This window comes from Pimephales promelas, chromosome 7 (genome assembly GCF_988280905.1).
Source record: "Pimephales promelas chromosome 7, fPimPro1.hap1.1, whole genome shotgun sequence".
Taxonomy (NCBI): Eukaryota; Metazoa; Chordata; class Actinopteri; order Cypriniformes; family Leuciscidae; genus Pimephales; species Pimephales promelas.
The window spans coordinates 23,300,971-23,361,918 of record NC_142775.1 but is presented as its reverse complement, the minus strand read 5'-3'; the positions used below and the strand labels follow the sequence as shown (position 1 = coordinate 23,361,918).

General features: G+C 36.5%; 1 protein-coding gene across 2 annotated transcripts; it reads right to left on the bottom strand.

The window, feature by feature from the left end:
* Positions 1 to 1,718: 1,718 nt before the first annotated feature.
* On the bottom strand, positions 1,719 to 40,423 carry arhgap15 (Rho GTPase activating protein 15). Of its 2 annotated transcripts, XM_039655600.2 has the most exons (14): positions 40,314 to 40,423; positions 34,775 to 34,917; positions 34,125 to 34,184; positions 33,714 to 33,775; positions 33,180 to 33,267; positions 32,277 to 32,366; positions 24,277 to 24,375; positions 23,937 to 24,075; positions 20,907 to 21,029; positions 16,915 to 17,013; positions 16,742 to 16,819; positions 16,273 to 16,407; positions 7,576 to 7,681; positions 1,719 to 2,192 (listed from the first exon to the last, which is right to left on the bottom strand). In XM_039655600.2, the coding sequence occupies exons 2-14, from the start codon at positions 34,907 to 34,909 to the stop codon at positions 2,009 to 2,011; spliced, it is 1,398 nt and encodes a 465-aa protein (XP_039511534.2). In that variant the 5' UTR covers positions 34,910 to 34,917; positions 40,314 to 40,423; the 3' UTR covers positions 1,719 to 2,008. The 2 variants fall into 2 exon arrangements, with proteins under 2 accessions (XP_039511534.2, XP_039511535.2); XM_039655601.2 differs by lacking the exon at positions 34,125 to 34,184.
* Positions 40,424 to 60,948: the final 20,525 nt, after the last annotated feature.

Here is a 60,948-nt window from a genome sequence, read left to right as displayed (position 1 = left end):
TGAATCTTGTATAACTTATTTTGATAAGTCAGTTTAATTTTATTTAAGTTGAAATGACTTTTAAACTGTATTTTTTTTCAAGATTTGTTATCACAACATTTTTTTCTTTTGTCAAATCAACTTAAATAATTTATTTAGTTGAGATAACTTATTATTTTGAGTTTCTGATGATTAAATTAATCTCCTTCATTGTATTAACTCACTTTTTCCAGTTCAATCAACTTAAAATTTTAAGGCAACCAGGTTACTTACTTTTTTTTTAAGTTAAACCAACAATATTTTTTTACAGTACTTAAATGAAATTAACTTGGATTTTTAAGTGCAATCACACTTACACGACATCCTGTATTATTGGAACCCTAGTGTCAAATAGAAGACACTTGAGTCCACAGGGTGTGTTTAACGTAAAGCTCTGACTGCATTAGAATCATACTGTAATCATTGAGCATGTTTGGCATGTAGGTCTCGAGACATAATGACAAACGAAGCCAACACGTTCAATACAAGATCCAAGCTTTCTGTAAACTTTTTGTGAAGAAAAAAAACCCAAACTGTGTTTCTTTTCAAAGGTTCTGAGATGAAGGTCTTGGTGGCCTGCCGAACTCGTTAAGGTCCCTGAGTGAAGCGCAGCTGTGCCAGAGAGGTCACTAAAAGCTGCAGCTCATTTCACTGCGTTATTTTCAGTCGAGATTTAGAAAGACGCACAGCCCGCAAATCTGGTTTATGTCGCCCTCCTGTTCCTCCAGTACCCCTTCATCATTACTGCTGGAGATGCCAAACTATGAGGGATCTGATGCAGGGAAAATGCTACAAGGATGGATGGCTCTTCCCGTAATTACAGACTCTCTCTTATCTTTGGGATGGAATTAAAAACACATTCCATGCAGACAGTCTCAGTACTGGCCTGCGGGAAGCAAATAAAAAGAGACTGCTGTTAGAGAATTGGAGAGGACTTTGGCAGTTTGATTAGAAACCGATGTGATCACGCTGTACGTTATCTGACAATGCAAAGAGCACATAGAGTGACAGGAGGTCCAGAAGTCAAGTCGTAAAGGCACAAAATCTTGAAAGGCATGTATATTTTTTTTACTGTTTTAATGAAAAATTACTTTACTTCAAATAAAAACAACCAAATACCTGGACATTTTGACAGTGAATAAAACACAACGGCGCAATATAATTAAGCAAGTACCTGTTTCAACAGCAAGTCTGCGCTGCTAGAAAATAACCACAAGATCTGGGGCCTCATTTATGAAATATTGAGAGCGTGCACGTGTCTCTCTTCCTGATGTGAAATGTTTAAATTGCAAATGATCTTGAAATTGCGCGGCTGAATGGTATCTTGTAAACACAACTTAATTAATGTCATTAAAAGAGCACCAGTCAATGACCAAATGCTTTACTTTGAATTGGTTAGATTTCCAAATACCTGCAGTCCTCCGACTCTCTGCCACATGGAAATGTGCAAGTCTGCTTAGGACCTAACATGGTGCTAAGCATTTTTTTTCCATATCAAAGTCTGTTCTTATAAATATGAACATTGTTGTGGAATTTAGCGTACGCACACTCGGAGTTCATATCTTCATATTATATGCACGTTTTATAAATTATGTCCCTGGTTTATCATCTCGGGTTTCTGCCAAATGAAAGTTTCACAAACAAACTGGCAAAAAAATGTTTTGCCTACATCCAAAATGAAAATGATCAGTATACAAAACCCATTTACAAAAACCGCTTTATTTCCGTACCATTTATATCATTACAAATATACAGCTTTTCAACTTGTCAATGATGTTTTCAGGTATGATACAATGTGAAATTTGCATTATACAAAAATATAAATTTATATATTAAAATTATATATATAAAATTATAAATGTGACTTAAAAAAATATTTCTTCAAATGGCAAAAGGAGCAAGAAATAATTTTACATGGGCGTAACATCTAGCCAGCCAGTTTTTTGGGGAGGTTATTTTCAGTCTCTTTCCAGAATACTCTGGGGTCCATTTACATGCCCGCTGGTCCAAAGATCTCCACACAATCAATGAGAATGCACTCCACTATTTGGTTCTGGTACACCATATTGACTTCCATGTTTCCTGACTCAAACTCAGGCCACATGAGAGTCGGTCCAAACACGATGCTGACGCCCTGGGTCGACATTAAGTTTTTCTTTGACTTCGTCAAGACTCTGGAAAACAGAAAAACAAAGGATCATTGATGTAATACGATAGCAATGAATATAGTTTCTCGTGAAGATCCTTAATGGAAGAACTGACTATGGCGTACAAGTACAACCATTTGCTCCAAGCTTAAAGTGTGCACGTTTCCTGTCATAAAAACCTACTTAGAACACTGGTGACGGCCCATCGGCAGGGTGTTTTTGAGGACTTGTGCCTGGTCTTTGGAGGCATCTGAGCGCACTTTTAGCAGAATGTCTCTGAGCTGAGGTTTGGCTGTGGTGGAGAGACAATCAATACTGGGGTATTGGAGGACTCTTAGAAGGAGCCAGATTGGAGCCCTCTGGCTCTGTTATGGGTTGAGGCCTGGAAAGGGAGGGAGGGATTGTGGTGGAGGGCTGCCTTCCAAGTTGTCAACGGGATCCTGACTAAGAGGTGGGAAGCAGGCTTAACATTTTGAAGTAAACTTTGCGTGGTTTTACAGCGGCCCAGTCCTGAAAGGTACTGATTAGGAGTGTGTTGGGTTTACTGCACTCACGTATATCGTACCGTAGTGTAACCGACGTACGTCCTGTGCCATCTACATTTATGGTCACATCTATCAAAATAATGATCTACAATTATGCAATGCAATTCAACGATCTATAATCCCCGTGTTGTTGTCAAAATACTCACGCACAGGCTTCCTCGACTAGACGCGTTCAGCTGTAAAGAGGTAATGATGGTGCTACATGCGACGTACCTCCGCGTGTGTTATTAGGACGTTGGGAAGCCATTTCAGCTGAGAAACACAACTTAAGAGGCAGGCCAAGCGCTCTCAATAATTCCCCATTAATGTGTATAATTAACCTCGGCCATTTCGTTTCCCCTGTACATCACAGCTAGACGCTTGTCCTGCCATGAGCATTTTAACCTAATTAGCGCACTATGATGTAAGGATCTCGTCTGCCATTGCTAATGGTCTGCTAATGATCTTAAGGAGAGAGACTTCATTTCCTGAAGTGATTTTTCAAAACATTAAATATGAAGCTTTTTGTTGAACCTTTTAGTGTTTTTTTGGTAATTATTCCACTGTGAGACCACTATATACATGACCCCCACACCCATTCATATTCATCCCCGCTATCAGTAATGCCAGATCGATTAAAATCATGATAGAAGCTTAATTACAGTCATTATCATTTTCAGTTACAAAAGTATCACATATTGAGAAGTGCAATACAAAGACACTTTCTAGCAGGCAAAAAAAAAAAAAAGAGAGAAAAAAATTCAGATCTTTAGCCTGTAAACACTGTCATCAAAGAGAGCCATGTAAAGGACACGAGTGGCATATTTAAATATGATATATCTAAATTATATAAAATGGACAACATTTTTTAATTAAAAAAAAAAAAAACAAGTATATATATATATTTGAGTTTCAAAACAAAAAAATATATAAAATACATTTAAAAAATAAGTGTAAACATTTGCATATGTATATATGTGTGTGTGTGTGTGTGTGTGTGTGTGTGTGTGTGTGTGTGTGTGTGTATATATATTTTATATAGAATATTATATAGAATTGATATAGATAGACTAGTTTATATAGAATCATTTATATAGAATATTATTATTTATTATTATTAAAATAAGTTTGTATTGACATAATGTCTATCACCAACCATCAATGACCTAAGCAGCATACATAAAAACAAAAACATGTATGAATATGAATTAATTTATACAGTTTATACAGTATAAAAATCATTAAGTCTATGGAATGTCCCCATAAAACAAGTATGTGTGTGTGTTTATAATATATACCCCATTATCATTTTTAAAACAAAGTTCTGTGTTAAAATAATGTTTATCACCTACTTTTCGCCAGATATGTAAGAGAGTGCATCTTTGTACACCTCATCTAAATGAACACTTTCAGTAAAGAAATGTGTTGATTTGGAAAAGGGAAGGATGCAATCTGCTCCTCAGTATCTGGGTATTTATGGCAAAATGCACTCATTAAACCATCAGCTGACTTGGAGCCCAGTGAAGTTGCTCTGGTGTCTGGGTAAGGGCCAGGCTGTGGGCAGCTTGACCGGAGGTGACTGCATTACGCTTGGTTGAATCTGACAAATCATTGATATCCCGTACATAAGCCGACGTGTACGGCTCAAGATGCCAATGGTTATTAATTAGCATCTCGTTTGCAAGCGGGGCATGACAGGAAATGGAGGATAGCGCACAATGCCGTCATTCCCCGCCTAGGAGGCCAGTGCTAATTGGGTCAGCCTAACTGGCTCCTGAAGAATCATGGGACGAATAATAAATTGAGGTGGGGTGGGGGTTACAGAATCGCTCCAAGCTTTAAACTGTGTCATTTTCATGTTATAAGACGACGGCACTGACTGAACTAATAAAAGAAATGCTGTGATCAGGGAGGTTTGAGCGTGACTTTGGTTTTCCACTTACAATATTCAGATTGTTCTTTTTTATTGTTTACTGTTCTGTTTTTATTATTATTATGTTTTCTCGTCTGTCCGATAAAAGGTAAAACATTGCTGTGCATATACAGTTGTTGTGGATGTCAAAATTTGCACAGCAGCACTTCTCTTCAATCTAATTTAAGAAACACCAAACATAGATGAGAAGATTTTTTTTTTTCTTGGCTTTCCTGATCAGAGGTTTCTCCAGGTTTCTTTCCCAGCACAAAGGCAAACGGAACCTTGAATTACTAACAAAAAACAAAACCTGTGGCCTTTTAAATCACTTGTGGTGAACGGGAAATATGAGCGGTGGTGACAAAACCTCCCACAAAAAAAGGCATAAATAGCACTACTGAGCAAGTGTACTGTTGAGAAAATCTGGTTGCCTTGACCACATCATCACAATGCGAGCACACAACTGGTTATTGAATCCAGGCTGCATGGACCAAAAGAAAAAAAAAAAGAACATTGGTTCCATGCGGGCATAGAAAGCGCCCACAACAAAGAGCTTTTGACTTTCACCACTTTTTAGAAGAGCCAAGTCAGCGCAAAATATAACCTACAAAGGCATGACAGTAGGAGTTCAGACAGACACTTCAGTCAACTATACCTGTTTCAGAGGAGAACGACAGGAAGTGTACAGGCGATAAGTGACATTTGAGCGGATCTCGAGTAACAGCCGCCAAAGTTGCTTGACAAAACAAGCTACTTATGTATGTATTATTATCAATAGTATGCATAAGCTGCATGGCACCTCGTTGTTCTTACTCTAGACTTCCGAATGACTACATTTGCCTTAGAAAACAGATACAACACACACTTTAACCTAATTCACTGCGACGGCACATTCTTTGCCTTTATTCATGGGAAAGTCATCCTGATATTTAGAGAGGGAAAGCAGCAGACAGAAACAAGTATGACTTAAGTGAGAATATAAAATAAACAGAACCACATCACTTGGCCAGGGTGTGGTGCCCACAAACGAAAAGCTTTGGATTCGAAGCACTTTATTGCTCTAATAGTGAGAGAAAGGAGCAGCGAGAATGTCGCTGTGGAGAAGGAACAGACTTGGTGGCACTACGGGGATTTTCAGTGTCACCACAAGTTCCACTGTAACAGCTTCTTAGTAAGCAGAATAAAAGCTGAATGAATTTTCTAATGCCACCATTCAGTGAATTTATGGTAATGCTTTACCCTTGTGCCTGTGTGTAGATTTGACGACAGATTTGGAAACGCTGCAAAACCAACAGTGATTCCCAATCCCAACTATGGGGGTACAGTGATGGGGCTGGAGAGGCAGCTTGTGTAGATTTACATTCACAGTCAAATATATGTGTACATATATCATCTCTAAAGACAGAAGAATCTACAAATTGCCAAAAAAAAAAAAAAATACAAATCTGCATTAATAAAATATAATTATAAACATTACCACTACTACTACTGCTACTAATAATAATATCAATATTAAATGGAAAACAATATGCTGAATAATATAATATAATAAATATAATATAATATAATAAATATAATATAATATAATATAATAAATATAATATAATATAATATAATATAATATAATATAATATAATATAATATAATATAATATAATGACAACCTTGATAGAGTTGTGGGGGTAAATAACACAAAAAAGCTCAAAACACATTTACAATAATGACATACAATAATAATAATAATAATAATAATACGTATTAAATGTTAAACATTGTGAATAATGAAATACCATAAATAATAATAATAAAAAAACATGTGTCATTAGCTGTGGCAAATGCATTTGTAAAACTCATGACCAATACTGTAGAAGAGGAGGCAGCAGGTTTGTGTTGTAGCATGTTAACGGGAAAGAAAAAAATAATAAAATAAATATATCATGGAATGCAGACCTAGTTTTCTTCAGCACATTTTCAGACTCTCCGAATATCATGTTCCTGTCGTTTATTGAGTGTCTCTCTCTCTCTGTCACACATTAGTGTTTTCTGATTGGGAGACCTGGCATGGGCAACCCAACAGACTTTAGCACTAGTGCCAAAGGGCATGTTCCATTGGGGGAAGGGAGGAGGGGGGCGCTCATCAATCTGAGATGAGTCCTGTGGCCCTCCTGTGCAGGGTGGTAAATGTGCAGAAGGGTAAAGTGGGATAGAACACCCCTCCTGGGAGATGGGGACTAGCCATATGGCCTTCTGGCTGTGCCAGTAGCGCTATCATGGACAAGGACTTGAGCATTGACACACACGCACACACATTATGGTTCATATTAAGTCCTCTGTTCATGTTGCATCCTGTTTACTGAGGCCTTTCGTGGAATATTTTCAGATTGGGCATTATTGTTGGTCTCACTGAAAAAAAATACTGAATGAAGAGAATGTCTTTGGAATTTATGGTGAAATTGTGACGTTCCCTTTATAGTCTAGCCTGGTTTTGGTCAGTTAGTGGTGCAGAGCAGACACAACCTGTGATTGGTAAAGTGGTAGATAGTCCTCAAAGGGATTATTCACCCAAAAATGAAAATAAAATAATTATTTCCTTAATATAGAAAAATCTGTCTTCATGAAGAAGGCGTAGCTAGGTCATTAGATAACTGGACAGTCGTGTAAATGTCAGTCCTTTGCAATTTCGCAATGTAGACATGCAAAAATAAAAAAAAAGGAAAGCAAGGTTTCACACCACAGAAGTTTGTGAAAAGTTTGCACAAACTATCTAAAGCTATCAACAGATATCAAAAAAGCTCAGATACTGAGAGTAAAATTCAAAGATCTCACAATTGAACACAAATGGTCAATTTGTAGTGTTAAAACAACAACCAAACTATCAACGTAGATAGCATGCAGCCACCTAAAATGATTCAGAGGCCGCTAAAAAGTCAAGTAGGGACCTACTACAGTATTTGGTGTTATGGATGGAGACATACCTCCTCAGGTGGTGGAAGAGCAGTTTCATGGTGTTGTGGTTGGGTTTGGGGAGTTGATGGATCAGTTTCTTCATGGCTTGAACCTTCTGTGTGGGCTCCTTAATTTCTGTTGGCAAGGAAGAGATGATGAAATGTTTTGATTTGAGTGTTGCTCCTTCATTTGAACCTCTAGGTTCAGAGAGAAGTTAATGTCTTTTCCATCACTTTTTCATTAACATAGCTCATCTAACATCAAAATGTTCCCTAATACTAGACCATTATCCCTCTCTCTATCAATTATATAGACATGTTCGAGAAGGCCACATGCAGAATGTGTCCCATTCCAAAACGCTGACTTACCAGTCAGCCAATATGTACAGTAATTGAATAGATTACTCCATTTATCAGATTATTTCTTCTTACTTTTGCTGTTTAATTGTTCTTTAAGTCTTTTTTAATTTTCTTTTTAACTTATGTACAACATAATCCCTTTTTAAGCTGCCAAAAAGGAGCAATCAGCATTTAGTCAAACTGTTATGCAGTCATAACCTTATGCAGTTATGAAGCTATGCAAATATATTTCATATAATTGCACGGTTATCTGACACTATTACACTCCTCAGCAAAACTATATTGACTCCATGCCATCAGTATCTCAATCAGTATCCCATGGATGGATGAAATCAAAGATGTTCTAGAAAAATAGTCCTGTCCATCTGTAAAACTACCCACAAAACCTCTTACAATACAACTTTAATTTAGAAGAATGTCCTGTTACTTTATCCTCCACAGAAAAAGACCTGGGTGTTATACTAGACCGCAACTTCGAAAAATCATATTTCATATGTATATAGGGGTGGTGATGGCGCAGTGGGTAAGACACATGCCCTTGGTGTGAGAGACCCGGGTTTGAATCCACTGAGACACCAATATGTCCCTGAGCAAGACACTTAACCCTAAGTTGCTCCAGAGGCATGTGACCTCTGACACATATAGCAAGTGTAAGTCGCCTTGGATAAAAGTGTCAGCTAAATAAATGTAAATGTATATGTTACAATAACAGCCTTTTTTCACCTTAGAAACATTGCTAAGCTATGCAACATGCTATTGTATCTGTTTCTGATGCAGAAAAGTTAGTTCATGCATTCATGACCTCGAGACTATATTACTGTAATGCTTTATTAGCTGATTGTCCTGCATCCTCAATTCTTAGGTCAAGAAAATATGATCATCCAACACCAATTTTATTATCTCTACACTGGTTACCTATTAAGTTCCATATCAATTACAAAGTACTATTACTGACCCAAAGCCCTAAATGGTTTAGCTCCTATGTATGTAATGTACCTTCTATCGCCCTATCCATCGCATTCTTTAAGATCGCTAAATTCGATGCTTCTGGTCATTCCTAGGATATCTAAATCCACTAAAGGAGGGAGGGCGTTCTCGCATTTAGCTCCTAAACTCTGGAATAGCCTTCCTGATATTGTTCGAGGATCAGAGTCACTGTCCCAGTTTAAATCTAGATTAAAGATGCATCAAGCATTCACATAATGCTTACCTTTTATTCCTCTGTTGAATCAGATCGAATGCATTTAATATTATGAACAGCAGCTATGCTAATTATTTCCCATTTGCTTTTCTGCTGTTATCTCGGGACGCTAGTCCCGAAAAAAATGGCGTTCGTCAGCTCCAGATTGTATCCAGCCTCTCACAGAGACTTTAGATGCCCCAACACCTGCGATACGACGACTAAACGCCTGTGAACACTGGCGATATGTTACCCCTAAATTAATACATGATTATAAACTGTAGCCTATTTTTCTATGTACACTTCTTAAATGCACTTTCTGTAAAGCTGCTTTGAAACAATATGTTTTGTGAAAAGCGCTACCAATAAATTTGAATTGAATTGAATTAATATCAAAGCATTCACACCCCTATAATGCCATCATTTTTCAGGCAGGTTTTCAAGTTTCCCACATGAAAGCACATGCGAATGGTGCTAATGGTCCGCAATAGTCCACGTCCATTAAAAGCTGTTATGCTGTAACACAAGCTGTAACCGGTGACCTCCTGACCCCGCTGCTCTTTACATGTCAGATGGCTGATGACCTCAAGGCAAACTCCTGAGAGGCACCAACCTGTGCGCTGACTGTTCTACATCAGAGTCAGTACCTGACCTTTGACACTTTGAAGTTCTCTAAATCCATTATGATGGATATAGCAATGTAGCTGATTCTATTATCTATATACTGTATATATTAAGATTGTATGGTAAAATAAGTAAAAGGGTAATTTATTGTTGACAAGAATCTGGAGGATTAGAGGGTGTTTTAATAATTGAATCGATGATTTTGATCAATATCATTATGGAACCTGAGCAGATGTCGAAATGGAGCTTTTACGGGGCCACCTGTGTGCACTCCAAACTCCCTCAGGTCAAATTTCACCGGAACGAATTTGTTTAAAAGAGTTTTAAAGGACCTCCAAGATTATAAGTCACAAGTTCCTTACATATATACACTCAAAAACATAAAAAATTTGAGGTCGGTAAGATTTTTAATGTTATGAACAAAGGTTGTGTGTATTTGATAAAAATACAGTAAAAAAAGATTACATTTTAAAATAACAGTTTTCTATTTTAATATATTTATTCCTGTGATGGAAATTAAGTCATTACTCAAGTCTTCAGAGTCACATGATCCTCCGGACATGATTCTTATATGCTTATTTGGGGCTCAATAAACATTACTTACTATTAACATTGCAAAACAGCTGTGCTGCTTAATATTTTTGTGAAAACTGATTTACCAGTATTTTCATTATTCTTTGATGAATAGAAAAAAAAAAAACAGAATTAATTTGTAATATGAATATTTTGGGACAATCTAAAATTCCTTACTGTCACATTTGATCAATTTAAAGGGGTGATGAACTGAGAAATCAAATTTTCCTTGAGCTTTTGACATCTAAGAGGTCATCATATTATAAGAATATCCTGTAAGTTTCAGAACTGAAAACGTTAGTCCAATAAAAGCTTTTATTGACACCATCCTCAGCAAAAGACTCGTTTTTAAAAGTGGGGAACTATGGCGTTAAAGAGGATAAAACACAACCCCCGCAGAAGAAGATCGACGCCAACTTCAACACGGCCGGTTTAGCCTCACACCATCAATTTAAACATGCATACACGTATATACTGTTAACGTTCATATTATACTTTTCATATGGGAGAGAAAGTTTTAATGCCGACCAAAGATGTTTTAACAAATGTAATTTAGATACCCATTAAGGTTAAAAATGCACCATCCAATGATACTGTACCAAGTGTAAATCTATTAATTAAATTTCATAATAATAGAAAATTGCAATGCTGTAAATCAATTATGCATGTCTAAACATTTTGAACAGAGCAAAATCTTCCTCCCTCTAAAAACATCACTGGTTATTCCTACTGAGGATGGCTAACAGCTACACCATGCTATTGATGGGATGTGTGCTATGGAAGGGAGCTGGCAGTAGTTATGCCCCCAGTCTACTGTACTGCCCAGGATGCCCCCTGGGCACTAATGGAGCAGATGTCTCCGTGTATACACCGCGCTGGCACAGGCTCGGCGAGCAGATGCCCCTGTCAGATGCCAGGTCTGTCAATTGAGCACAGACAGAGACCATGTTCTAGGACAGAGAGTGAATCTCTGACCCGCTCCTCTAGGTACCACTAACAGAGGGACACGGTTTTGTACTTTTTTATGGAGGAAGTCACAACGTTAGGCCTCGAAATCATGCAAATGATGATTATTATCTAAATAATAATGTTTTAACACAGTATTTTTAATGTCAAGGCCACATAATTACTGAAACAATGTGTGTTATGAACTAGAAATCCTCACTACAGTTTTCATCAACATTCAGTGATTACTTTATTTAAGCAATATCTTTTTTTTATGACTTTCTCTTTAAGCATTATCGCAGTGGAGATCGTTAGCTTTCTTTTGGCTTTGACACTGCATGGCAGTCGGCCTGTAAAATATTTAATCTAGTCATTATTGCTGGCATTATTGCTGTCATTAATTACTTTGCCTTTGGTGGCTAGCATATTGGAGATGGTCCCTTGTCCTGTATTTTGGACAGATGGTGGGACAGTGTCATTAATATAAAACACGTTCAACATGCCTACACCCTAAATCAGCATGAATTCACCATAGTGAGCATTACACCGTGTTCTGATCAAAGGGGATTACTCTCAAAACGAAGGCAATGTTTTGATGAAGGCATGCAGTGGGCATTCTTAGATCAAACCCATTATGCATTCATTTTTATTTTATTTTGAATACATGTTTGCATTATTACTGTACATAACTAAAAATAATTTAGAGATAAGTCTGATGTACTATTTCAAATGTATTATTTCTTTAAATATAGCTATTATTAGTAATTGCTGGCAAATGTGTTTTTCTGTTGTTAAATGACAAAACAGGATGTCACCTCTTGATATTATACTTCAGATGAAACGTTTTTTTTTTTTCTGTACCCATTTTCTGCACAAATGTGCAAACTTTCTAAATCAAACTGAGAGCATCATTGTTTTGTGAAAAGAGCTGATGTACTGTAAAGAATAGATGTACTTTTGGTTACAAAAATCTGTGAATATAATCCAATTACAAACAATGAGACCATCTTTACTGCAGTACAGCTTTGCTTCTCAGGATAAGCCCATCTGCGAGCTTTGTCTGCGGGCTTCTTTAAGCCCCGTCAAGGCAAATATTAGCACACTGCAAATAGTCCTGCAGGTTATGATTAAGATTTTAAATGTATCCCAATTGAATACTTTGCTTTATGAATAACAAAGTCTTAGAGGATCGGCGCTGTAATTTATTAAACATGAAAAACTTCTTGATGAAATATAGAGACTGGGAAGAGATTTATGCGTTTGAAAATATTTCTGCATGCTAGCTTTGCATGGCAATGAGGCCACGTTGCACAAATGAGGAAAGCTGCATAGAATGTAAAGACTTGTGATTCACAGGCTGGAGTTTGAACTGTCAGCTGAAAGAGCATAACATCAGAATAGGCAAACAATTATGTTATGACAGATGTACTGCCTGACGCAGCTCTGATTCGTATTATTTCAGCACATTTCACACTACCATTGTGACAAGTTTCATATAAAATAATGTTAAAAGCCAAACTGGAAAATGTTACGATCTAGTCTTTTTTTAAAATATGCATTTGGTCTTCTTCAAATGTGATATAACGATACAGTCAGCCTGAACGAACTTTCCAGATCACTACACAAACGTTGGATTGTGTGTGTGGGCCCGGAGAACAAAGCCGCCATTTGTCAACAAGTATGTCTTCACTTTGTATAACAAGGCGAGCTTGTCTATTGGACAGGTGGCAGGACAATGTCGCTAAGATACCAGGCAATATGAATAATAGATTTAGTCCATCGTGAGCCAAGAGCTGGTGCCTGCCACATCCACAACAGACACTGAGTGAAAGAATGGAAAATTAGGCCAACTGTTCACCTGAGGACCCCGGGAAGCCCAAATGTTGATTTGCGGGAGTGAGCACATATTGCGCATAAACATACATCGCAAGTGAGAAGATTAAATGTGCTCAGAGCTTCTCACAAATCGCATGAGAAGGGGCCGTTTAAATGTTGGGTGTTAAGCCTGAAGATTACATATGAATAATTTGCCCAAACGTCCAATAAGCCTAAATGAGTTTGAGTTCCACAAAGACTTCCAGAAGCAGTCTGTGATTGGGCAGCTGTCCTAATTGAATGGATCCTTGTCCAAACTACCGTTCCAGAGACCTTTAGTTAATACCACCCAAATAAAGGGCAGCCATGGTTAGAGAAGCTGTCCTAGGCTCTTCTGACAGTGATGGACCAAATACAGAAGATCTGAACCACTCAAATATCAGCAGGATTCACTGAAATTGCTTGTCAGTGATCTGGTGAGATCAGTGAAATGGGCTGTTGGACAGTTTCAGTAAATAAAATGTAAGATGAGCTGCATGCTTCATTAAACCATTCCAGTATTACAGACATGGGAGGAGCTTGGTAACCTACATACTAGAAATCAAGACTTTGTGCCAGCAAGTTACATTTCCCAAGTGTACAGCATAAACAGTCCTGTTCTACAGCAGTAGACTTGTCTCGCAAAAAAGCCAGCTTTCATATATATATATATATATATATATATATATATATATATGCACAAAAAAAAAAAAAAAACCTGTAATTTATGTTTTTATTTCCTGCAAAAAGATCTTGGAAGCCTCATCAAACAATGAGTCAACAATATCGTCAAAGCTACTTTTGGTGCACTTGTCATATAGTACAAGGAATAGAAGGTCACGTTTAGTCAAGTTATTGTAATATATAAATTAACTCATTGTATTCAAGTCAAAAAAGTAATTTAAAGTAGGTTACACTAATGATTTTTTTTTTTAACGTATTCATAAAGCACGACTACAACAGTAAACGGTCTTACCGCATACTGTGTTTTGGTGAGACGTGTTGCAGGTTGAACTAATTATACCTCCTGCTATTAAGGACCTTTTACAGTAATAATTAGTTGTCTAAACACTATCTGTAAGTGATCAGGCTCATCTACTGATTAATTGGGTACAAACAGTTTGCGGTGCTCTGGCCTACATGTGGCGCGAGTAAATATTTATTAGCAAATTACAACATCACCCCAGGCCTGTTCCCATTCTGTCTCACGCTTATCTCCTTCCAGTGGGGATATTATAAGATGCAGTGCTAATAATGATAGCCCTGTGCTTATTACAGTGAGCGCACTGGCCTTTTTGGTCCTTAGATCAAGGTTCTGAGAATATTAAATATTCATTGATTTAAGCAAACTTGTGAAAATAAAACTACAATGCTAAAATAAAACAAGTATGCCGTTTATAGGTTGATTTCGCTAAACAGTGTAGACTAGACACTAACTGTATTTTTCTATGTACATTTCTGAAAGGCACTTTCTGTAAAGCTGCTTTGAAACATTATGTATTGTGAAAAGCGCTATACAAATAAATTTGAATTGAATTGAATTGAGCATAGTGACTCCGTAGCAGTAACAAAACATTGACGGAATTATGGAAACCTGTGTGAAAACAGTCATGATTTTACAGATTCCGATTGGTCACGCTAATAATGCAAAAAAATAATAATAATTTGGAGGTGAGATTTAAATGGGTGACCATCCAAAAATGATGTTTTATATTCGCTGGGTATCCTAAACCATTCCCCCCATGGAGCCACAAGGGAACGTTTTGAAGTAAAAAAAAAAATTAAGAAAATGATTTTCGAAAAAATATTTTGAGGTTAGATTGTTTTTGAAAGAAGTCAAATATGCTCACCGAGGCTGCATTTATTTAATAAAAAATATAGTAAGAGCAATAATATGTGAAAATATTATTACAAATTAAAATAATGTTGTTGTTTTTTCCGTAATTTATTCCTGTGGTGGCAAAGATTAATTGTCAGCATCATTACTCCAGTCTTCAGTGTCATGATCCTTCAGAAATCAGTCTAATATGGAATTCAGTCTAATTTGCTGCTCAAGAAACGTTTTTGATTATTATCAGTGTTGAAAAAAGTTGCGCAGCTATGATTGTGGAAAATTAGATATTTTTTTCTTTGGTGGACAGAAAATCAACAATTCATTTGAAATAGAGATCTTAGAAACAAGAAGAATCTTCTTTTTTTTTAAATACTGCCCCCAACTTATATATATATATATATATATATATATATATATATATATAAGTTTATAGTCTTTATGTCTTTATAGATGAAAATATATAGCTATTTTTACATAAACATATATAAGAAAGGGGGGTTTAGTGTGCTTTAAATCTTCTGTCATTTCTGTTCAGAGTTTAGGACCATAAAGCTGCAATTGTTCCAACAATGTTCTGCACTCCCTATTTGCTCTATACTTACTCTCTATTTACATGCCCATGTACGGCATAGTACATAGTTTATCACCACTCTGTAGTTCACACGGCCACTAATCTGAAAGTGTTTGTTTTAAAACTAACAGGGCGTCAGAAATCAAACCAAGTCGTAAAACAAAAGTGCAGGAGAAATGTTGTTTCAAGCACAAAGGTACATACATATATTTCAGAAGGTACGTGCCTTCCAGAAGGTAGATTGCCCAAGAGAAACACACTGGCGTCAGCTGGACGCTCGAGATGAGGCCCAGAGTTTGCTCTGTGCTGCTGGAGGGAGGCTACACGTGACACTAAGGCCGATCTGGTGACAGTTTCTGTCTGGACCACAGGCCCTGACTTTGCCCTCTGGCCTGAGAAATTCCCCCATTCCCCAAACAGGGAGTTTGAATGATCTCAGCACCTCCCTGTCAAAGAGCGACCCCTTTTGGCTGACAGATCTGCAAGAATGCGTCTAAGAGGGTCAATCCCAAATAACACAACTCAACCCACGAGTGGCGAGCGGTTTAGCCATCCGTGGCTTAAATTACAGTTAGGAGGACCTACGCTGTAAACCATGAATAAGAAATAACTTGATGTTGCCGTGGAATACTTGAGCATATTTTGAGTATCCTGAAGTCTAACATCTCTGGTAAAGGTACTTAATCATTCCTTGTAATGCATTACATAAGGTTCTAATCCCAAATATGTTTAGCAATAACACCGATTTGCTCGTATCGGTTTGCTCTTATCGATTTCACTACTTACTAGTGGCTTCCACAAACAAGTCAAAAAAGCGAAAGGGAAACAGGGGCTCTGGCAGTTCACGGAAAAACATCTTTAGCGCTCCGGTGATGACATGGATGTCCTCCCATTGGCTGTCGCCCAAGTCAAGCTCCTCCTCTGGGGAAACAAAGAGACAGAGTCAGAGAAGCCAACAGAGAGAATTAAAACAACAGTCGTTTGATGAGGAAATTAAAAAATGCTAATCATTATGTCAATGTTAATACGCCCCTTGAGAGTCGAGCACATTGTCCTGCCTGCATTTCACTGCTTATCAAACCACTCTGAAAATCCTTATCAAACAATTTGTGGTGCCTATTACAAACTAACTAATTCATACCTTTCAGCAAAGCCTTTAGAACTAAAACAATAATATGTCATTTAGATGAACACTGATCCAACTGTTGGCCTTAAACCAAGCACTGATAATAGATAATTACAGAATTAAACTCACCTTGGTCAACTAGGAAGCGTAGTTTCTGGATAACAGCCAAATTGCCACTCACCCTGTATATCCCATCAGCCTCCAGGCCTGTGAGGATGGGGTAAAGACATCTGTCTGTTAGTCAGCCAGGAATGTGATAAAAACATTTTTTTTTTTTTGAAGGATAATTTTTTGAGCTATACCTCGTTTTTCTACTTCGTCCACACACAACTTGACAAATCTGGGCACAGTGGTCCTTTCTCTCTCGCACAGGGTCAACATGTGACATCCAAACACTCGGTCTATGGAAAAACGTGTCAGTGAGAATTTTTACAAATGTATAATGGTAAAGTAGGATTTGCTAACACTTTGTATTACAGTGTCCATATCACAGGTGTTCATTTTTTAATATAAAAAAAAAACACTTATAATGATTAAAACCATAAATCATTGCTGTTAATAAGTCTAGTCAAGTCACCTTTATTTATATAGTGATCTTTACGATACAGATTGTTTCATCGCTTTACAGTGATAACAGGAAAATAATGCAACAAAGATTGTTTCGGCTGTACAGCAGATCTAGAAGAAAACAGTGTTATTGTCCAGCTTAAGTAAGTTCAGTGATGGTTCATTTCTGTTGCATTAAAAGTTATTAGTTCATTTATCTACAGCCATGACGTCATCGCCCATGGGTGCGTTTCCCGAAAGCATCGTTGGCCAACTATGGTCGCAAGTTCCGTCGTTATCAGCATAGTTCAACGATTCGGTGTTTCCCGAAACCATCGTTCCAACGGACATTCGCAAACAGCATCGCAAAGTTGGGTTGTTTGAACGACAGCTCTCGACCTGTGGTTAGAAGCATCGTTTCTATATTGCAACACATTTGGAGGTAATAAATCCTTATCTTGAGCATAATGAGCAAGCTGACATTCAGTACAACCGGTGTCTTTTATTTAGAATAATTACAAATGGAATTTACGTCTTTTAGTTTGTCAAGAGATTTGAAGTGTTTGAAAAGTGCGCATGTGCGAACGCGCTCCACTATGTAAGAAGGAGCCAAATATTGAGTCTGGTAATAAAGCAAAACAACTGAGAACAATTAGAAATAGTCCTCAGATGACATGTCTCTAATTTATATACAGTAAAACAAATCTAGCGTTAATTGGATCTCAAACAGTTTCATTAAAAGCACTTATTACTCCACCACGTGCGAAACCAACATGGTTGAACGATACTTTGCGACAGTGGGTTTCGGGAAACAGTCGTGACTAGCTAGTTGATTTTTCCAACGATGCATCGTACTATGGTAGTGAAGCAGTGAACTACGTCGTTGTACGGGAAACGCACCCCAGCATTGTTCAATGAGTCGGTGTTTCCCGAAACCATCATTCCAACGAACATTCGCAAACAGGGGTGCGTTTCCCGAAAGCATCGTTAGCCAACTATGGTCGCAAGTTCCGTCGTTATCAGCATAGTTCAATGAGTCGGTTTTTCCCGAAACCATCGCTCCAACGAACTTTCCAAACAGGGTTGCGTTTCCCGAAAGTATCATTAGCCAACTATGGTCGCAAGATCCGTTGTTATCAGCATAGTTCAACGAGTCGGTGTTTCCCGAAACCATCGTTCCAACAAACATTCGCAAACAGGGATGCATTTCCCGAAAGCATCGTTAGCCAACTATGGTCGCAAGTTCTGTCGTTATCAGCATAGTTCAATGAGTCGTTTTTTCCCGAAACCATCGCTCCAACGAACTTTCCAAACAGGGGTGCGTTTCCCGAAAGTATTATTAGCCAACTATGGTCGCAAGTTCCGTCGTTATCAGCATGGTGCAACGAGTCGGTGTTTCCCGAAACCATCGTTCCAACGAACATTTGCAAACAGCATCGCAAAGTTGTGTGGTTTGAACGACAGCTCTTGACCTGTGGTTAGAAGCATCGTTTCTATATTGCATCACATTTGGACGTAATAAATCCTTATCTTGAGCGAAATAAGCAAGATGACATTCAGTACAATTAGTGTCTTTTATTCAGCATAAATACAAATGTAATTTACGTATTTTAGTTTGTCAAAAGATTCAAAGTACCAATTTTGAAGAGTGCGCATGTGCGAACGTGCCCTACTATGTAAGAACGAGCCAAATATTGAGTCTGGCAATAAAGCAAAATAACTGAGAACAATTAGAAATAGTCCTCAGATGACATGTCTGTAATTTATAATAAAAAATCTAGCCTTAATTGGATCTCAAACAGTTTCATTAAAAGTAGTTATTACTCCACCACGTGCGAAACCAACACGGTTGAATGATACTTTGCGACAATGGGTTTTGAGAAACAGTCGCGACTAGCTAGTTGATTTCTCCAACGATGCAGCGTACTATGATCGTGAAGCAGAGAGTTACATCGTTGTACGGGAAACGCACCCCATCTCAGTTCAGTTCTCATACAATGGTAGGTAGATCAATAATATAGTTAAATATCAAGTGCCCCCAACTAAGCAAGCCAGAAGCCAAAGGCGTCAGGTGACAGAATTAAAAAAAAACTTGAGAGAAACCAGACTCAGTCCCCCCAGCCAATAAACAAACAATGATAATTAATAACATAATTAATGTTATTATTATTATTAATAATAATACCAATACAATAATAAAAATTCAAATTATTAATAAAGTACAATTTATAATAATAATTGAAATTAATCTTAGTTTTTATTATACTAACAGTAGATCTTCAATGTATTTATTTAGTACTATTTATTGTGAAAAACAACAAAAGCATTATTAGCATTAATTATTATTATTTAATTAATTATTAAATACAATAAAAATAATGTATCAAATTTAACTTAGCATCTTAAAATTGTCACTCACTCATGGTGCAAGATTTATTTTTCTTTTTTTTTTTTATTTAGTTTATGTTAATCAGAAAACTTATTTGCATTGTCTTTTCAATTATTTACTCGTCTGCCACCACAATGTCTTCAATTATCTTCATTTGGTGGCTTTTTCAACAAATATCTAAAAAGTATCTTTGCTTAATTAATCAGCATCTCAAGTAATTAATTAGATGTTTCAAAAAAAAAATATTGACAGCTGTACTTAATAGCAATGAGTAATTACAAGCTGCTTCGAAACTAATTACAGATTACGAGGTGCAATATACGAGCAATATAATGTAAAGTGTGACCCAGGAATTTCACAGATGAAATGCATAGTGAAATGTTTTGGGGCAGTCATATTTCAAAGATCAGAACGCTCCGTAATGAGCAACACTACAGTAGTAATCGTAGAGGTGTAAATGTCCTCATCATTTGGCTTTTTGAGTTCATATAGGACCAAGCGAGCTGTCCCAGAGGCTTCTGGAACATCAAAGATGTCCTGCTCTCATTTCGGCACCCGCGAGGAATGGGGGGTGGGGGGGGGGAGAGTGGCGATGTGCTAAATGCATAAATGACTGCAAGCAAGCCACCTTTGCATACAAATGCACATTCAGAACTTTCCTAGAGAAATATCTGGCAGGAGGGGCATTTCTACATAAATTACTATTAAAAAGCATCGGTACAATACGGAACGCTCCTAATTTCAAATGGTTGTTTACCGGGCTAGCTCGCCTTGGAGCTCTGCCAGCGATAGCGGTGTTAGGAGCCACCTGCGCTACTCTGTTAATCCCACAGTAGTTTTATTCATTCCCTTAATATTGTCCTCTTTGATCTACCATTTACCCCCACAGATACAACATTAAAGGGTCTTTTTGACACCAGAAGAAATTAAAGATATCATTACCTTTATCCGAGAGTTCCAAGTATGCTTAAAATATCCTTTAATGTTGTTTGGTGTATGCCATGAATAAAATAAATTAGTTACAGTCTTTAAGAATTCGCATCAGGGATTGCTTGTTGAACTGGAATAATGTGTAAATGAAAAAGACTGTCTTGCTACCTTTTTTTTTTTTTTTTTTAACTGGGTCACAGTTGTGTTTAATATGGAAACCATATGGGAGCCAAAATAAACGAATGTCCTAAGATTGTACATCCGTATGTCATCATGTAATATGTAACCTGCAATTGTGTAGCATGTAATTATTAACTGGGCTACAACTGGGCAGAGTTGTTAAATGAAGTAAAAAATGTTGGATTTTTGAAACTGATAGTTGGCAATGAGCATCACATTAATGTATAGCGCACATGTCAAATCTTTCACCTTTAATAAGGCCTTTTTCCTGTAGCGTTTTCATGGAGGGCCGTCTGGAGATGAACTTCTTCAGTCTGTTCTTAACTCCATTCTTGTCCGCGCTGTCTGAGGCGCTGTAATTCAGCTTGAACACTGTGCGGGGGATCAGAGGAGACACAGGAACAATGCTGTCACTGAACACTCGCCACATTCTTTTGAGGCTGTCTTTGTGCAAGTCCTCCTCATGCAAATAAGACTGTCTCCTTTCTCCACATTGTTCAAAAGCACACCAGAAAAGTTGAAATATTATCCAGTGTATGTGGATATCTCATTTCACAGCATTTATTTATTGATTCCGGCCAATGTTGGTGTCAATATTACACCATCTTGACAAGTCCAGTGATTAGTGTGTGACTAGTGAGCGTTCGGAGCTACTGCCCAGTATTCGGTATGGTAGTAAATTAATTCTCTTTGATACTCATTCAGGGCAGAAAATGCTGCAATTACCAATGACAGAAGTGCTTGGAGAGAGCAAGTCAAATAGCTTGTAATTTATAATAATGATTGACAGAGAGCAGACTGAATCTATCTTACTCAACATCCCAGTGGAGTGCCACACAGTCTTATATATTGTCTGAAATTCAGCTTCTGTAGGTCACTGTCACATATGGTAAATGATGAGAAGAGATGAGATGTGGTAACGTGTCTGAATTTTATTATAGTCGTCATGTTATTCCAGATGTGGATGTCCTTGGTACAGTAACCTAACTGCATGTGGTCAAGGTGCTGCTGTGCTTCCTGTTCAGAATGTGACCACAGTCGCACAGAGGAAAATGTGATGGGAAAAAAAATAATCATAAGAATGAATCGTGCAAAATAATGTCCAGGTCACATTTCACCCCCAAATCAAAAGGAAAATAGGATAGTATATTTTGATTAAAAATAATAAAGCCTTCTTTTAAGGATTTTTATATGGTAGCATGACAAGTATTGAATAACAATTATAAAACTGTTAGTTCCAATCCTTGATTCTGATTGGTCAATAGCTGTGCTTTATTCATAATAAAACACGACTACTATCGCTTAACCCAACGGTTCTGTTTATCACTGCGCAACACTGCAGTTCCTATGTAGTTTTTGTATGTGAGCTTTCATGCATATTACACATTCTAACGTTGTTGCCGTTCACGGTCAGGGACTATTTTTTTCCAGCGGAAGGAAGGCATTAGTGATTTTACTTTATGAAAGTTGCACTAATACATATTCTTTTTTACTTTAATATTTTTTATTGTGTGATAACCGTTTTTTAAAGGCAATAAGGTATTTGAGCAAGTGCTGTATCATGAATACGTAATGGCTGAAGGGGTTACTCCGCTTCGTGTCGTGCCTAACAACGCCCTTCAGTTGTTACTTATTTACGATACAACTCAGCGTCCCGTACCTTATTGCTTACTTAAAGGGGTCATATGATGGTTCTAAAAAGACATTATTTTAATCTAAAAAAAATAATAATCTAAACATTATTTTGTGTATTTGGTTTATTGCAACGTGTTTACGCCGTTTTAGGTTATAAAGAAAGTGTGGTGTGCTCTGTTTGGCTAGCGATCCATTAGATTGTTATTGGCCCAAAAACCTTAAATGTGTGACTGAAATGTCACGCCCCTTACCATATTTGGATCATCAGCTCCCAAATCAATAATGACAGGTGATAATGTCGGTACTACCTTATCAATTCGAGGCCGAATCTGATCCGGAAAATGCAGGTGAACCAAGCTGATCGATCAAATTTGGCAGCGCGACTGGACTAGAACGTATCAGTCCAGTATCGTATGGTATGGTTTTATTTTCATTGGGGACAAAATTACTGATTATTATGACTGATACTCTGTCTTTTTACGCGTCGCTCTACGGGCGTGAGAATAATATGTAAACATAAAACTATGTCTGAATTTGTGATCGTAGAAAGGACAAGCAAGCGCTACTCTATTAAGCTCAAAACTCGCGTTTGAATAGTCAAATTTTTAAAATGTGGAAACATACTTTAAAGGCTGTGTCTGTAACTTAGAAGCACCAGACTGTACATGTAAAGATGGAATTGCCCCACTTTTTAGAATCAGCCTTTGTGCTCTAAATACTAATTAACAGTGAAAAAAACATTTAAAAAATCTTATTTATTTTTTTTTTATATTACAGTATTTGGAAAAGAAATGAAGGTAAAAACATTCCAGGATTTTCTCCATATAATGCACTTCATTGGGAACCAAACGGTTCAAGGTCCAAATGAGAGTTTCAGTGTAGCTTCAAATGGCTTTAAACGACACCAGGCGATGAATAAGGGTCTTATCTAGGACCCTTCGAGTCATGACTCGGAAAAAGATTTGTTCATTTTGATGAACTAGTTTGAACAGGAGAGTCACGAACGGGCATCACAGAACAGAGCAAGGCGAGCATTTTTGCTTATAAAACTTAAACTTTGTTATTTATTTTTTAAATGACTGATGGTTTCGCTATAGATAAGACCCTTATTCATTGTCTGGTGTCGTTTAAAGCCCTTTGAAGCTCCACTGAATCTCTCATTTGGACCTTGAACTGGTTGGTTCCCATTGAAGTCCATTATATGGAGAAAATCCTGGAATGTTTTCATCAAAAACCTTAATTTCTTTTCGATTGAAAAAAGAAAGACATGGACATCTTGGATGACATGTGGGTGAGTAAATTATAAGCATTTTTTTTTTTTCAAGTGACTTTAATTGTCATGAAAAATAAGGTAAAAAAAAAGTTACAATGCAAAACAATCCTGATCCTAAAACAGGGTCCATTTTATTCAATTAAAAAAAAATGTTCTTTGGATTTTGGGGTAAAATATGACCTTCATTTCTTTTGGAAATAAAGTCTGTGAACAGACTGTACTGTACTGCTAACTCATTAATGTGAATATTAAACAGTGGTGAAGCAAGGCTGCAACCCAGACACACGCACTGTTTCTGAACTCTCTGTACTGATCGCCAGTTATCACCTCTCTCACACACTCACACACACACACACACACGTGTTACTCACTGATGGAGCGTCTGTGATCAGACTTGGTCTCTTTTGGTTTAGGTTTGGTGGCTTCACAGGTTGGTCTGGGCAAGCATTCTGTACTGTTGGATCTGTTTAAGGCCACTCTACCACAGCTCTTGCCCCCAGCGCCACTCGACTAAACCACAACATCATATAAAAGATTCATCAGATAGATGCAGAAATATCCACAAAATGTTGCTTATGTATCCCAGTGTTAGAAGCTTATCATTAGTATTAACCATTTTTTTTTTTACCTATTCCAATCTTTAAATATAGTCCTTCGTATAAAGCACAGACTATGTTAAAGTAAAAATGTGTCTTTTAAGAAATGGCATACCAGACTGTCCACTGCTTTCTTGAGGGCATCATGCCATTTACAGATGGTTGGAAAGTGATCTGCCTGCAGCAAAAACTCCTGACCAGTTAGGGTGGTTATCTGTTGGTAAAAGAGGGTTGAAAGAGAGGCATTCAAACAAATACAGCTGGCAAATTTTGTGTGAACGCCTCTCTTGAGCATAAGAGACTTAAGATAGAAATGCGGATTTGGTGAGCACAAGAGACCTACCAATCTCATCTCCAATCTTTTAAACGGTAATGTATAAGATAGATATACAATATATTAATACACATTTTATTTATTTATTTTTAAATACCATCAGAAATCAATAATAAACATTATAGGAAGAAGTTAGATGAGACACAAGAAATTTCAGATTACAAGTTATTAGTGTGATACCTGACTAAACATTAGACTTATTTCTCGAGACTGGCATAACATCACATGGCACAGTCGCATAGAATAAGTGACATTCCGAGAAGAATGCAAGCAAACACCAACGCTAAGGTCAGAATTGTCAAATACCGTTGCACAGAAGAGATCCTTGTTATTTTAAAGAGAGCTGACACTGCATATTTCTAAAAACCTAAAATCCTTTTAGATTGGTCAGTCTCTAAAAATACCAGGCCGGATCACAGAACACACCACAACCCCCTCCCCCCCATACAGTCACTACACATAGACGTCCAAAGTTTTCCCCGTTTAAAACAGACTTTTCTGACTTTGAGAGAGGGTGGCAGGGGGAATCACGCAGTCTCTTTGGGGATGGAGTGAATACAGAGGGGATGGTTAGGGGCACAATTCTTGTCAGAGTGTGTTTGCGATCCCTCTATTCTTCAGAGTGGAACATCCGAGAGAGCATGTTTGTTCTGAAGCTCCTTCTTTCCTGGAGGGTGCCTGCGGACATGACAGTAATAGTTTCGAGTGGGGTGGACTTGTTGGAATCCTCATCGGCGGTTTGAACGGGTGAAACAGACCCACTTTAATGAAGGATATTTTTGCTGCAGGTCATAAGAAACTTTCAGATGACAGTTTCACATCTCTTTATGGTTTTGCTAACAACGCATGGAGCTCGTGCAGTATCAGTGATCCCCTTTTATGCAGATTCGACAGATATTTTATAGATGTGAGACAACATTCTTTTCGGACATTCGAAATTAAATGAGCCTCTGACGTATTGCCGTTCCACTTTGATTCAGAAGACGGCACAGTGATAATGTTTCACAACCCAGCACGCAATGTATCAAATAATTCAAATAGTATTTCAAAGCCAAACCAGCCTTAATAAATACAACACCAAAGCTCGATTAAGTTAAACTGAAACACATTTTTTACGTCTTTCAAAATGGCTCATCCTGTAAATCAAGCCGTTTCAAAACCAAACGTCACATTGGTCTTTGATTTCATGAAGATTATCTGAGAGCGTTAGCTGATGAGTCATGAGTTCTGTGCCGTTTCTAAAAAAAATGATAATCATCTTTCCAACTATCCGTTGCTATTCACCGATACCTTCCCAGAATCAAGCTCTCCTAATTTATGCCATGTTTCATCTCTGCATGTGGTGCTGGCCATGGAAAAGAAGGACCCAGAGATATAATGCCAATATTTTTATAATGTGCACATATTTCTATGGACATTTAATGCTGTTATGGGCAGCTTACACAACAAGTCTTGTACAAATCATACTGCAATATTTATGATTTTATTGTTGTACTGGGCTTAACGCTGTATATATTTTTCTTCTCCTAACCGTGAACTCAAATTTATTTTGTAATTCTGTACTTTAGCTACATATATTTTCTTCTTACTTATTACTAAAAAAGTGCACAGACATTTCACTGCCTTTGCATCACTGTGTACTGTATGTGACATTAAAACTTTCAACTTAAACGTGTTAATGTTCTGTAACATTGGTGAAATAACAACCGCAAAAAAGTAAAATAAATATATATATATATATATATATGTGTGTTATATATATATATATATATATATATATATATATATATATATATATATTTAATTTATTTATTTATTTATTTAAATGTTGTGTAAGGACATTATTGGTCAGGAAAAGTGATTGGAAAACTGGGACTAGTGGAAAGTTTTGTGTGAGTGGAAATAAAAAAAAGAGTACATATAAAAGCCCAATGCTTTTAATCACACTGTTTAATGAGGAGGAATTTGAATATCTCGGCTCTCACTTTGACTCTTCATTAATGTTTAATTATGCAGAGCAGTACAAAGACCAGAATGCCATTTGTGACTTAACATTTGTGTTTTGCTGTTAAATTAAACATTAATTTGAAAGCTACATAAAGACACAACTCAACTTTGAAGCGCATTAGATTGCAGGGTTAATTATCTCCAATTTCCACAACTCCTGAGATGGGTCTGGGTTTGAGAGCTACTGGATTCCCAGAGAAAACAAAAGCCAAATCTGAGGGAATGGAAGAAGATGCACTGCATTCCCCTGATGCTTTCTCATGCACAATGTTTAATTCAATGGTTTAGGCTGCATAGGTCACATTAAAAAATATTCATAACAACAACGACAGAAACAAAATCTTTGTAAAGTGTTTCACGAGTGGCAAATTAATACTGTTTCTGTAACCAACATTCACCAGATTGCAATTTTAAATGAGCGGGCTAATCTCGTAAAGGATTGAACCATCAGTCGATTTGATTAAAAAGAGTGAGTTGTAATTTGCAAACACAAAAGCTTCTACAACTGAACAGCGGAATTGAAATTCAAAGTGAGAAATAACATAATAATGATCCATAAAAGTGACCAGGGGAAGATGTCACAAGGGCTTTCGTGTCAACAGTACTGTTATACAATGTGTTTCCTCTAGCAGTGGTTTTTATAAGTTGGTTTGAATTAGGGTTCAAAACCTTCTTAAATTGAAAAAAAAAAAATCTTTGTTTTTTTCTGGACAATAACTATTTGTACTGAGGCGTTGTAAATCGTATGTTCTTGCTAAGAGAGAGTCATTTTGCTGCTGTAATCTCCTTTGTAATCTGCTGTCTGAATCTCAAATCCTTCCGTTCATCCCATGATTATTACAGAATATAAAGTATATTGTTTGAATACTGAAATTAACGCTCAATACAAATGTAAGCAGCTTTGAGGGCAAGCAAATACCTTTCCTTCAACTCTCTTGCAAATTGGTCTTAAGAAAAATATTTTGTGTGGACGAGAAATGTATTTCATATTTACGTGCTTGAAACTATCGTTTTAGACACTTGTACTGTATGTCGCAGGAGTGGATTTTTATTAAAACAGTTTTCAACTTAAAGGTGACATTAAGTGTAGATTAGGAACTTTTAAGCATAAAATACTTTTTACTACTTATCAAATGTCTTTTTACCCTTGTCTCATATTCAGTATTATTCATTTATTACATTTAATTACATTTATAATCTAAACTTTTTAGTTTCAATCTTTTTGTACTGAAATTACCACAAAATGTGTTGTATCATTCCCAATTTAACTGTATTTTTGTGCAAAAAGGGTGACAATATTATTGAATTATATGCACTCTAAAAAAATGCTGGGTTGTTTTAACCCATCTTTGGGTCAAATATGGACAAACTCAGCCATTGGGTTAAATGTTTAAATTACATTTTTAACGCAACAGTTGACCCAAATTTGGGTTAAAACAACCCAGCATTTTTTAGAGTGTGTATTTAGGATATATACAATCCTAGTAATAAAATGACCCTTAGTAAAGAGTCAGCCATTTTATTTTATGGAGTTTAAAATGTCATTGGAAGTCTAATACACTAAAAAATCATTTGCGATATGATGGAAGTGACACTGCCATGGAAGAAAAAATACACTCTAAAAAATACTGGGTTGTTGGACAAATATGGACAAAAGCCAGCTGTTGGGTTAAATGTATAAATTGGATTTTATTAATCCAACATTTGGGTTTGTCCATATTTGACCCAAAATTGGGTTAAAACAAGCATTTTTTAGAGTGTAATAACAAGAAAAACTAGTAGCAGAGTGAAAAGTGTTTTTAATATTTTGAACGTTGTGAACCTTGTCCAAACATTGCTCACCAATGGCTAAATATTGGCTAAATACACTACGCCTTTATCCTGCAATTTGATGTCATTTGGATCAAATATGTTTTAATAACAAGTCCAGCATTGAGTGTCCCACTGCTGTGACAGTCAGGTTAAGCCTGTTTACATGAACCGCAGTGATTGACAATCTAAACAACATTCTGTAATTACACAAAACATCACTTCATTAGCTCAATTCTGTAAAGCGTCCTTTCAAAAGCACGATACTTAGCAGTCCTTCTAGGCAAGCCATTTGAAGAGTCAGATCTCTCTTCTACTCAGTGTAAGCCTGTCAGTCTGTCAAAATCTGCAGTAAACATGCCCGAAAGGTGCCGAGTGCATGAGACACGAGATCTGACACTGCCTGGCCAAAGATCTTCGCTTCCATGGACAGTTGAGGAGATGGTGTATGGACATCAACCACATGCTATTTATCGCAGTGCCTATAAACATTGCAATAACCTCCCCTGGCCTTGTTCCAAACAGTCCAAATTGGTTCATAATTGCTGCTTATTCTCTGCCCACTTTTTGAGGAAGAATTTATTTATTCATTCATGACTGATTTCAGCAAAGGTTTCCCCCTTTAATTAATGTTCAAAGTGTGTGTCAGGTGAAAGGAGAGTGCAATGTTTGAGATTTAGCTCCACTGTCTCTCCAGCTTGACGCCACATGCCAGCATATGATATTTCAATCAGCCTCAGATGTTTCCTCTTGATTCTCAAACACTCATGTCAGGCAACCATTGTCAATAATGTGAGGCAGTTGTAAGGTCTTAGTGCAGTCGCATTTGTGTAACAGGATTGCTGGATTTGATAGTCTTTTTCACGCAGGTGACGCAAACACGGATGCGATGAGAATTGGATTTCCATTGTCTGATGGTTTTTTGTTTCCTGCTGCACTGAAAACTGATAGGCTGTGCGAGAAAGGACTTTGTGTTCAGGATGAATGTTTTGGAAGATAATCTTTTTCCGTGGGTTGTTTAGTACAATGAAAATATTTTGAACTTGTCTTTTATCACAGGTAAGACATAAAGGTTTCATTTAGCAAAAAAATAAATAAATTACGTTGTCATATAATTATTCTTAACAATAATAAAGTTGGTTCCTAACATTCCCAACCTCTATGACTTTCTTTCTGCTGCATAAAACAAATGAAGATATTTTGAACAATCATGTTTTAACTGTTCATTCAGTAAGGTTTGGAGTTTGGTTTGAAATTTGTTAATCTGACTATACAAATGGCCAAATTAGAAATTGTGAGAGTTCAGTCATACTTTTAATTCTGTATTGAATTTGATTTGATTTGCATAAATGTGTAACAGGCTAAAATCAGTTCTTTCAGTGGTCTTTCTTTTAAAGAAACGTGGTGTTCTCAGAAGCACTAGAGTTTCATATGTGCGTATAAAAACTGATTTATTTTTGTGGGAGCTTTGAAAGTGATGCATTTGAAAGAAATGCATGTCTCCCTTGGTTCATAACCCTTTTAAATGAACCGGAAAGGCTGAGAGTGTCAAACTGCTGAACAACACCGTGATGAGAATTTCTAGTGAAGTCGATTCTTAGTTCTTTTTACTCACTTGTTGACATAAATCACAGTAATATGAAATATTTCTTGAAACAGTCAAAAGTAGTTTCTTTTTTTTTTTTTGTGGCAGTACACCGTAAAAAAAAAAAAAAAAAATATATATATATATATATATATATTTTCATGATTTGTAATCACAACATTTTTTTTTCTTTTGTCAAATCAACTTAAATAATTTATGTGGTTCAGATAACATAATATTTTGAGTTTCTGATGATTAAATCAATCTCCTTCATTGTATTAACTCAATTTTTCAATTTCAATGAACTTAAAATGTTAAGGCAACCAGGTTACTTCATTTGTTTAAGTTAAACCAACAATATTGTTTTACAGTGATGCTACAATTTTTTTTTTTTTTGCTTCAAACAGATGCTGAACTTTCTAACCATCAGAGAATCCTTAAAAAAGTATCACGAGCGCAACTGTTCTCCACATTAATAATAATAATAATAATAATAATAATAATAATAATAATAATAATAATAATAACAACAAAAAATGTTTCTGGTGCACCAAATCAGCATATTAGAATGATTTCTGAAGGATCATGTGACACTGAAGACTGGAGTAATGATGTTGAAAATGTAGCTTTGCCATTACAGGAATAAATTACATATCAAAATATATTATAGAAAACAGCTATATTAAATTGTAATAATATTTGACAATATAACCGTTTTTATTGTATGTTTGATCAAATAAATAAAGCCTTGGCGAGCGTAAGATCTTTCTTTAAAACCATCTTACCGACCCCATACTTTTGCACAATCCCTTGGTGCACAATTTACAAATTTATGGCCATCTTAAATATGTTAATTTGCAAACACACTAAATAAAGCACCTCCAGTGTTGTGATTGAGGTTCAAGCCTGTTAAGTTTCAACTGATAAATGCTGTAATCCTGGTATTAGTAGAGATATAAGGATCTGCACCAGCATCCAAGGTCAATATCAGCAGTGACAGAAGCACAAAAAGGAATGAAAGTCAACTCCAGATGCTTAAGACACTGATCAAAACCTCCAATGAAAGAACGTGAACTTTCTTAATCACAACTATCCCTCAATCTGACACAAGTGTTTTGTCTTGCCCTAAGCCTCACAGATCTTTGAGACCTCGGCTGAATGCCTCACAGATTGCAAATCTAGCTCTCCGCGCTGCTGAATTAACGAGCCTGCACACTAATTTCTAATCCCGGTTGAGGTTGATTGACAGCGGTGGCAGACTACGAAATGGCTTGTACCATCATTACAAGCACTTTTTTCTGTGTGAGAGTTTGGGATTATTTAAGATTACTGCTTAATGCCGTTTTAATCTCTCCTGCAGAAAAAAAAAAAAAAAGATTTCTGGGCAAAATACTGGACAGCAAGTACAGTGGCGGTGATAAGATATTATAAGTGTGCGATGAGATCAGAAATCGTCTTTTTATCCTCGTTTTGCCTCATTATGAGAGCTAACTCTGCTATCAATCTATTGATAAGCATTTGCCGCACACAAAAACACCAGATGTTTAGAAGATTATCTCGCTTTAGATAAGTCCTAATAAAGTCTTTGTGACAACAATGACTGGACAGAAATGTTAGGAAATGCTTTTGGATGTTAAAGAACTTTGCACCCTGAAAGATCCATCCAATCACTGGTATGCAGATCGAAGACTGTATTTTTTTTATTTTTTTTTATTTTTTTAAGAGGTATGACACCAGCTCCAAGAGACAGTATCAAGCCTGGCGGATGTGGACGCTAAGCTCACTGAGCAATTAGGTTTCTTTGTAGATGTTTCAATCCTTTGAGACTTCATACATGTATTGAGCAGTTTGGTTAAGCTGTGATCTTACAAAGTTTGAGCCGAAAAGGGAAGGATAGATTATAAAAGATGAAGCCCAAGTTGTTATTAGAAGTGAGACCTTGTGACACAAGATCAAGACCGATGGCACTTCTGGCAAATCTTCACTATTAATATTTACTAGATAATACCCATCTGTATTATAAAGCTATAGCGATTACAATGCGTTTTTGAATAGTTTTGCCAGTAACACTTTACAATAAACTCTCATTTGTTAACATAAGTTATTGTATGTTAGTTAACCTTGAGCTTTGTTCATCTTTGTAAAAGCTGCTGTTCAGCTGTTCATGGTTTCTTCGTGTTACTTCACAGTGCATTATCTAATATTAACAAACACAGCATTTGATATTAATAATGTATTAGTAAATGTTGAAATTACCAAGTGCATTATCAGTTCATATTAACTAACAAATCAACTACTGTTTACTAAGTTTTTCCTGTTTTAACGCATGATAAAATGGATGAAAGAATGAACTTTGGCTCAATGTGTTGGACTGTCCTACCTGAATCACGTTCTTTCGACTGGATTTCTCTGTTGTCCACTCGATAAGAGCCCCACACAGATCCACACCATCTGCTTTACCACCTGGTTTCTGTGGAGAAAGTACAATTACATTAACATGTTTGCCAAGATACTAATAGAAACACCACGTTTATCATGTCTTACGTGACTTTGTGAAATAATAAACAATTTACAAACACAACGTTTTGATACAAGAAAGATTGCCTATTAAATCAAACATGCTTTGTATTAAAATAATAATGATAAAAAAAGCTCCATGTCAGGCTTTTAAGCTATGTAAAGAGGCATTTCTTACAGTCCTACGGTTTTAATGAGGTGGCAAAAATACTTAACTTCATCCTGATAACCTCTGTGCGTACCGCCCTAAGAAATGGCAGAGAGCTCGGGGGCTTTATGGCCACTTGACCATGAGTGATGTTGAAACTAATATGAGTTGACCCCATCGATGGCCTCGACATACCATTTACATGCATGACAAGCATGTGAAGGTAGTAAACCTCTATTCTTCTCTACCTCATTTTCTCCATCACTGCAACATGCTGCTCAAATCAGCAGAATAATAATATGGCTGTAAAGTCCTGTGCATGATGTCCCGTGCTTGATAAGTGTTTCCTTTTTCAGCAATGTTTAAAATAGTCGGCATCAAAGCAAAGTTAAGAATTGAGACAAATATGGAAATCGTTATGTTTCCGAATCCCCACCCAGATGCTAACAGTTATGCTGCTCGGTATAGCTTCTCATTAAATTGTTTTATTTTCCTGATTTTATATATTATTCAAGTATTTATTTTATTTATCATTTGACATAAACATTTGTTCATTGTTTTTTTTCACCCTAAATACAGGTGCAGTGGGTTTTTTGCAAATATGTACCGTGGTCTTACCAAATTTGCAACAGCTTCTTGTTTGCTCTCTTTATAGAATAATAGTTGATTGGAGCAGAGAACAACCCAGGTTGAAGTCCAGTTTTTTCTGTGAAAATAATTGAGGTTTTTACAAATTAAACTCACTGTAGCACTCCAGTTAATAGTGGAAACTTGTCACCAAACTTAGTGGCTTATTAGCTTGCATTTCACTAGCATATTGGCTGTTTTAATTACTTATAAAGCACATTAATGCCTTTTTCTGCATGGACATTTTTACATCCCTTAATCCTACCCAATACATAAACTTAACCACAACAAAAACTACCTTACTAGCTAGTAATAAGCAGTAAAAATAGGAGTTTGACGTAAAACTTGTAATGAAGAGTGAATATGTGTTGCCGAAAATAAAGTGTGACCAAACTAGATAGATAGATAGATAGATAGATAGATAGATAGATAGATAGATAGATAGATAGATAGATAGATAGATAGATAGATAGATAGATAGATAGATAGATAGATAGATAGATAGATAGATAGATAGATAGATACCGTAATTTCTTTCCTCCTTCAGCAATTTTGGCTTTGTTTAAATATTCTCCTTTTAAAACAGTCTGTAACAGAACAGAGACACAAAAAAATATATATTCCACAATATTTCAGAATATACAAAATACATAATAGCTTATTGGCTGCTGCATTTTAATGTACTTTTTTGGATAATTTGCTGGAATAAAAAAAAAAAAGTTTTGAAACCATGATTCCCATTTCGTGTGTGATGAGACTAAACTCTGTTTATTCAGCTCAGATTTCCATTCTTCAAAATAATCCTTTATTATCTTTTGTGAGTGTAAATCATTTATTGCAGGCTCTTTTGGCTCCCACATAAAAAATAAAAAAAAAATAATAATAATTTTTAATTATTATTTATACGATGGTGGTAGTGGAGGAGGTACATCATACCTGCAGCCCAACAGAACCATCAATGTTATCCTGAGACTGGTTTCTCCGGTGACGGTTGATCTAAACAAAGAACATGCGTTGCCTGAATGAAATTATGGACCATGATACGGCCAGAAATATTTTGTAATTTACTTTAAAATTAATAATAATTTTCTTTTTGATTGTTATTATTATTATTATTATTTTTGTTGAGTAATGTACAGTCAGTCACTGCACGAAATTTTATTCTGCATGCATGTTTCATATTTCTATGTAACATCTAATATTGAATTTAATTCCATCCATATTTCTTTTCAATCATAATTCTGATTAAAATTAAAATTTAGTGGGGTTTTTTTAAATCATAAAAATGTACATACTACCACACAAAATGATTATTATAGTAACAAGAAAGCATATTATTAAGCTACTTATTTGATGTTTTGTGTTAGCTTTAGTTTGATGAAAATGGCACAATTTCCAAAACGCTGTGCAGCAGTGCTGGCCTGCCCTCTGCTGTTCTGTGTCTGTGTTTCTAAAAACAGCCAACGCAACAGGAAGCTGCTCATAACATGGTGCATGAAGTTACACACACTCATGCGACATAGATAGACAGAGAGGCATAAAATCATCGAACTGGTCTTGGGCCGTGTGGTTGCGCTCATGCTCACAGGTTTCTGTAGTGTGTCAGGATCTGGTAAGACCATAGACTTTGTCTGGCTGAGTCTCTCTACAGTATTGTTCTGAGAACTCTTGATCCTCATCTGAACAGATCCAGGAAGCACCAGTGCTGGCTGCTTGTGCATCGCTGACACTGAAGAAAAAAATAGCAATAACACAAAATCTGTCATTTATCATTTTTAATTTGCTGAAAATATAAACAATACATAAGACAGACACAAAAATAATCAAGTTTCGGCCAACAGAAATTTCTAATTATAAATTGCATGAAAATGCACTTAAAAAAGTGACATTTTTTTGCAAAATATCCTTGCTCTGAAAACACAGAGTCCACGGGTCCAAGGCTATTAGCTCAGCAAGGGTCGTTTAAAGCCCTGGCTCGCACTGGCCCGACAGTGGAAACACGTCTAATGAAAGCAGTGCATTAAAGGTGCGTTAAAATGGTGTTTAAATTCACTTGGGACTACCTGTGCATTAAACAGTTTTATTGCACAGCTTCTAGCCAATCAGAATTGAGTATTTAGACAGACCATGGCATAACAGTAAAGTGCGGCTTTTTTTTAAGTGGCACTGCTTCCAGAAGAATTTTTCATTAATTTTCCCATAGGGATTTTAAAATAGTCTTCAATTATGAACCAAGCCATTTAAAAAAAAAAAAAAGGGGACATAATAGACAAAAGAAGATTGTTGGATTTAGCAACCCGATCTCACGACCAAGTCGTACGAATTCGACGAATGATTAAAAAGTGGCTAATTCGTAACAATTCATACGACCTCACTCGTACGAATTAATACGATTTTGCTAAATCGTACATATTTTACGAATTGGCCAATTCGTATGAATTCGTACGAATGACCTACCCCTTACCCCGCCCCTAAACTTAACCATCACGTGGGTTAAGACAAATCGTACGAATTAGTACGAGTGAGGTCGTACGAATTAGTACGAATTAGCCACTTTTTAATCATGCGTCGACTTCGTACGAATTGGTCGTGAGATAGTGTTGGATTTAGTAAGGGAAAGAAACCATTGCTATCAACATGATGGAGAAATATAAAACTACTAATTTACAAAAGTTGATTATAAAAACAATATATTTAAAGTTTATTTGCTAAATATTCATTAATATATAACAAATATTATTTTGAAAGCATAAGAAGAGCGACTCGATTACAAGATTTGATTACAGTGGATGGAGCTAAAGAGCTATTTTGGATCGTGTTGCTTTTTTCGACTCTTGGCAATGCCACTTTGCAAAGAAAAAGTATGCACCTATAGAACACGTAATATGTATGCGCATGACGTCACAGTTTTCACAAATTTTCAAAAACTGCAAAGCGTTTTTGTAGTTTACATGGAGACAATAACAAAAGTTAGCATTTTCAGGCCACTAAAATGCTGTTATGTATTTATTTGTATATATATATATATATATATATATATATATATATATATATATATATATTTTGAACGGCCCTTAAAGCTACGGACGACAAAAATACGTTTTCGTTTGAAAAATCTTTGTCTTTCCTTTCCATCCACATTAAGACAGCGTTTTTGTCAATGAAGGCAAAGCTTTTTGAAAAAAAAAAAAATAAATAAATAAAAAAAATAGAAAATTCAATTTTTTGCATTGTAGTGTGGAAAATGATGACCCGTTTGTCGTGTGACGCATATTGTACCAACAATACCTATTTGTACTGGGATTGTTGTGCCCGCTATTCACTTTCAGTGTGTTTGTATAAGTATAAATGTTCCTTTGTAGAATCGTCATTTTAAATTCCTGCAACAGAATATGCACTGGCAATTGCTGTTGCAGCAAAACATGATGACAGTTCCATTTTAGATCATTTAATATTGATTGTGACCTAGGCACAACAGTGAGTGATGGGATATTTTGCTGATAAAATGATCGTGCCAGAAGAAAAGTGTGAGAACTTTATGTCTGTACCCTCTGTATCATCTCGTGACATTTTATTATATTTTACCCATGTGCTGAAAGGTAATTTAAGAAACACTAACGTGCAGGGAATGTTTTGAAACGAAAAGGCTGTTTTTAAATGTCTCCAGATTAATGTGGACGTAGCCTTAGAATAAACCAAATGATATCATACACTGCTGTGGACACTATAGTTATTGCTACAGTTATCTTTTTATCATTTTTGAAGAAAAGGTCCTTTATAGACAACGCATTCTCACCCCAAGGCGTCACCTTTGACCATGCTTCAATATTTGACGTTTTAGGCGCCCTTTAGCGTCACTTACATGACGCGATCCTACGGCGTCATCTAACTGACGCTAAAGGAAAGCGTCAGTTAGAGGACGCGGTTAGGTTTAGGTGTGGGGTGGGGGTAGGGTACACGCGATCCTAGGGCGTCATCTAACTGACGCTAAAGGGCGCCTAAAGCGTCAGATATTGAAGCATGTCCAAATGCTTCCCAAGGCGTCAGTTAAGTGACGCCTTGGGGGTGAGAATGGGCTGTTATAGAACCTTAAAGGTTCTAGCAATCGTCATTTTGCGTCATCAGAGGATTTTTGGGCAAGAGGCTAAAGACTACAGCCAGTGCTCTGCATGTTTTCACCACGCCCATATGGGGCGGGATCTCACTCATAGAACGTAAAGATCGTGTGAGCCATCTTTCTGTAGAAGCTAAGCTAAAGGGCTCTTGCCTCTTGGTCTTTGTAGAAAGTTTGTATAGTAGGCTAATCACGATGGTGGAAGGTAGTTTTGAATTTGAAATGGCAGAAGGGGATTTCGAAGATCTGTTGCGAGAATCTGATGCTCGCGGCAACCTGTGCTAGCCAGTTGCGGGAGATGGAGGAACAAGAGGCGGCCGGAGCGAGACAGAGTCGAGCTGGAGCGGGCGAGAATCTGATGCTCGCGGCTACGCATCACGAGCCGTAATACAGTGATAAACAGTTGCGGTAGATAGAGGAACAAGAGGCAGCCGGAGCGAGACCTGAGCACAGGCAGACTCGAGCTGGGGCGGACTGGCGGTGTGAGTGCTTTCGCTGTGTGCCTACGGAAACAGATATAGACCCCTATTGCTGTCGCGAATCTCAGCGATGCCATTTTCTTCTGGTGAGATCGCTGAATCCGCAGAGCTTTGAGTGTAAAAGTGTTAAAATGTAATTATTTTTTAAATTAAACGTTATAGCTCACATTGGTTGTGATTCATTTTTTTAAACCTTAATCAAATGGAAATTTATCAAATAACTCACGATGTATCAAAGCAAGCCTAGTTGTATCCATTTATGGATTTTGCCATCTGTAACCGGTAGGCGTGGTTTGGGAGTGGCCTCGTAAGGGCAGCAAAGCAAGTGCATTCTGGGAGTTGTCGTCTTTCAGCACATGAGTAAAAAATACATTTTCTGCCTTTTCTCAGTCTAGAATGCTTCAATTTCAAAAATAATTTCACACTTCTACAATATTAATGACCAATATTAAATACACATTCATCTTCCCAGAGGTGAAGTATCCCTTTAATTAAGTGTTAAGTTAAACAGCTCTTAAAAACACTTAAAGTAGAAAATAGTAAATAATGTAAGAGCTTAATGCGTTGTCTGAGAAACCATGGGTAAATGTCTCTTAAAAAAACCTTTTTGTCACAAAACCATTGGTTCATATCAACGCATTCTCATCCTAGGGCGTCATATAGTGACGCTTTTGACAATTCTTATATATTCAACACACATGGCAACTTTCAGTGCCAATATGGGTAGGTTTAGATCTGGGGTAGGGTTAGGGTTAGACCACTAGGAGGCGCCTTCTGGCCCATATATATATCTGCGTCTCATACTGACGCTAAAGGGTGCCATGTGCGTCGGATGTATACGCATTGTATGTTTATATACAGTATAGCACGCTATTGAAGATTGTAAGCCTGGTGACCACTTCCCTGCTTACCTACCATTAGTTGGCTTTGTAGTAGCTCATGCCTCAGTAAAATAATGTTTTAATTTTGTTTTTGTTTCCAAAATGGTAGACATCAAACTAGAATTCCATTGCATCAATATATTTTAAAATGTTACTGGTCTTTTCAAGTTATGGACTGAATTCACTTCCTGAATTGAATCCGTCTTCTAAGCTACAATAGCAATTTGTAGTTTGAGCTTTTATAAAATGTTAATAAAATGCAAAATGTTTAAGTGCATGTAGACACTACATTTGGATTTGTTCTTCCGCATTTCATTATTGTGTCATTATTTATTTTGTTGTCTGTTGGCAGCTTTTTAAATATGTTTCTTGTGAATGTTTCGAAAGAGTAATTGCACCATCGGGTGAGTGGAGGAACTGATCTGTCAAGCCTTTTTTTCACAGAATCTAAGCTTTTTAAAGCTTAGATTACTACATTATAAGCTACAGTAGATGCACTTTAAGCTAGTAGATGCACATATATTATACAGACTCACAATACAAAGGTTTTTATATAATAATTATAATAATTAATAATTTGTCTTTAAATGGTTTACTTAAAAATAAACAACCAGCTCTTGCAAAAATCTATAGATCAATTCACATTATCAGCCATTTCTGACAGTTCTTAACAGGTTTTAGACATAGAAGGTTAATTCTGTCAGCCACTATTTTAATTTTCAATTTGTAAACAAGCCATGGTCGCAGCGGACAGATATCAAGATTAGTGGCAATTTACAGATTTATTCAAAAATCACATTTTTTAAAAAAAAACAAACAAACTATATTTTGCTTATTATTATTATTATTATTATTCTTTGTCCAACTCAAGACTGTTTCTATGTGTATATTTATTTAAAATGTTTCTGTAGCTGGTAAACCATGAAATCTGCTGCTGCTGATAACACACTGTAGCCTGACAGGAAATAAATAAATCTTCAAAAAAAAAAAAAAAAAGAAAAGAAAAGAAAAGAAAAGCACAGCGGAAACAGCGACACTTTCAGTGGTGCGTAACAATTCGCCTGTCTTACAAGAGTGGGCAACAGTCTACATATCCTCTGTTTAAAAGAAAATATTCATAGTATTTTTTTATTTTTATTTTTTTTAAAGTAGCTTATCAGTTCTGACATTTTGGCATAACCTTTGGGAACTTTGCATGCAAATATTTAGAACACATTTAATCAAGGCATCACAACATTTCAGTTAAAAAAACACAACTTTATCTTCTCACCTGACAAATTGTCATATATTAAGGCAAATAATACTATTATATTATAGACTATTACATTTATAATCAAAATAATTAGCTCTAGATATGCATGTAAAATAACAAATCTGTTCCTCTGCGGACCTACTTTTCTTTAAGCATCATTAATTTGATATGCAGGATAGAGATATAAATTCAGGTTAGAGATATAAAATCAGGATCAAGATCTAGCTTAGAAACAGGTTTGCATCTAGCTTAGGATTTAAGCAACATCATTGAATCTTCAGTAACCAGCTGTCAACCAGAAAACATTACTTTAGTAGCATCATCTATGTTCATTTTCTTATACATTCTGTCATTTCCCAGTGCTGCCGTCCTAAATATGTATAAAGTGGACATTCATACCTGGTTCTCAGTCGGTTTCCGAAAAATATAGATCAAAACCTGTTTCAGCAAAGACAGAGAGAAAGTGTCGTTTGGAGGAAGTGTACAAGTCACATGGGACAGTCAAACTCAAGATGTGCAAGCATTAGTGCATACATGGGGCTTCTGCTGTCACACACTCTTCACTTCCTGAGGCCTGTGACAACAGTTTCAGACAAGATGGCCGCTGTTAGAGCTCACAAGAACAGATGAAAGCATATCAGCATGTCAGCCTGATATGATGATCAGATCATTATATATATATATATGTGTGTGTGTGTGTGTGTGTGTGTGTGTGTGTGTGTGTGTGTGTGTGTAATGATGATTTTAATCTTTCTTTGTATCTTTTCTTTTTTACTTTCTCTCTTAAGTCAAACCCACTTTCCGTTTCAACTGTCTGAGGGTGTACATTTAAATATATCTTTTGGTGCATCATAACCCTATCTGGCTCAGTTCAAAAACAGGAAACAGAATAATAGCATGTGGTTTGAAGCCCATCTCCCCTTCTCAGTCTTTGTGATTTTTCAGTAAAATAAAATAATAATAATTAAAAAAAAAATATATATATATATATATAAAATAATAAAATGGGGACCCACATCATATCAGAGCAGAATACCTTGATTTGGGTCTCCTAATTATTATAATAACAATAACAATAACAATAATAATAATAATAAGAAGAAGAAGAAGAAGAAGAAGAAGAAGAAGAAGAAGAAGAAGAAGAAGAAGAAGAAGAAGAAGAAGAAGAAGAAGATGAAGAAGAAGAAATATTTAGAATTATTATTATATTAATTAAAAGATTTCTAGATTTCCAGAAATGTTTCTATAAATGTTTGCTGCATTAATGTCAAATAGCCAGCGCAGTTTCTTCTCTTTAGAGATGCAGAGTAGTACAATATAAGCACCTGTATCAAACGTAATAGTGATAATCCATTATTTCATAATTTATTCAAAGGAAATATTCTGTATATTTTAACAGAAAAATCTGGTTGTTTTTTAAAGCTGTAATTACATTGAATGCAGAACACACTTAGGCCACTAGATGGAGAAATGCATTAAAAGAGAAAGAAACAAAACATTTAATAATGTTCTAAGCTATATAAAATACATTATAATACAACCAACCTTTTTAACAATATGTCATCATTTCTGTATATTTCTGCATCCATACAACCAATAAATATTAAAGCAAGTTTACTAGAGCTGGACAAATCCACGGTCCACAACATCCACATGCAGAACCTTAATCCAGCCACTAGATGACACTCTCACAGAACGAAGATCTCACCTTTTAGACCATAGCCTTTTATATAGGCCTAAGTTCATTTTCTAGTTTTACTATTAATATTTTATTTTAAAAAAATAATCTATAATAAATTGAGAGGGACACACTGTTAAGACCAGACGAGAGAATTTCTCTTATTGGACTGGGGAAGAAAATATACATGATAACTGGTTTTAAAATTGCCATTTTGGGGAAGAAAATATACATGATAACTGGTTATAAAATTGCCATTTTGTCTTAAATTATCAAGGGAATTTGATTACTTGTGACATGATCATGTGATATAGAACGGCTTCCTAAAATTTCCTCAGGCAGGATTGCAGTAAACAGCCTAAGTAGGCTATGTGAGGTTACGTGATAGGCTATGTAGAGTAAACGTAGTCCATAAAGTAGTATTGAACATTTGGAAAAAATGGCTGATCGACCTTGCTTTAGAGGGAAGGGGGGTCTCAATGATATCCTGGTTACTTCATAGGCAAAGAACTGGATGAAAACTAAAATAGAAGACATGCAATTTTTCAGATAACAGATTCATCATATTATTATATGTATTAATGTTTTTTTTATATATATATATAAATTAAGTTTGGTGATGCTTGCCCTTATTTTGAATCTGGATTTCATTTTTTATCGTTAAATCGTTATTAAGACCTGTATTAATCATATTGGCAAACTTTCCACTTTAAAGAATGAAAGTGTGGACATGAGCTAATGTTTCAGTGTGCAGGAGGTGCGGGACAGATTTTCAGAAAGAGAATTAGAGACAGGAATGTGCTGGAGTTCACAAACAATGTCAGATTGTATTACGGCCGCAGGGGCGTCACCCTGTGAGTGAGGTGCTGTGTGCGAGTGGGGTTAATCCACTGTTTATGAAACACAGAGGGTGAATAGCCGGCCTGGTCACACTCAAACTCCACTGCTGTGTGATGTATGTTTGCTCTGTCACTTCATCTTAGAGAGAGAGGACGGGTAAAAGACCGAGAAAGAGAAGAGCTTTTTATCTTTCCCTTTAACAAGGACAGGTGAACAGAATCTTTAAGCCGGTCAATAAACAAGCAACTTTTGAGGCAAAGCTGTGAGCAAATAAAAAGAGAGCGGTTTCAGAGGACATCTTTCATCATGAATACCTTGAGAGGTGTTTAGGTCTAAGGCCGAGGCCCGGTGGTGTGGTCCGACCTCTTTCCTTGTCTCCACCGGGGCAGATGGCAAGTGCACTCAGTTCCCATGTCTGAGTCTAGATTAAACCCTGAACCAGAGGTGTGTTAATCCCAAACAGCACCTAATAATGACAGAACTGGGGCTCTTTGATCAGACAGAGAGAAAGAGAGATAGATTGAGTAGAAGAGGGGGTTGTGAAACACAGGGATGGGATGGAAAATAAAGGGCTCAAGTAATAATAATTGCTACAAGATGGTAAAATCTCAGCAGTGTATATTGTACATACCTAAAGATATATTCAAAAAGCCTAAACGCTTACCGAAATCCTAAACTGAAAACTGTTCCTTTTATTATGAGCCAAGTTGCATCTAATTTATATAGTTGTACAATATCTTAATACTTCAGTATTCAGCTATTCAACAAGGATGCATTAACCAAATGTGAAAGCAAAATGTTTCTAAAAAGTTTCTATGCATAAAATAATCCTAAAAATATTGAGCTGCACAACTGCTAAGAAGAAGAAATTAATAAATTACATTTTAATATATATATTCACATAAGTTATTTTAAATGAGTTTGAAAATGTCCAAACTGAGTTGTGAGGGCATTTAACGTGGTCATCAATATTGTCTTAATAAAGACAATGCCACAGCATTAAATCTAGGCCAGGCTATAGACATATTTGTGTGAGGTTAGGTTGAATCATCAGTGGTGTGTGTTTAAGGGCTTATAAGGAAGCATAAATGAAGAGAACTGTTATTTCAATAGCAGGAAATGGAGCCCTCAGTGAGTACAGACATAACTATGAGGTACGGCGTGAGAAAGTCTTGTTCACAAAACTCACACATTTAATGCCACCCCATTAGCATACAGTACATAAATATATCCATGAATATATCGAGAATACTGATCTGCTCCAAAAATATCTATGCAGTGACAGAAATGCATTCAATTTTATCAAAAATAAATGTGTAAAACTATAGGCCAGATTACAGAGTTAAATGTTTTAAATATCCAAGGTGTGAAACCATCGTCAGACTGACAGAGTGACACTGGTTAACCACTAGAGGGCAGCAAAGGGCAGAACACACGAATACAGTCAGATGGGTGAAATGGATTTATATTGGTGTGTGTGTACGTGTGAATTTTATGTGCAAGTCAGAGATCATAAATGTGTTTTTTGTTAATATCCTGCCTTGTCAGGTTCACTTTTACTCTGAGTCACTCTGTTGAGTCTCTTTTCACTTTAACATGAAAAGACAAAGTGTAAAACACACACACACATATATATATTTGTGCTCAGGTTGGAGTCCATTAAAGCTGCAGCGCCCACTCTAGTAGACGTCCAGTGTGACAGCGAGGTCACAAAAGGTCAAATCTCCTCAATGCAGCTCATCTTGTCACAGAAGCAAACTTCTGCCTCTGACCCCCCGAAAGCTTTGGCCTCTGACCTCATGTTCTTAGGACTCTTTTTTTTTCTTCCTTTCATTATGAGCGACCAAACAAAGGCGTTCTCTAATCATTGTCCGACAGACAGGACAGGAGGTAAAAAGATATTATTATCTACTTAAAAGGGCTTTATTCAGCTATCATATGACCAAAAACATGGAGCTAAGTGTGGACTGCATAGTTGCGTGCATATGCAATGAAACCAGTGAAAGAGTGTTCATATAGTTGCTCCACTTTTTTTTTTTTTAAGGGCAATTTTCACATATTAAGCATTTATGTTGATAGATTAAATTAAGTAAATGCCTAATTACTAATATATTTTTTTTTCTAAAGAAATTGTAAATTGTTTAAATAAGTATTTTAGTTGACTAAAATTATGCAATTGTGTTAAATCAATCAGTGTTTAATGGACTAAAAATAAAATGCAACAAAAAAAATGAAGGCAAAGTTTTTGATATTATGATATATTTATGTCATGGTATAACAAATTCATATTATAATTTACTTTACTAAAATGTAAAATGCATATAAAATACATATACAAAATCAATTATGTAGGACTATCAAATAAATACAATCAAAACTTATGTTTATTACTTGTTTATAATACAACTATTAATTGACTATTAACAGATTTAAGCGGTACAGTAACTGCTGTGCCATATGAAAATAAATTCTGATTTGGTTACAATGTGTTCTTAATCCAGGGTCTTTATAATTAAACTATAGCGATCTCATCTCATGCACTTTCCTTGCCAAGTGCAGGCCGCATAGTAAGCACTCCTAAAAAAAAGTTGTGTTTTTAAATGACAACCTTCATGTTACTTTTACTTTGTCATACCTATTCATACAATAGAAAATGCAAATGTAACATTAATCTCCAGTAGTGTGATTTTTCCTCTCTGCTATCCTGTGATGTATCGATGTTCCAATGTAAAGCACTTTTAGACTGGTTACAAAACAAAGACTACAGACAAAAATAACATAAAATACATAATACATAAAAACACACACACACACACACACACATAAATAAATAAAAAAATAACACTGATTGGGGAAAAAAACAATCTAATACTATCACTGTATCATGGTGCCTCTCATTACTTTTTGTAAGGGTTTTATTATGTTTTTTTTTTTTTTTTCTGTTCTGCCCCACAAAGCAAAAGGCGGTAACTACGCAGAGTGCAGAACTGAGAAAAATGACTTTCAGGGCTTTTTGCAGTTACTGTACAAACGACTACCATTTTTCTCCAAAACGACACACATTTTGTCATATATATAACAAAGGGTGCCTTGAATTGAAAATGAAAATGATAATAATTAATGTTTGACCAAAACTGCAGTTTCAGCCTTTTTGCTTTGTAGGGCAGTATTGTATACACTGCTATCTATTATTTGTTATCACTTTTATCAAAAAGCCAAGGCAAGGAATATGTCTAATTAATTAAGGTCAATCTGGTAAAAGTTAGACCACACACAAACTAACTGAAAAATATTTTTCTCCAAACCGAAAGCCAAGACTCCGTGTAAATTAATTGGATGTAATGCTGCGTTCCAGACAGGTTTTTGTGTTTTTTTGAGCAGACATGTGGCTGCTTCACATATAACACACATGAAACAACCTCCTGTAACAGATCTTTAAAGTAAAAAAAAAACTATTAGACCATTTCTATAATTGATTGCTATCAGGATGTGAGGAGTGTTTCAACCAGTATAACAAAAACCCTAGCTTTAGAGTAGGCACTGCAATTAAAAAGAGACACAAAATTAACTATTAAAAATCAACTAAAACAAAGATCACCTTTATGTCTTGTCAAAAAAATGTGATGCAGTTTTTCATGTAACAGACAAGAGAACAGAAATGGTATGTGAGTAAAGGGACATGGGAAAAGCAAAGATGCAAGAGTTTCATGCAGACACCCCTCTGAGTGGCCCGGAAACAAACCCACTTTCCTCACACATCCAGGAAACACTGAATGTAAGAAAAAAGGCTGGGAAACTGTAGTTGTCCAATGACCCATCATATATACATTTTACTATGCCATTTTGAATTGTTAGTGACAGTCTGAGAGGTGACGGCAAACAATAGAGTGAAGATGGGGTTGTGGGATTGAGAAATCACCCTACAACAGTTCTCGAGATGCCCGCATATAAGTGCCAGCATGCAATGCTTCAGAGCATATACAACACCTGCCAGAACACATCTCTGACCTCAGGACTGCCTTGAGAGCAGAATGCGCTGCTTGCAGCAACAGGTGTGTTTTAGTGACATTTTCTGCTTATATAAAATATAAGTAAAATATATATTACAATTTCTGGCATTTTGTAAAAATTTACAAAATAGGACCATAGACTTTTAAATGTGTTCATGTTTTATTTTTATGTTATATTCATTGTATTGGTGTTTGCAATTTTTACTACCAAAAAAAAAAAAAAAAAAGAAACTAAATCTATCTATATAGTTGTATTAGATTTAGATTCATACAAAACCCAGACAACTTCCGGCAAATTTAGATTTGCTCTGCAAGTTAGACTGGTAAAGAGCTCAATCAAGCCCATTTCTAATCCGCCGAAATCACGGCACCAATCAGAAACGTTGGGGCGGGCTTTACACGATGACGACAGCACAGCGACGGTGAAGCAGATTTTGTACATTTACAAAGCTGGATACTGCCATGGAACTAGGGGTGTGACGTCATAATTGAACACCGTCATTAGAACTCTGTAAGCGCCAAAACAATGTTATAAAACAAAATGTTTTAATCATAGAGAATGTTTAAATACTAATATCAGCTTACGAGGGAAACGGAGGCGTAGTTAGTGGTGTTTCAGAGGCTGCTGCGCCCGATCTCATGAAAGTTCGTATCTATAGCACGAATGTCATTTCTTGTGCTATTTATACGCCAAAAACAGTTTTCGCGTGCATATGATACACACTTTATGGCATAAAATAAGTACAAACTCCCCACCCCCTCCCCCCTAAACCTACCCCAGGGTTTTTTAGTGCGTGCATGTACACGCAAAAATCATTTTTGGCGTATAAATGCCACGAGAAATGACATTCGTGGTATAGATACGCATTTTCATGAGACTGTGTTGCTGGAGATGATTCGGGAGAGGTCGGAACAGACAACTAAAATTCATATTTAATTAATTTGAATGAGTTATAATTATTATGAAAATTTGGCTTGACGGAATGATTCAATAACTTGTTGCATTACTGGATGAATCTGTGTTTTTTGAACAAATCTCTTGAATGTAAGATTAAATGACAAGTTGTCATCACCTACTGGTGTAACAGTGTAGCCTAATAGACATAATCTTTATTTGAAGAGTCTTTCAAATTACAGATTAACGGTGATGAAGGTGATTAACTATTTTGATTGCTATAATGGATATCAGGGTTCATTTCCGAACTATAAACTTTCATTCCAGTACTTCTGTGATAATTTGCAACAGACATAATGATACTATTGTGTGGTTGAAAATAATTTCGTAACTATTTGTGACAACTGCTCTCTCTGGGTCTATTGACAACTATAACAACTAATTCTATAGACAGCTATAACAAAAACAGGATTTATTTGTGTCAGGGTAGGGCAGCACCTGACCAGGTGTGTGTGTTTGAGGCGTTAAACCTGATTATCCCACCTGCATCCCATAAAATACCTGGGGCAGTGGTCAGTCGTCCAATAGATTTGTGTCTCTTCCTAATATCTGAACAATGAGCAAATTGGAACTGGAGAGAAAGTTCATGCTGATCAGCAAAGTACACCACTAAAAATCTTCCCTATAGAGTAGAGTCATTAATTCGGCCTTATACAATAATTTTGGGCCAGTACAATAGTGAAAGTAAAGATTTAAAGTTCATTGACATTTTCTTGTAGCTTACTGCAAATGTGTGTGTGTGTGTGTGTGTGTGTGTGTGTGTGTGTGTGTGTGTGTGTGTTTGTGTGACCCTAAAAGCTCATTATAGGCACAAAAGATTTCTGTGTTTGCTTACTGTACTCGTAACACATGATAGTGTATCAGCAAACATTGCTTGAAATTCTCCCAGGTCGTTCATTGCAGATCTACAGCATTGTTTTCTTCGCTTGCAGATAATGATAACGAATGGAGATGTGCCGAGACGAGAATGTGAGAAGGTAGATCAATGGACGGTTGCGACCCTCAAATATTGATGAGACGAGACTCAAAGAGAAATATTTAACATCATCAATAATCAATAAGCACAGAGTTAATGTTATCTGTATGAATGCTTTTTTTGCTGACCTGATTTTGCCCACTGGACCTAAACTTTGAGGAAAAGATATAGACGGTCTGTGCCTTTAAAGTACCGGTATTCATTTTAAAGATCAAATCTTTTAAATGAAAAAGAGTAAAAAAAAAAAATGAAAAAAGTAAAAGCTTATATCAGATATTTAGGAGCATTATTATTATTATTATTATAAATCTATTTGATGTGTAAAGTGTGATCCCTGATAAACTGATATTGATATTGGCCATCACATAACTCTCATGTGAGTAACTCCCACATTATTTTAAAGCCCTAACACACTATGTCCTTGTTTGTACTTTACACACACACACACACACACACACACACACACACACACACACACACAGGTGGTATGTGAAATGAGAAGAGCTGTCTCTCGCATGCCTGATTGTTATTGTGGGTCCTGCTGGTGCACCGTTGGGCTCCTGTATTAATGCCACAGCGACAGGAAGTTAGATATTGTGTGAAACTCTGCGTGCTTTAGAGTTACTGCAGAGAGAAAAAAAACACACAGGCATTTTCTCACTCACTCAATGGACTTTTAGCAGATTAAAAGGACATTCTTTGCCTTATCACAAATGGCAAAGCTATGAGAGGTGTGTGTTTAAGTGTGTAATCTATTATTGTTCATCTAAACATCTAAGAATGACTCTCTTCACTTTAAGGTCAAGCCAAGTCTGAATTTAGTGTGTGTGTGTGTGTGTGTGTGTGTGTGTGTGTGTGTGTGTGTGTGTGTGTGTGTGTGTGTGTGTGTTTGAGCCTTAGTCAAGAAGGCCATGAGAACCAGCTAATGCTGTAGTGCACAAAACAAGAAACTGAGTAGATCCAGGCATGACATATTGATGTTGTACTGTAGGCTGTTAATGTCACCTCTTTGTGTATAATAACTGAGTGTGATGTGTACTAATAATTGCTATTTAAAAGCACACTTCAGCCCAAAATGAATATTATTTCATGTTGACGGAACATCTATGATGATGTTCAGACGAATGTTCACCACCACCACAAAAAAAGTTTGAGGTCGGTAATGTTTTCGAGAGAAGTCTTCCATGCTCAGCAAGACTGCATTTATTTGATCAGTAAGAACAGTAATATTGAGAAACATTATAACATTATAAAATTACTGTTTTTAAAAAAAAAAAAATTATGTAGTTAATTCCTATGATAACAAAGCTGCATTTTCAGCATCATTACTCCAGTCTTCAGTCACGTGATCCTTCAGAAATCATTCTAATATGCTGCTCAAGGAATATTTTAAATATTATCATTGAAATTAGAAAAATTGAAAATAGTTGTGCTGCTTAATATTTTGTTTGTGGAAATGTTGATCTTCAATGAATAGAAAGATTAAAATAAAAGCATTTTTTTATAGTATATATATATATATATATATATATATATATATATATATATATATATATATATATATATATATATATATATAAAATGTGTGTGTGTATGTGTGTGTGTGTTATGTACAAAAAAGCATTACATTAGTCCAAATATCAATCTGTTATCAATATAAACATGTTATTATTATATGAAGAGTTCAGATGCAAAAGCCTCTAAATGCCATTTGAAATTTTCTTCTTTAATGATGATTTTTATCAAACTTGTATATTTAAGTTTGATAAAAATCATCATTAAAGAAGAAAATTTCAAATGGCATTTAGAGGCTTTTGCATCTGAACTCTTCATATATAAAGGAATATTACTGGTTAATAGAGTTAAGCTCTATCAACAGCATTTGTGACACTGTCACACACTTACAGTGCAAGTAAACAGCATTTTGGAGAGTTTAAAAGCTTAAATGTGCTGTTCTCTATCCTTGCATGTATCATGTGAAAGTCATCACATTTGTCGACTTTACTGGTGTTATTTGGAAATGTCTTATACATGTACAGTAAGTGTTTCTGCTGGATTTAGTTTAGGTTTAAAAGTTGCATATTTAGTCCAAATAAGATGACAAAATACTGTCAATGTTCTGAACCTGGAGTATTCCCCCAAATTCCCCAAATTCCCCCTCCCGGTTTCTTACAGTGATTTATTGCTTTTCACACCTGCATCCCTTCAGCAATTTAGTGTGTTGGGGTGTGTGTGAGACTATATTTACCCTTCTCACCAATACCTCTGTTAAAGCCTGTGGATTTGTTCTAGTGTGTGTGTGTGTGTGTATGTGAGTGAGTGTGATCTAATCCTGTTCAAAAACTGTGTCCTTAAGTAACGACAACACATGATTGCACATTTCAGATTCCCTCTCCCAGTCTCTCATAAAAGAAAGGAGAAATGCTGTATGGCTAACCCCATCATTAAACATATCTGAGGCCGTCCTGACCCTAAACAAAGCCCTGGAATGTTGTCCCACCGGCAGGAATGCTCAGGAACGAGGGGGAGGAAAGGAAAAGAACGGGAGAATGAAAGTGTGAATCTCCTTTTTTCTGACCCTCCTGCCAAGTGAAGGAGGGCGTCAAAGAAAAGGAGAGAAGAAATAGAGGGACAGAGCAATAGGCCGCTTGTCTGCGCGTGAGAAAAGCATTGTAGCTACACGACTCCTGGCTAGCATTGCTAATCACAGGAATGAACGGAATGAGACAAACCGTTCAACATGAAAGAACATACACACGGCCCACGGTTCATTTAGACCCATCAGGCAACCCCAAGGGAACCGTGGACATTTCAGTAAATCTAAATATCTCAATTGAAATCACATTATGCTATTCTATTACATTATTTGACAACCAAAACGTCAAAGTTGACTGAATGTTTGCTATACTTATGCATAAACTTTACATGACACATTCACCTGCCCTTAAAACTTTTCCAGAGGCTTACTTATATATACACAAATCTGGACTGTACATGCCAGAGAGTGTATGCCAGAAATAATCCTCTGGTTAGAGAATGTAGAAATAAATCAATCATAATGACTCAATGGCCTATTGAACATCTCATTAAGTCATGGAAACATGTTTTTCCATTACTCATCAACATATCAAGTTTCAACTTCATTTTTAAGATTCAACTCATTTTTTAAAAGTCAGTTTAAAATAATTTAAGCTTAAATTACTTGTACAGCCAATTTGATTAGGCTATACATAAAAAAATGCAAAGCAGCAACTGAACTTAAGTTTTAAATTTGAAGCTTTGATTTAAAATGTATACATCATAATTATATGTTGCACCATTTTCACTTCTGAAGAATATAGGCAATTGTAAATAATTGGGAAATAAAGACTATAAGAAATAAAGTCTCAAATAGTAAGATATGAAATCACACAATGAGATTTAGTTTAGGGTGAGCAAGTGTTTAGTAAAGACTCATTTTAAACTGAAATAGAAAACAGTTATTTTACAAAGTAACAAGATTTCACAATATTACTGTTTATTTTCTGATCAAATAAATGCAGCCTTGGTTAGCATCAGACACTTTCATCTTCTCACAATTATGAGAAACATTGCAATTGCAAGATATACAGTGTGAAAAATATAGCAATTTTCATTGAAGGGGGAAAAGGTCGATTAAAAGCTCATCAACTACTAGTTACGTTGTATATTAATCATGACTAAATGATTGTGCTACCAATAATTGTTTTATAGCACAAATATGTCTGGTGATCTTAAAGCAACACTTGTGTGTGAATCTTTATCTGTGTGGCCTGGGGGAAGGGTTGTGTTTCATGACAACAAAGTGAATTATATCACTCCACCTGCTCTAACATCAGCCCTCAGGAAATCTGTGTGTGTGAGTGTGCGTGTATTGTGATCTATGCCTAATCTGATTTCACTATTAAAATGCACATTCTCTCATACTCGTGTCACGACCTTGCAAATATTTACAACAAGCACAATACAATCCATCTGTTGCATGTGCAGTTGATCTGATATCGCTCTATCAGAACATGCAAGCTGAAGATTAAGAAATCTTTCTTTTGTCAAAAGATCTGCAGGAATTGTTTCTGGGTGTGTAAAGTTTACACTTTTGAAACAAATGTAGACATAAACAACAAATGTTTGACATATTCAGAATTCACATAAATATGTGTTACAATGTCAAGAAGAGTGCCAGAGACACAAAACAAGAAGAAAAAATGATTCTGATAAAAAAGTTCAGACAAATGATCCAAAGCAACGTCATCACATTTGTTTCATTGTTTGAAATGGTTTAAACTCACATACACATTGCCTAACTAACATTTGAGTGTGATTTGAGCTTTATGGCAACTATTTGATAAAGATGTAAGATGGTGTGGCAGTGTAAACCTAATATTCATAAGCCAAATCAAACACGTGGCATTATATTAATGACTGTTTTCGTTCAACACCTGCTCTGTGTATTTGTCCAAAGTATTTGTCTAATTTTCCTTCCTCCCGCCAGCAAGGTTCATGTAGCGCTCTGTCATCCCTCGTTCACATGAGAGGGAGGAAAGCTAGCGCTTTCAATCACACGCTACACAGGAGAAAAATAACAAAATGTGAGTTGAATAACAAGAGTCAGGATATACCGTCGCTCCTAGACATATACTAATTCATTACAGAGAAACAAAACAGAGTTAGCGTGCTTTCAGGGAGCGCTCAGTTTCTCACACAGGGTGACTGAGACGTAACAAAGAAGAAAAGAGAAAAGAACGGATGGACGAACATATGAGACACAACAGCAAAGGCCAATTAGCTAACTCACATGTTAGCCTAGCATATGACCAATTATATTGTTTGAATAGTGAGACAAACTAGAAAAATGGATGGGTGAGTAGAAGAACAAGGGAAAGTGAGCTGATTAAGTGGATGTTGGGGGAGGGAAATAAAATGAGGTGAAAGACTAAAAGAAGAGAGGGGGTCAAGAAAACTGTGCGGTAAGAGCACTGATCCTAGATTAGGTCATGTCATCCTTATTAGCCAGAGAAAGAAAGAAAGAAAGAAAGGAAAACAAGGGTTAGTGGACAACAGAACAAAAAAAGTAATCAGTTCTTAGGGTTTAATCCCGGAGAACGAGTGCGATGTAACGTCATAATGGTGGTCAGATGAATGCCACAGAGGTCAGGCGTAATTTTCGGGAAAGAATCTGAACACTTTGCTGGGGTGATTAAATGAGTGTGTCTGTCCGCTTGCAAGCACGCTTGAGTTTAACCTGAGGTGAAAGTTACCGGTAGCAGCACTCTGCTGTTTTGACCTATTCTAAGATAACCAATGCAGCAGATAAGGCACACACACACACACACAGCTGATATGGGATCTTGGGATGGGATTAGTGACAATGAGGGGAGATTTGGGGGTGAGAGGGGAGGTCGAGGGGCAGTTTGGCAGGGGAGGGGTGTTATCTTTGTGTGTATTTGTGTGTGTGTTTGTTATCTTTGTATAAGAATAAGGCTTTGTCCATGTCTTCCGTGCCCACACTGAGCTCACATATGGACATTTATAATGGAAATGCATTACAGAGATCAATATAGTATGTACAGTACGGTCTATATTAGTATGTCATCATATGGGGGTTTCTTCAACTCAAGGCACTTTTGTTAGCATTCTCTTTTTAAATGGTGTTGTGTGTCTGGTACTACATTATGGGGACAAAATATACTTACAATGATGGCACAAAAAGAAACCTTTGCCCTTTTAGGGACATTTTTGGTCCCCATGAAAAAAAAAACTTCTTATAAATCATACTAATGGTGTTTTTTGTTTGTTTGTTTGTTTTTTTTATGTAAAAATGCAAAGTTTTCTGTCATGGGTAAGTTTAGAGGATATAGCTTGTACTGTATAACTTGGAAACCCAAGTTTTTTTTTGTTGTTTTTTTTTTTTGTATACCATACCTTCAACATTTGCTATTATTTATGAAAATCCATCAAGAAAGTATGAAAAGTATCAAATCAAATTTAAAATCACTCATTTCCATAATTTCCCTAATGTTCGTAAACACAATACATTACTACACTACAATACATTACTCTTGAGATGCCTGTATTTTCAACTTTGTCAAACCGTTAATCAAACCATTAATTAGTGATAGTGTGAAAAATGTTTTAAGAAAGTGTATTTCCTAAATGTCCAAAGGGGCAATTGCTGAAACACTCAAAGGAAAATCTGATTTGAGAACAGTAAGATGTCTCAAACACATATTTTACGTTGAACATGGGTAAGCCTGGAAAAATGTGCGTGTGTGCGTGTGTATGTATATGTGTGTGTGTGTGTGTGTGTTCTTTGTGTTTTTGTCCCAGGCTGTAGAAAGCTACAGAGGCAGATCTCCACTGATAACAGGAGCCAGCACAGGAAACAACACAATAGCAGGAGACTGACCCTGTAAGCAAAGAACCTTAAGAGAAGAACATTATTGCGTTATTATCAACTGGCTAAAAATAATAATAATAATAAAAATAAAAACCTTTGTGGGTGTAATATTTGTCTCCATTTCAAATTTAGGTGAAGTCAAGAGAATTGTTTTGTTAAAACAAATATCCAACTTAATTTTTAATCTCCAAATTATCGGCACTTGCTATTTGTAGAATGCTGTTGTTTATGGTGAGTAAAATAATTGACATGCATATATAATTGTATATAGCACCGCATTTTGTACTGTCTTTATAAGCTAGACATGAATAAATATTTAAAATGAGCCATTCCTTTCGTCTCTCGTGAAAGTCAAACACATCAATTTGCACTCAAAAAAGGACAAACAGAGGACTGAAATGTGTAGAGAGAGAAAACGGCTCCTTTATTTTAACTTCTAAGCGGTTTCACCGCAAATTGAAGCGTGAAGACGACAGCACAATTAGCGGGCGCAGAGGGAGGGATGGGAATGAGCTTGTGAAAGGCAGAGTGAAAGAAAGGCAAAAGGATACAACTTATTTGGTGCACTCTTAGCCTCTCGAATCCCACCACCAAACCCTACGTGAACGCGGCCCTCGCGAAACATTTCAATCCAATAAAAACTAATGAGACGGCATTTGAATCCCAAAGGCAGACCGGAGGAGGACAGGGAGAAAAAGAGATGACAGAAAGAGAGGAAGGGTCCTGGAGTGAGGGTCTGCCCCCTGCAGATCATGCCATTCTACCACTCGCCCCCTTTTTCTCACCCGCTTTTCTCTCTCATTGAGCTCGGCGGACCTCGCCGTCTCTCAATCGGATCTTTTCTTTCCTTCACTCTTTCTTTGCATGCCTAATCCGCGGAGGAGCTGAGAAATACACTCATTAGCGAAGGGGAGAGAAAGAGAGAGGAGAACATATGGCTTTGACTTGCGATCACACTAAAAATACCTTGCCTTTGCCGGTTAAATAGTTTGACTGTTTATCGGCCTTCTCAGAGAGAGGAGCATATCTGAGAGCATCACAGAGAGGAACCTGTTTAAAAATGAAACAGAGAGCCACAACAATGATCCCAGAGCACTTCAGAACAAAGTCTTCCCGAGGGAAAGAAAAGGTGTTTGAGATTTTCTGTCTCGAAGAAGGAGAAGTGGTGGGGGATGGGGGGACAAGCAACAGAGAGTAATGTGTATCCCACCTGTAAATGTTTTTCTGACCACTAACATTATCAGGTTTCACTTGAAGTCTCCGGCTGATCCGGCGGCTCCTTTGAACGGAGGGAAAAAAACGTCTGCCCAAGGGTCTGTCCCCTTGATTTCCTCTCTGTTTTTCCTTTCTTCCTTTCTTTGCTTTCTTCTCCTTCGCTTTAACTATTTTTCAAACACAGTGAGAGAGTCAGTGTTAACGCATCTGAACCCCGGTGCTGTCAAAGGTTAACACACACACACACACACATACAGAGAGAGAAAGAGAGACACACACACCTGAAGGAAAAGCTTTTAGCACAGGTATAGGGAAGGCATTCCCATGAGGCCTTTCTGCAGCAGCTGCTGGTTAACAGTGTTGTGACATGTGAGGACAAAAGAGGCATCTCAACTTTAACCTGAAGACAACAAAAACCAGAGGGATGGATTACAGACAAGACCAAGATAAATATTGCACTTCTGAAAGAGCTTCAATACTAATGCTGGTGTATTGTCAATTGAGAAAGTCTGGAGCAGCGAAGAGTCATTAATGCAACAACTTTACATTTTATAATGTGCAGTACCAGTCAAAAAATATCTTTTTTTTTTTTTTTATATCATTTTAATCAAATACATTTCAAATGAAGGATGAGTCTGTGCTGTGGAAAGCAGGTTTGCCATGTCTGCAAAACAAAACCAACCCAATTGCTAATCAAAACTAGCCCAATTTAGGTCAAAACTAACCCAAAACCAAACCAAAACTAATCTTAAACAACAACCCACTGCAACAGTGTAAAAGTAGCCCAATTGCAACACTGGTGGAAAATTTACAGGCTTGTGAGGAAAAAAAGTTGATTTCCCGACCCTTTCCCATCTTTCTTTCCCTTAATTGTCTGCCTCAACTGTCCTATATAAGATTTAAAAAAGGCACTAATAATAATAATAATAATAATAATGTTAATAGATAAAAGGAAGAAAGAAAGAAAGAAAGAAAGAAAGAAAGAAAGAAAGAAAGAAAGAAAGAAAGAAAGAAAGAAAGAAAGAAAGAAAGAAAGAAAGAAAGAAAGAAAGAAAGAAAGAAAGAAAGAAAGAAAGAAAGAAAGAAAGAAAGAAAGAAAGAAAGACAGACTTAACTGGTAATTTATCAAATTTAGTTAGAAACAGCCTTTTCCAGTCCAGAACAAAAACAAATATTTATTCAAATTTGACTGCTTCAATCATCATTGTTGTGAATTTAGTACCCCATGATCCTCTTTGGTGGGTGTGTCTAAAGGGCAGCGTTCCACACCGGTGGACGTTCACTCTACCTCGCAGGGGCTGATGGGTAAGTGACTTCCTCTACTAATCCCTTTAGAGACAGAATTTCACCTTTCTTCTTCATTCTCTTCTTTTTTTGTGACTATTTCTACTTGTAATTCTAGCCTGATCCTAACTCCAGTTCATTTTCTTTCCTTCACATGCAAACTTAAGATGAATTTAATTTTGTAGATGTGTGCATTTTCTATATCTGAACATTCGTCAATGAAACCAGCAATATTTGGATACAAATGAGACAGTGCACACACATTAGTGAGTCTCAGAGACTGAACCCTTCAGGACATCAACTGTGATTAAACCTCAAAAGCTCATCTCATGCAGTTCAGAGCTCATTTTATTGCACTTATCCATCTCTCCAAGCACCTTCCTTGCCACTCCCTGCTGCCGCGCTGTCTGGAAGAGTCCTAACTGAGTGTTAAAATATTAACAGACTGTGGCTCATTAAAATGCTGTTGTGTGTTTCACTCATAGAGACCTTTTGTTCAGCAGGACACCAGCAACACCACCAGACCTCCAAGCCCACTGCTGCTACATCCTCTGCCCAGTGAGGGGCCTTCACCTCAGGCACGGACAGCAGCGTACACCCCTTTATAAAGAAGGGAATAAAGGTGGATGCAGGAGTCTAAGACTGTGTATGTGTCCATAATGTATTCTGATACCTCCCCCCATCTTCTCTCCTTTCCTCCCCTCATTTCACTCTCTCTCTTTCCCGTTGGTGATCCCTTGTGCTCTAAGTGTATCCCATCTCTCCAGGAGTCGTTGATATGGGGATTAACTCTAAAGTGTCAATCAATTCTGTTTTTCTAACTCTCTTTCTTTCCGCGCACAAGTATTTAATTGACACAGAGAGCCAGTCAGTATTTTGAGTCTGTTTCATCCCTGCGCTCTGCTCCAGGTCATGGGATTTAGAGATGGAGAGAGGGTGAAGAAAGAATGAAACGTGAACCGAGCGGAGAGGATTTTAAAGTGCAATTTTCTTGTGCACTGTAATGTTAGAAATGCATGTGGGAACTCCATTTTGCTTGACCAACTCTTCTAAAAACATGTTTGCGATGAATGACTGAAGATTTAAAGCTGAAGAGAGCAAGTTTTTGGATGTTAAAAGACTTTCTCCTATCCCGGCCTACTGTGTAGAGACAACTGTAAGAAGGCAACGTGTAGGCTAATTTTCCAAGAGAGAGTGGAGTCAGGTGATGCAAGTGGCGCCGAAATTACACACTTCAGCTTTAAGAATATTTTCAGCGGTAAAGAATGTTTTAAGGTTAGTGATATAATATAGAAGACCATTATTGGTAACACCAATTATTACAACGAACAGCTGTTAAAGGGAAAATTGGAAAATTGGAAAGTTTAAAAATAAAAGTTTACAAAAAGAAAAACATGGTGAGAATTATGAATGAATACATATTATTACACTACAACAGCCATAAACCATTTTTTAAAAAGATTGATGATAATATTGATGATAATAATAATAAAAAAAAAATGTTTCCTGAGCACCAAATCACGTACTAGAATGATTTCAGAAGGACCAGGTGACACTGAAGACTGGAGTAATGATGCGGACAATTCAGCTTTGCCAGGAATACATTACCTTTTAAAATAGAAAATGTAAACTTTTATTTTAAATTGTAATAATATTTTACAGTATGACTGTTTTACTGTATTTTTATCAAATAAAATTCAGCTGTGAGCATTCAATTTCTTTCATAAAAAAAACATCTTACCAACCCCAAACTATTAAACAATAGTATTCACTCAAATGTATTATTTATTAATATGTTTTTGTCATACTTAGCTAACTTTTTAGGAGAGAAGTTAAACTCCCACAAACAGCATAACAAGTAGTGGAGTGTTAGCTCAGTCAGCTCTACTAATTCATTTAATCAATGACAAGAACCCTCCTCTATCTCTCCATCTGTCCTTCTATTCTTTTCCTCCATTTCACACCTGGAAACCCTTTCCCTCTCTCACCTGCTAACAGGAGTTATTTCAGGTTCATTAATCTCTGTGACCTCCTGAGGAGATGTCGTAAACACACAGATGTGTGTCACCTGGCAGCAATGCGTGAGTTGGCTTTTCCGTGTACACACACACACACACACACACACACACACACACACACACACACACACACACACACACACACACACAGACACACACAATAGTGCGTCTAGTTTACAATCTTTGTGGGGACTCTCCATAGAAGTATTTATTTTATTTTTTTTTTTAATGGATATTCTGTTCCCTCATATATTTTTCTCATGAGGACCAAATGTCCCCACAAGGACAAGGATTTCAGATTTTGCCATCTTTGTGGGCACATTTTGTCCCCATAACATTACCAGGACCAGACACATTAGAACACACTTCTAAGACAAAGCAGAAGTCATGTTAACACCAAGGATTCAGCCAATCAAAATGAGACAATACTAAAAATGCTGATGTAAACAATGTCCAGTATACTGAGATTCCTCCCCATCTGGAGGCAGTCAGAAGCATTTTTGAAGCATTTTTTTTTTTCATTTTGCAAGCATTTTTTGCTTGCAGTTTGATAAGTACTGGTAATTCTTCTGTCAATCAAAAAATAAACCATAACAAAACATTCAAGCAACAACAGCTGACTATACGGAAGCCCTGAACCGCAACATAAAAAAATAAAAAAAAATGAAAAAAAAAATCTAGCATTTTGAGATTAAAGTCGAATTGTTTCGAGATTAAAGTCGAAATGTTGTGAGATTAAAGTCGAAAACTTTCGAGAATAAAGTCAAAACATTACAATAATACAGTCTTCCAAGTGTGTGCATTCCCAGTGCGCGTCCACTGACTGTGTGAGTGTTTGTGTAAAGAAATGCACTTGTGAAGTCGAACTGCCATGGATTAACACAAAACAGTAGCCTTTTACTTTTATCTGGGCTTTCAACAAAATTCTACACATTGTGCTAGTGGCAGTGTTTCTGAGGTGTTTTTGTGCTCGTCTAGTCGAGAACACAACAGTAACCGTCTCTTCACCGTAAATACGTTCTGGATACATTTTAAGTGCATCATTCTGTATCCAATCATTTGGCCGGATCCTGTGATTTCCTAAGACTTATTAACCACTAATGGTTGAGGAGAGATTCTCTGATATGTTTGTAAAGCGCTTTGAGTGTAGGCTTAGTAGACATATGAAAGCGCTATATAAATGCCCCAATCATTCATTCATAAAGCTGGATTTCTCCATCCAGTCTGAAAAGTGTTTTCCGTGTTGGTTTTTCTATAGGCTAAATCAAGCCTATTCCGGCACAGTATATTGGCACCTGTTGAATTTCCTTTGATGAAACAACACACTTACACACACACACACAAACAGTGTGAAACTCACTATTGGCCATTATGAATGCCTGTGTGTGCGGCAATGTGAGACAATGGCAAGCACACACGCGCAGCTTCTAAGGAAGACTGTTTTCTCATACTCTCAACTCTCAAAATATTTCCACTTTAATCTCGAAATGTTTTGACTTTAATCTCGACTTTAATCTCGAAATGTTTTCGACTTAAATCTCGAAATGTTATCTCGAAATGTTTTGACTTTAATCTCGACTTTAATCTCAAAATGTTTCGACTTTAATCTCGAAATTTTTCAACTTTAATCTCGAAATGCTAGA

What these genes read in the sequence shown, in the direction of transcription:
- arhgap15 (XM_039655600.2), bottom strand. Translation starts at nt 34,909, where the DNA reads ATGCACAAGCAGCCAGCACTGGTGCTTCCTGGATCTGTTCAGATGAGG. An exon ending in TGATCACAGACGCTCCATCA is followed by an intron (nt 21,030 to 23,936) that starts GTGAGTAACACG and finishes TCCCCCGCACAG; the next exon opens with TGTTCAAGCTGAATTACAGC. An exon ending in ACGCTTCCTAGTTGACCAAG is followed by an intron (nt 16,408 to 16,741) that starts GTGAGTTTAATT and finishes TTGTTTCCCCAG; the next exon opens with AGGAGGAGCTTGACTTGGGC.